This window comes from Arachis hypogaea, chromosome 16 (genome assembly GCF_003086295.3).
Source record: "Arachis hypogaea cultivar Tifrunner chromosome 16, arahy.Tifrunner.gnm2.J5K5, whole genome shotgun sequence".
NCBI classification, from domain to species: domain Eukaryota; kingdom Viridiplantae; phylum Streptophyta; class Magnoliopsida; order Fabales; family Fabaceae; genus Arachis; species Arachis hypogaea.
The window spans coordinates 94565296-94637384 of NC_092051.1; the positions used below are offsets into that span (position 1 = coordinate 94565296).

At 34.9% G+C, this 72089-nt stretch overlaps 1 protein-coding gene and 2 long non-coding RNA genes across 3 annotated transcripts; 2 read left to right on the forward strand and 1 right to left on the reverse strand.

The window, feature by feature from the left end:
* Positions 1–9477: 9477 nt before the first annotated feature.
* Positions 9478–17188, reverse strand: LOC112754477 (pleiotropic drug resistance protein 2). The gene is made up of 20 exons (XM_025802130.3): positions 16701–17188; positions 16489–16609; positions 16238–16326; positions 16030–16114; positions 15546–15836; positions 15259–15349; positions 14244–15144; positions 13963–14123; positions 13720–13823; positions 13429–13594; positions 13260–13340; positions 12891–13027; positions 12426–12758; positions 12055–12345; positions 11876–11959; positions 11647–11780; positions 11337–11564; positions 11053–11224; positions 10562–10816; positions 9478–9968 (listed from the first exon to the last, which is right to left on the reverse strand). The coding sequence occupies exons 1-20, from the start codon at positions 17072–17074 to the stop codon at positions 9699–9701; spliced, it is 4368 nt and encodes a 1455-aa protein (XP_025657915.1). The 5' UTR covers positions 17075–17188; the 3' UTR covers positions 9478–9698.
* Positions 17189–27650: 10462 nt separating this feature from the next.
* On the forward strand, positions 27651–28562 carry LOC140179820 (uncharacterized). Its single transcript, XR_011873641.1, has 3 exons — positions 27651–27806; positions 27892–27948; positions 28033–28562. It is a non-coding gene; the product is annotated as an uncharacterized lncRNA (long non-coding RNA).
* A 3427-nt stretch (positions 28563–31989) lies between these two features.
* LOC140179821 (uncharacterized) lies at positions 31990–44879 on the forward strand. Its single transcript, XR_011873642.1, has 3 exons — positions 31990–32283; positions 32368–32427; positions 42710–44879. It is a non-coding gene; the product is annotated as an uncharacterized lncRNA (long non-coding RNA).
* The last annotated feature ends 27210 nt before the right edge of the window (positions 44880–72089 follow it).

Here is a 72089-nt window from a genome sequence, read left to right on the forward strand (position 1 = left end):
TATCCTCCTCAATTGTGACCAAAATTATCCATTGCTACCACTTAGTTAACCTCTAACCATGGAGAAAAGTCAAGTGGATGAATCAATTTGATTCCACAAGTCCTAGCCAACTTCCAAGGGAAAGACTAGCTTTAGTGGGATGTTAGCTTTAGTGTGCGCGCCCCTTTGTGTAGTGCAACTATGGCAAATCTTATATTATTTCGAAGCCCCGGATGTTAGCTTTCCAACGCAACTGAAACCGCATCATTTGGACCTCTGTAGCTCATGTTATGGTCGATTAAGTGCGAAGAGGTCGACTTGACAGCTTTTGTGATTCCTTCATTTCTTCATGAGTTCTCCATCTTTACATGCTTTTCCTTCATTCTCTTGGTCCAATCTTTGCCTCCTAAACCTGAAATCACTTAACAAACATATCAAGGCATCTAATGGAATCAAGGTGAATTAAATTTAGCTATTCTAAGACCTAAAAAGTATGTTTTCACTCTTAAGCACAATTAAAGGAGAATAACAAAAACCATGCTATTTCATTGAATAAATGTGAGGAAAAGATGATAAAATCCTCTAAATTCAAGACAAGATAAACCCTACAAATGGGGTTTATCACTTGTTTGCTTTGATTACTTGAGTTATGCCTATTTGAATAATATGTCTATATGCTAGTTGATTTACCTGTTATACATGAATATTAATTGTGTTTTACTTGTTTGCATTAAATGTGTTTTACTGGCGTTGATGAGGATTGGGAGGCGGTGGTGATGCACACGGAGGTTAGGTTGGCGAAGGCTGTGGGATACAGTGGTGTGATTAGTATTAGTTAGAAATTCCCTAAGTTTAGATAACCCTATTTATGATTTATGGTTTAAGTTTTTTATTTTGTTAAGCTTGAATATCTGTGATGTGAAGTTCTAGGATTGCCTCTGGCGTCCTGGAACCTTATATCTTATATATTGGACACTGTTACCATACTGAGAACCTTATATCTTATATCTTATATGTTGGGCACTGTTATCTTTGTGTTTTGGTTAATATGTTGTAGTTCTCTCACTTTTGTTATTAAACTCTGTTGCCTTAGAGGCTTACTTTGAGAGATAAGTTGTATAAGGTGTTTTAACTCAAAAACTCTGTATTTTTTTGTATGTAACTAGTCGGCCTAAACTCTGTGGGCTACGACTAGAATTCTTTTGTTTATCATTGAAAGTGAAGATTTATACCGGTTTGGAATTTTCATAAAATAATTTCGTTGTGAGCATAGCCCAAACCGATAATCGATCTTCAAATCAAAGTTTATTTATGGTTGTCACAAGTCCAACCCAATAAAAATAACCGAGAGTATTAGTCCCGGGTCGTCTTCTCAAGAAATTGCAGTGAGGTATGTATATTATTGGTTATGGTATCCAAGGGGTTGGTTGGTAAAAAGTCAAGAAAATAGATGACAACAAAAGTAAAGTAAGTAACTAAAGAAAGCAAGTAATAAAGGAAGACATTCATGGCAAGGATTGAGAATCTAGGCTTTCTATCATAGTCATTAGTTATCATGCAATGATTAACAAGAATTTATCCTATTTAGTCAACTCCAACAATGGAAGAAAGTACAATGTTATCTTCACACGGGAGAAAGTCAAATAAGACTAGTTAATCTCAATCCAAAAATCCTAATCAACTTACTAATTGAATTAGCAAGAGATTAGAGTCAATGAAAATAATATTAACTAACAACTCTAGATCACCAATCTAAATTGGGTATTAATGACTCAAGATTGTCCAATTTCTCTTTCCAAGCCAAGAATGCTCAAAAAGCTACTCTAACATTCAACCAAATATTTTGTCAAACACTTGAAAGGCTGATGCGTGAGCATCTTGTCTATCTTTTCCTAGTGAATTTGCATCTAAATTGTTGAATTTAATTAAGAATTAATTATATTTTAGTCACTATGGATGCTATTTTGAGTTTTGTACAATACTGTTTATTTTAGGAAGCATTTGGCGGAATTTGATGGAGTTTCTGCAGAGAAAGAGAAGAAGCCAAGGAGATGACCAGCGAATACCGACGCGGACGCATGGCTCACGCGACCGCGCGGAATGGAGGAAATCGCAATGACGCGATCGCGTGCCTGACGCGAACGCGTGGACTGGAATCTGCACAAATGACGCGAACGCGTGGATGACGCGGACGCGTCACATGCGCCACGTGCAGGAAATGCAGAAAAATGCTGGGGCGATTTCTGGGCTGTTTTAACTCAATTTTCAGCCCAGAAAACACAGATTAGAAGCTGCAGAATGGATAGAACAAGTGGTCTCCACCCATCAACTGAAGATCTGTTAATTAATTCAAATTTAAATTCAAATCTTAAATTAGGAAAAGACATTATTATAAGTTTAATTTTAAATATTAGATTTTAAATTTATTAGGATTAGTTATAAAAAGGAATCTGATGCCATCAGATTGGAACGCTGTACATTTTTACCTGATTCCTTATTTTCTCTTTTCCATGAGCAACTAAACCTCCACTGTTAAGGTTAGGAGCTCTGTCTATTTCTATGGATTAATTTTATTGCTTTTACTATTTTAATTTATGTGTGGATTTATAATTTAAGAATTATTTTCGCTCTTTATTTTATGAATTTGGGTGGAACGGAAGTATGACCCTTTTTCTATTTGAGTTCTTGTAAAACTTGGAAAAGCTCTTTACCTGAACAACAGCTTGAAAACTATTTCTCCTAAATTTTAATTATCTGAATTTAATAGGATACGTGACATATAATCCTTTTATCTCTTGGATAATTAGAGTTTTTGTGGCATATAAACTAGAAATTGATTATCACCCTCTAATTGGAATTAATTGACCAAGGAATTGGCAGTTAATGAATTTTAGAGGAGACTAGGAAGGTCTAAAGAATTAGGTCTAGTCACATACAGTTTGCCATAAATTAAATCCTGCATAATTAAATTAGTTAGTAAGAAAAGTAAATCTGGAAAAATAGATAACTCTGAAACCTTAACTAACTTCTCCATATATTATTCCCATCTTAATTACTTGCCTTTCTTCAATATTTTTGATATTGTTTAATGTCCTTTATATTGCATCTCAACACTATTTTCTGTCTGCCTAACTAATCCTATCAAACGCTATTGTTGCTTAATCCATCAATCCTCATGGGATCGACCCTTACTCACGTAAGGTATTACTTGGTACGACCCGGTGCACTTGCCGGTAAGTAAGTGTGGTTGTAAATTACCGCACCAAAGGCATAAAAGAAAAGCATCATAAATTGCAAGAATAATAAATCTACAACTACCCAATTGCAAGGAATTAACAATAACTACTCAATTAAGCAACAATAAACAAAGAAACATCAAATTGCATTAAAAAAAACCCAAATCCAACAAAGAGTTCATAAACATAAAAGAGGCATAAAAGAGAAATTAACAAGAAGAAACTAGGGAATTAAACTACTAGAGCATGAAAAGGTAAAAGAAACAAGATGAAAATAAGAAATTGAATCTAGATCTAAGAGGAAAATAAACCTAAGAACCCTAATTCTAGAGAGAAGAGGGAGCTTCTCTCTCTAGAAAACTAACCTACATGATCCTCAGCTAATCTAATTGCTCTCCCGTTGACCCATCTTGAATTCTACATGAAGTAGTCCTAGAAATGAGTTGGATTTGGGCCTGAGCAGCTCAGAAATCGCCCCCAGCGAATTTACCTTAATGAGGTCACGTGATCAGCGTCATGCGTGCGCGTGGGTGACGCGTGCGCGTCATTGGCCAAAATTCTTCCTCACGTGTATGCGTGGATGACGCGTGCGCGTGGCCATGAGTGTTCTTTTCACGTGTACGTGTGGGAGACGCGTGCGTGTGGCCTTCAATTCTCCAAATACTCATTTCTTCATAAATTCTCTACTTTGCATGCTTTTCTCTTCACTTCTTCCATCCAATACTTGCCTTATGAATCTGAAATCACTCAACAAACATATCAAGGCATCGAATGGAATTAAGTTGAATTAAATTTAGCTATTTTAAGGCCTAAAAAGCATGTTTTCACACTTAAGTACAAATTTAAGGAGAATTACAAAACCATACTATTTTATTGAATAAATGTGAGACAAGTTGATAAAACCCCCTAAATTAAGCACAAGATAAACCACAAAATTGGATAACATATATTGAATAATATATATTGTAAAAGTAAAAGAGCTCAAAGTAGAAAAATATACCTTAAAAGTTGATAATTGTAGAGAAGAAGACGACATATATGAATGTCATACATGTCAAATGTGAATATCTGAATTTTGTTTTGTAGTACATGCTTTAATTTGATAATAAAGCAATAAGATAACAGTCATTGAATGATACATTTAGTATAATGTTTTTAGTAGTTATAGTATGACGAGGGATATTCCTCGTGCAATAATAGTAAATTTTGAATGTTTGCACGTATTTTTACTTAACTTTTTGTATTAAATCAATAGTAACATAAAATTAAAAAAATGAATAGTGCAATAGTTATATATTACTAGAAAATAAAGAATATATATTCAATCAAATGACATAGAGCTATTAGGATTATTTTTTAACAATTCAATTTTGAATTTAAGTTCATGCAAAAATACATTTAAAAATTTATAAATATTGTAGCAAAAAAGAATGAATTATTGATAATAAAATAAATAATAGAGATTGAAATAATATAGTGTTATTGAAAAATTTCATTATGAATTTTGAAAGGATTCAATTACATTCGAGACTTGGACTCATTTAATTGTATAAATAATAACAAAAATAAATAAATAAATAAATAAATATAATTCATGAAAAAAAATTAGCATGATGATATGGAAATTATAATGCCATAATGATATGTTTGGAATTTGTTCATGTGTGATGAATGAATTGATATATAAATTGAAATTAAAAAAGTGCTAAAGAAATAACTAGCAAATATTATTCATACTTTTGATTTGATGTTATAATTTATCAAACATTAAGAATGAATTTTGAAAAGATTCAATAGATTTGCAGATATTAATTTTGGAGTATAGAGAGCAAAACATGTTCGATAACTGTGACACATGGATAAGAATAGCTAATGCAAAGAATGAATCATGGTACGTTTGGATTTAAAATGACAATGATACATAGGGAGAGGTTTTATCAACACTCTCATGACAATAGATAAGGCAAATATAAGAGATGAGGCTACTGTGTTGTAGATGATCCCAAGAACTGAAAAAAAAAATTATAAGCGACTATATAGCATGTTTTGTACTCTTTTCGCTTTTGGTCAAGAATAAAAAAGATAGAACATGGCAAGTAATTAAAGAGTATGAAATTAAAGAAATTTCGTAGGTGACATACATTGATTTATTTAAATTTTTAGGAGTTTGAAGTACATATTTTTAGGCTTCGATATATTGATAGAAAGTATAACAAATTAAAGATTAGTGTCAATAGTCATTTCATTATTCTAAATAAATTGTTTGTAAAATCCTCAATAAATATTATTTGGCCATATGAAACTAAGTTTTGAATAGAGGTTGAGAAATAAAAATAAAAAAATTAGAATATATTAATTACTGAAATATATAAATGTTATTTGAAAATTGATTCAAGTATTTGAATATAATTCAAATTCTTTGAATCTATTCGGTGGAGCAAGAAATTAGTTTACCGGCCCCACAGTGGGCACCAATTGTTCTTGCTGAGGTTGGCCGGTGTATAGCTCGTCCATTGGTGAATACTTGTAAGCTCTCCGTCAAGATGAGTTATACATCGGCAAGGAGAGAACAAGAGGGTGGGTACCTGCAAAAGACACTCCGACGCTCAAGTCAGTAAGTATTTAAGAGGCATATAATAATTCTATGATTATAGAATGTTAGACGTGAAATAGAACTTATCACGTGTGTATCCTTATAATAATTCTATGAATATAGAATGTAAGACATGAAATAGAATTTATCATGTGGTTTATTTATAATAATTCTATGAATATAGAATGTAAGACATGAAAATAGAATTTATCATGTGTTGTGTCTTGAGATATAGAAATTAATGTCTTTTATATGCATAGAGTTGATGAATGATATTCATGTTATGACCGTTTGGTCATTAAGATAGAAATGATGGTCATTAAGTCGGTAATGAAGGTGTCGATTACAAGCAAAGAATGAATGATAGTTAACGTTGAGTTATAACTCATAAAAGCACAATAAAGACTGAGTTATAAGGTGACGGATCAGGAATGAATATCGATTTTTGAAAAACTCATAATTTTTTAAAAATACACACGAGACGATATTTATATATTTTATAAAACATACATGTTTTTCTTATTTGACTTTGTTAAACTTTAATTAAATTTTTAGTATGCATTCTTATATATACTCTATTTTTAAGAAATTTAGTAATATGTTACAAGCATTAGAAATTTGTTATATGTGATTTGGTTTAGATTGGTTTGGGAGACTCTGACTAGAAAACCGTAGTTAACGGCGTTTATGACGTTAACCTAGATGTATTTGACTCAAACCTCAACTAGCAGGGGTGTTGCTAGCCTAACGTGTAGGCCACAGGTTAGATCTGTTATACCATACAAGCACACTAGAGGGATCTAGAATGAGAACTCCCATTTCAGTTTATCCATTTAATCACTTAATATGAATTTCTTATCCCTAAAAAGAAATATGTCTTTTAAGATAAAGTTTGTATCATCTTGTGTGGATTATAGATATAATGTTTGCTCACTGAGTTGTAAAATTCACCCTATTATATTATCATATTTTTCAAATAAAGGTGTCATTCCACCAGTCCCTCAGTAGATCTTAGTCATTTCGGTGAGTCCTTCTTCTTTCCAAGGGCTATGTGTTTACGTAATAGAATCTTTGCACAAAACTCTAGATTATGTCAATGCTCCATATGTCACAGGCAGGGTCCTCGTATGGGTTATGTTATTTTGAATTTCGAACTGTTTAGATAGTAATTATGACTTGGTTATGTAAGACGTATGGATTTAACTATATACGTTAGTTATCAACTTAATATATATGATACGATGTTTGACATGTTTGGTTGTGGATATGATTGGAATATGCTGCTGTTGTTGTTGTCGTCTTTAGAAATGTATGTTTATTCTGATACAGGAAGATAATATTCATGTTAGTAAGGTTCTAGGAATAGAGGAGATTCTATCCGTTTTTTTGACAATTCGGCCAATTGGCTTGTCGAGGGACTTGTCCCTCCCATGACAGAATTATTATAGCTTCTACACAAATAGATTGGTGATTTATATGATGTTATTTGCAATGTTTGTTTTGCAATTTTGTTATGTTTGATCTCAATAAAATTTTAAAGTTGGATTAGCTAGAAATAGACATGCATGAGATCATTTCATATGTATTTTTCATACTACTCGTTCAAATTTGATAAATGTCTTGAGTATTTTAGTGTCGTGATCATTGTGGTTCAATCGCGTCTCTAATGTGATAAAAGTTGTGATAATTTCATAATGATATACGAGACAAACGAGATTGTTAAAATAATAAGAAAAAATAGTATTTAGAAGCACAAATAAAGTTTATGAGATATAATTATCTCAAAAAAATATATATTTAATTATATCCCAAGTGAGAGATTGTTAGGAAATTATAATTCCTAATTTATTATTTTAAATATTAAATGAAATAAGTTATTATTACTTTTAATTTGGCCTATTGAGAATAAAACTAAACATTCTATTTTATTTATGTTTTAGAATTTTGTCGGAACCACATCCAAATATAAAAAGTAGTTATAGGGTTCATTTTCCAATATACCAAAAGTTGCCTTTATTAACTCCATATATCTCATAATTAAATTTTGATGATTAACAAATTCAAGTATAATTTAATCATTTTATTAAAATTCTACCTAAAGTTTGCTCAAGTGTGAATTATACTAACAAATTTTTTTTAAGTAATATAAGTAAACTAGGTACCTTCTAAATATGAGAAAAGTCTAAATACCAAAAAGTATAACTTCAGAAGTAAAGTTGAGTAAACAAGACTATTTTTTAAATACCGAAGCTACCTCAAAAGTAACATAACACATCTTAGAATTATAAATGTCTCATTCTCCGTTACAAAAAGCACATTTTAGCTCCAATATTGAAATTTGAGCATTTTTAACAAGCAAAACCATTTAGAGAAGTTTGCTCTCTCATCTACAAAATATTGCAAAGTTTTTAAATATGACAAGTTTGCTCTCTCATCTGCAAAGTATTGCAAAGTTTTTAAATATGACAAAAGATGTTATTACAAGTAAAAGATATTTTGACATATTCACCTTCCTTTGTAAGACAAAGACAGAAGAAGACACACACACTCTCTCTCTCTCTCTCTCTCTCTCTCTCTCTCTCTCTCTCTCTCTCTCTCTCTCTCTCTTCACATTTTAGATTAAATTATATTTTTTGAGATTATATGTGTTCATCTTATAACATCTTAGAACACCAGAAAACACTAAGAGAGATTCTCAAACTAAGTTGTTAAGTTTGTAAACTTTTTCAATATCCTAGTTATCAACTGTGAGTCTTTGAACTCAAAAATTCTCCATTGAAACCTGATTCAGTATTAATCTCTATTCTTAGGAAGGATTGATGAAAGAATACTTAAAGTTCTTATGTTAAATTACAGTCTAATTTAAATTTTGTCTGAGAAAGTTAAGAAAATATATAAAGTTCTTAGGTTAGTGGAATATCCAATTTAAATCATTTTTTAGTTAAGTAAGCCTTGATGCAAGAATATCTAAAATTCTTATATTGGTGAAGAGTCAGTCTGAGTAATTTTGTAGTCTTTATAAGACTTGAAAAAAATAATATTTAACGTTTTTAAATAATATCTTTTGTACTATCATTCTATAAGTAGAACTCCCATCGAGATGTACTTTTATAATCTTATTAGTAAAACTCTTATCTCTCTTTTATATTCTATTTATCTATCTTAAGTTCAGAAGTCTTTGTTACATAAGAGATAACTAAAAAACCAATTTAAAAAGCATCTGAAAAAGTTAAGAAAGACCTTAGAATTTCTTTCCTTAAAATATAATATCTCATAATTTATTTTAAAAAGAACTTAAAGCAAGCTTGTCTTTCTCACGCTAACCTATATTCGTCGCATACAAGTCCTAAAACTTGAAAAGTATTTAAATTTTTATTTCAAAATAAAATAAATCAAAGCATGATTCAATCCCATTCTCGTGTGCTACTTACAATTTAGCCTTTGCAATCCTTGCTCATTAGAGAAATTGCTATTGAGTTTTATCATAAATACAAAAGACTTTGGTTAAAAAAGATTGAAGAACTACTACTAGTCAAAATCAAGTAATCACAAGTCAATACTAAAATTACGAGTCCTTTCACTATATTCATAGATCTAGATTTGCTTTTGTGTTAAGATTTTTTTTTTTTTTGATAATTTAACATTAATAATCTAAACTGAAAAGATCAATACAAAGAATTTCTAACCTATTGGATTGGATTTCTTTTATTTTCATCTTCTACATAAATATATTGTATATATGGAAGACAAAACTTTTACCAATTTTCAAAATAAGAAACTCGTTTATTTATGTTACCTTTTTTTTAAAGAATAATGTAATTTAATAGCAATAGGGGGTCGAGCTGCTGGTTAGTAAAATATAAATAAACGTGATATGGTTTTTGCTTGGACTATCTCTTCTGAAAGTTGAGGAATTTGATGCCATAGGCAAAGACGAACAAGAAAAGAAGCACCCAGCCTACATGAACAACAGCAACCACCGGAAGGAAGTCATAGTCAAAACCCAAAACATCTTTAAGGAGTTGCTTCAGTGGCATGGTTCCACTTCCTGGTATCTCTAGTTCTGCATCCTTGTCACCCAGTTGAGAGGTGATAAGGCCATACAATGTCCATGCAACAGGAGAAGCCCAATAGTACCATCTCCACCACACAGGGATTTGCTGCAACATTTAGACTTTAGTACAAATATAAGGTTATCTATGATTAATTTTTTTTTTTTTTCTATGTTCGGACTTTTAGTTTCGGCAAACCAAAAAAATCAAATTGAAATCTTTGGTCTGTATTTATGCCATAAACGTATTACATTAAAATAAATCTCATTTATGAAAAAAGTACGAGTAAATTACCAAAATCATCTCCAACTTTTAAATATGCTGACAAAAATCTTCTTAATTTTTGTATTTAGCAAAACACTTATGCATTTGATCCAAAATTTTGTAAAAATATTTAAATAACTATTTAAAAAATATATAACAAAAAAAAAACAAAAATTTAATCTCTAGAATTTATTTTTTTAAAGTATTTTTGTCGATTGATAAAAAAATTGTAGAAAAAAATATACTTGCCATAAAATTACTAAATTTTGAGGATAAAAAAATATTATTTTTTAATTATACTTGAAAAAATAAAATCAAAATTTAATATTTAAAATACTTTTTAAAAATATATATTTATCTTCATAAAAAATAAAAAATTAGGGGCAATTTTGGTGGTTTACTCAAAAACTATCAAAGTGCATGGCACATTATTTTACCGTTCTAGGAATGAGGAAGCCAGAGAACAAGTTCCAAAAGCTCAAGAAGAAGGACATGCAAATGGCAGCAACTTGGTGACCAGGTGTCAAAGCAACAGTCATCATTCCATACAATGTGAAGTATATGAAACACATTAGAATGTAGTAGTAGAACCAAAAGAAGTTCCCCACCTTCCATTCGAAACCAATCATGGAATAAAGGATAATAGTGTAAATGGCAGTTTGAATTGCATTGTAAATGGCCTCTATTGCCACCTGCAGAATTAGCAAGTTGCTTTTAGTTTACATAATTAAAAAACATTTGCAACACAACTTGCCTAACAAAGATTGTCTTCTTAAAAAACAACACAAGCTTAGCTCCTTTAAACACAAAATTGAATGTTAGTTTTATGTTAATCGTATTAAAATTTAGGGTATGTTTACTTTATTCAATATTTTATAAATATTTCTTCTGGGAAAAATGAATAGGATTGCCAATCTTCGTATTTTACCTGGCCAAATGCATAGGGCAATGCAGAATACATCCCTGCAGCCCTTTCACGATAGAAGACGGTTCTTTCAATGGCAACAACTGGTTGTACTGCTGAAGCGTTCGTCGCTCCAAGGAAGAGCACAGCAGAGTACATAGCTCCCAAAAGGTTCATTAAATCTTGTTGTTTGTGACTTACAAATTTTTTTCAGTAAACATCAAAACACAATTGAGGCCACAGGAGCAATAAGAAAAGCATTTAAAATCATAAATTGAAAAAATTATGTAAAATCTGACATGACTCACGTGTTCTTTGCTTTATTCCAGAATATTAGACCAAAAATGAGTCCAATGAGTATTGTCATGAAGAATCTAACAGCATTATACTGAGGATGTCTCCAGTACGACCAATGTTGTTTCCAGAAGCAAGCTTTGCATTGAACCAAGAATGATTGGGAATATTTGGCTGGGAAAGACAAGTCTTTGGAACCTGGGGTTGGAGTACTGAGCTCCTTGATGAGTTCTTGATTCATCCTGAAGAAAGTACAATTAAAATAAGAGTTACAAAACTGAAATTCTTGTTGCACATAGGAGCAGATAAAGAAAAATAACTTACTGGTAAAGGTCAGAGTTGGCATAGATGGCTGCAAAATCTACATCCAATTGAGCCTCCATTGAAATGGAGCTTATATCAAGCATCCATGTTGCAGGATTATAACCATCCTTGATTTTAGGAACTCCAGGGATAGCCTAAAGCAGAACCTCAATATAAGACATACATAGAGAAGTATGGAGAAAAAGCCTAAATTCTCAGATACTTGAAATAGAAAAGCTTCAATACTCACTTCGAAATATTCTCTGAGTTTATGTGAGTGGCGACCAAGTGGGCCAGCATAGATAACTTGTCCTCCTCTTTTCATCAACAATAGCTATGATACCAAAGAAATATCAAAGTTGAAGTTATGTAACAATCTATGAAATAAATGAGAAACGCTCTGCGCTCCATATAAGAGTCTAAACTTACCTCGTCAAAGGCCTCAAAAATGTCTATGCTAGGTTGGTGAATTGTACACACGACAGTTCTTCCGGTGTCCACTGTATTTCTCACGGTTCGCATAACAATCGCTGCAGCTCTAGCATCAAGTCCAGATGTTGGTTCATCCATGAAGATGATTGAAGGGTTGGCTACAAGCTCTACGGCTATAGTAAGCCTCTTCCTTTGTTCTGTTGATAGGCCATCTACACCTGGAAGGCCTACCAATGCATCTTTGATTGGTATAAGCTCGACCAACTGCATAACTTCTTCAACAAACATCTACATCACCAATAGAAATTCTGCTCAATACAACACATATTTAATTATTAAGGCCATGATGATAGATTTTTTCGACAAACCTTTCGTGTTTCTGTTTTAACATCTGAAGGAAGACGAAGCCATGCTGAGAATAATAGTGATTCATAGACAGTAACATGTGGAGAATGAATGTCATTCTGCTCACAATAACCGCTAATCCGAGCAAATGTTGCTTGGTTCTTTGGATAACCTGAGATGCTAATATTTCCTTTGATGTAACCACCTGTTTTTCTTCCGGCTAATACATCCATGAGCGTTGTCTTCCCCGCGCCACTAACACCTACAAGTGCTGTCAATATTCCTGGTTTGAAAGCACCACTGACATCTTGTAGTAGTTGTAGTCTATCTGAACTGAAACCTTGATTCTTCATTTCCTAGTGTGGTAATGGTCACAAAACAAACCAAAAGCTTTATTTTGAATACCTTTCGCTATCATTAACACGTCAATATAATTTAAGACAGCATAAAAGGTAGCAAATTTAGAATGCTTAGAAGTAGTCTCTTACAGCAGGCATATCTACATAGTAGCTAACATGATTGAATGCAAGTGATAGAGGCTCAAATGGTAAAACCATTCCTCTTCTTTCTTCTTGGTTCGAAGGACCGAAAATTTCTGAAGAATTTTTCATTTCCATCTCTGCACCTGCTATATATGATAAAAGATTAGCAGCATTAAATGAAATGGTGATACTTTTTTGCATAGAGTTGTGCTGAGTAACCTTCTCAAAAAACAATTACAAGTTACACAAAAATGTGCTTTTGAATCAAAATTAAAGCTTCTAGGTAGTTCTATACCCTAACTTATGTTTAACATAACAATGAGTTGAACTTGGAATCACAAGGAAAGAATGTAGAGATAAAGTAGGCACAGAAACCTTCAAAGATAAGCTGTTTGGAGGATGATATTTTGTTCCCTTCACCTTCATCTGCGATGACTGCTTTCGAATCACTCAAAGCTGCAATTATAGTTTGACATTAACATGTTTACAGATGCTTAAAATATCACTGAATTACTGACTGAAAATCAAAGGACATATAACTCACGATTCAAGTAAGTCAATGCAACAACGAATAGAAGATTGAAAAGAAGAGAAAACCCAAACAAGGCTCCAATGCAGATCCAAAACCAATAATCTTCTGTATAGAAACCTCTAGATCTGAGAAGTAATTTTCCAACTGTTGGTGCATCAATTCTAGGATCTGTATTTGGCTGCAATATATTGGGAAAGAAAAAAAAATCAGCAGTTCTTAAAGTTCAAGTATAGTGAGGTAACTAATAAGGCCATAAACACTTTATTTGGCCCTATGCTATCTACAGTCAAATTAAATTCATACTTGACTCCATCTTTTATCTAAGAATTCATTCATCACTATGGCATTCTGGCCATACATCATAGGAGATATATAATAACCCCATATCATCCATGGTGCAATGTCGTCTGCAAACACACAAGAAATTACAATGCATTTAACTATACTACTACTATTCAAAAAAAAAAAAAAGGGGCAAGAAAAAGTAACTTATTTAGTCATAATATCGAAGAAAATGAAGATAACATATAGTTATCAATGGCTTACCTTTGGCAACAATAAAACCTCCAAGCACAAATATGACTTGCAAGGTCAAGGTACCCAGTGTATTAGCAACAACTGGTGTTCTACCAACTGCAGCAATGAATCGAAATAGAGACAGAGCCATCTGATGGATTCCAAACAATGCCAAGAATTGTCGAAAAAATCTAATGAAATAATGAAGGGAAATTTGTGAATTAGAAATTGTATCATTCTTATCTCCCCAAAGTACAAACTATTATTACCACCAAAGCCAAAGAAAACAATAAATTAAATCCTTGAGTTACCTATCAGCACCAGGAGCAAACCCAACCGTATAGTATGTAAGAACAATCCATATCCCTGATTCCATAAGGGAGAGAGGGATCCTTAGAACCCATATAGGTAACCCAAAGGACCATGCAGGGAAGAACAAAAAATCCCTTTGTTTGTAGAACACTGGAAGCCTGAATACAGTCATGGCTAGTTCTGCCATTCCATTAAACATCACATTTATTAGAGTGAAAAATAGTGCTCCAAAGAATTTTTGTCCATCTTGGACAGTCCCCACTGGCATTTGGGTTCTAAGGAACACAGTAAAGGTGATGATAGACATAATTGTTATCTGTGTTGTCTTGAATACATAAACAAAAGCACTACGCTTCATGAGCAACCATTCTCTTGAGAAGCATGCCTTAAATAGTTCCCAGTTTGATATGCCATACTTGTTTTTTACCAAAGCAGCTTGGTGGACTCCACGCTTATCATAGGGAATCCCAAGCTCAGTCACAAGTTGTTCACCTATTTTAAATGAACTGAAGGCCTCTGCGAATTCAGAAGTGGAAACGTATCTATAAGGTTCATCTTTTTGAGACCAATATTGTTGCTGGTCTTTCTTGGATGTTACTTCTTGTAGAAAATCAGCAACTCCTTTTCTCTCTGGACACTTGAATCCCATTTGTTCAAAGAACTCTAGCACGTTCTGGCGCGGACCTTGGTATACAATTTGGCCTTCTGAAAGTAGGATAATGTCATCAAAGAGATCAAATGTCTCTGGTGCTGGCTGCAGAAGAGAAATCACCATGGTCACATCCATGATATGAACCATCTGTCTCAAGAACTTGCATATCTGAAATGTGGTGGAACTGTCCAACCCTGTTGATATTTCATCCATGAAGAGCACCTTCGCCGGTCCAACCAACATCTCCCCTACACCCAATTACAACTGAAAGCATTTAGTGTCGATCAATAAATAAACTATAAAATGCTTAAACAAGCCAGTATTTTGAAAAATTATGCTACTATGAGAAGAGAAAAACTCACCTGTAGTTAAGCGCTTTTTCTGTCCACCAGAGATACCCCTTCTCATTTCATCACCAACCATAATGTCAGCACAAATATCCATTCCAAGTATCTGTTAGATTAAGGGATGAAGTTATACAAGTGGATGATAAAATCAGTAGTGTTCACGTGACTCTTTTTTTTTATGTACTCATTGTATACTCATCACTCCACTATCATAGAATGGAGGATCATCTAGGACCTTAAAATTGAGGGAAAAAATCAAATAAATAAAAGAAAATTGAAGTTTCTACAATGTGGACGCTAACCTTGAGAACATAATCAGTTACCAAACTGGTTTTTTGGCCTGACATAGCTGTGGCCTTCATGAATGCATCAATTTCAGGGTTTGGCTTTATTCCTGCATCTTTCTCCCTTCTTGACAGTTCCACCAGCATCTCGTACCTCGTTCCAACACCTAAACAGCGTCCTGAGAAATCTAGTGTCTCTCTCACTGTCATTTCTCCATAGTGAATATCATGTTGACTAATATAGGCACAAGTTTTTCCAGCAATGAATTCATTTAGCTCATGACCACAATAAGTGATTTTCCCCGAGGACTGCTCACAAAACATCATAGATCAAAATAACTACCAATTTGGACAAATTAATATTTAGATACATTTATTGTTTTAATGTACCAATTTATTCAGACACAGTTTTCGGGAAATGGAAGTAGTAAGTAGTAACTAATTATATACAAAAAAAAAAAACAACAACAACAAAAGAAAGCATAATGAAATAGGAACAAACCCTTAAGTCACGGTCAAGTTTCCCTGCAAGTGCTAGAAGCAATGTAGTTTTCCCAGCACCCGGAGGACCCAGCAGGAGAGTCATTCTGAGATTTCACACAAGAAAAAGTTGTGTATAGAGATTCAAATACCTTTTTTTCGATTGTTGCATGATAGAACTAACTGTGTACACATTAAATATAACTCAATATAAATGAGAATCGTTTTACCTTGATGGCTTTATTATTCCACTAACATCTTTAAGAATCTGAATTTCTTTCTTCTTGGAGGGTGCAAGGTGAAACAATCCTAAGATGCTCTATCGTTCAAATGAATGAATCAGTCAAAGCATTAGTTCTACTAATGGTGCTATTCTCAAATTTAACTAAACATCATATATCATAATACAGTGAAATTATTCATACCAGAAAATAATAATAATCAGTATTAAACAATTGCTAATGTGGGAACATTCAAGTACCTCAAAAGTGTGGAGAGTGGCATTAAGCAAAGTAGGAAGCGCTCTACTCCCAACATACAAATCTCCCTCCGCAGATAAATTCTCATACCGGACTTCAATTTTAGGAATTTCAATCCCCACCCTGAAAGTAAAAATAGCAAAATTCATCAACTAATTAATAATAAAAAACTTTCGTTTCGGTGATAGATATAGATAGAGAGATAAACAAACACCTATCGACTCTGTCTCTAAGCGTGCGCAAGAACTTCTCATTGTCTTCTTCAACAACCTTTAATATGCTTTCCATGAGAATCTTCCGATCATGGAAGGCAAGCTTGGTAACATCAACTTCGCCATGGACTACTTCGCCATTATCAAGAACTTGCTTGAGCACACCTTTTCTCATGCGATCTAATGTTGGCAGTCTCTCGATGGCAGCCCAAGTGAGGTGCTGCTCGTCGTCCTCCTGCATGTGGCGGTTGCTACGGCCAAACACGTCCGGCTCAGCCGCCGCAGTCCAAACGTCCCTGAAGCTGGCAGAGGTCCAGCTCCGGCGACTGCTGGTTGACATGGCTAAATCATCCCCCGTCATCAATGCTGATGCCATTTTTGGTTTAGCTTCTTTTCTCTTAAAACGGATACAGCACTGAGCCTTCACATATGTAACATGACGCAGTTAGCTTTTAGAATCACCACTCATGTATATGCATGCCCATGCTTTAGTTTTTCAAACAAAATTGACTCAAATAAAAGAGAAAAGACACCGAATACAACACAGGTAAAATAATAATAAAAAAAATTATCTAAAGTTGTTTTTTTTTTTTTTTTTTTTTCTTTTGAGGTTTGTGTTTTTGAATTTTTTTTACTTTGTTTTTTTTTTTTTGGTCTTCTAAATTGAATTAGATGGTAATAGACTAATAGAAAAAGTTTTTTCAATGGTGTAACTTTTTTTTTTTGTTAAAAAAAGAAACCTAATGCTATAGGAATTGGAAAACAAACGAAAACCACGAACAATAAGAAAACAACCTAATGCTATGGAGAAATAAAAAGAAAACCACGAATAGTAATAAGGAAATAATAAATAATAAAAGAGACAATAGCAAAAAAGAATAAAAAGAGACAAAGGAAGACACAAAGATGAATAATGGACAACATAGAAAATTATGCTGTTTTTTTTTTAATTAGAATAAAGAAAAACAAATATAAATTAACAAGAATTAATCTAATATCTGAAAATCTAGTACCAAATGATACGGAACGTAACCCAAGATAAGAAAAAAAAAAGAAACTTCTCTACTTTAATTTGATTTTCTGATATAACAGTTAAAAAAATTATTCTATCTCTCCTGTTCACACCTAAGTTTCTCAAAACAACTCAAATAAATTTTCATTCATCTAAATTGATTCAAAAAAAAAAAAACAAGAAGTCTTTAAATAAACGTTTAACAAATCAACTTAAAAATGAGCCAAATCTTTTTAGATATTTAATTTAAATTTAAATTTCTAAAAATAATTTAATTTAAATTAGATTTAATTTTTATTAAATTAAATCAAATCTATTTTAAATTTAAATTTAAATTTTTTAAAAATATTACTAAATAAATTAAAATTAAATTAAATCTTCTAATAAATTTTAACAACAAAACAAATTAAATATAGACTAAAAAATCTTCTTCATCACGTATCAACCTCCCCTTGAAAAGCATCTCAACTTTGTTACAAAATGGTACGTGATATATTAGCAATGCCGACATTAGAATTTAAATGAAAATATTGAGATTGCTTTTTCATGTCAACTTGCATGTTCCCACAGCCTGTATTAATTAACTTACCATATGATTCATATCATAATTTGACATTATTTATTAAGACTTAGCTTGGCGAGTTTGCTGCATCAATATCAATTAATACTTAATAATATTGCCACAAGAAGCAGCATATCTATAAGAGGATCTTCCCCTCCCTTGTCATCTGTAGTCTGTAGATGTCAGTTTTGATGATTAATTAATTTTTGATTTCGAGCAAAAGGTCAACTATATGCTGTTTTGGCATATCTTGTATCTTCTATGACCAATATTTTATACTTTTAGTAGCGTGCAATAATAGGTTATTTATATTTGATGCAAGATAATGTGCACTTAAATTATTATATGAACACATGCCAACCAACTTTTCTTTACACATTCAGAAGAAACCAGTAGTGATATATAATATTTAAACCTGTTGGATCGCAACAAATCAATCATTATCAAGGTAATCTCCAATGAAGTAATTCATTTGCCAAATTTATTATTAATTCTTTTCCTTGTTACATTATAACACGTGCTAATTAATTAAGTTATAAAATTCTTCTAATATATTAATTTATAACTGTTGAAGAGCAATGTAGATAAATATAGAAACAAATTCCTTACTATAAATAATGTTGAGAACTAATATAAAGTGGTGGTGAAAGTATATTTGGATCTTGGTGCTTCAAGTAAAAATTTTTATCTTAACCATTAAAAAATAATGATGAATGGATTAGATTAAATAATTATTATATATTAAAAATTATAATAATATAAATTAATTATTCAATATTTGTAAACTTTTATTTTATTTTTTTATTTTTTTATTTTTTTTTCGACTTATTTTTTCTTTGTCTTATTATTCACTTTATTATCTTTCTTTTCTAATAGAAAATAAGATTTGATTATGAATATTTTTCTCTAATTAATGTGAGCTTTTGAAGCAAAAATAGAAACTCCTATAAAAACAATAGACATCACTTACTTATCATGGGTATGAAGCATTCATAGCATTTTTGATCAAGTGAACTCGTTATTTATTGAGGTTTAGTCTAAAACACAACATATTGGATCTGTGAAGTGGCAACTGACAAGGCATTAAAGTTGTATATTAGTTACTATTTAACAAGGCACAACTCAATTATCAAGAATTAATTTCAGTTTAGTGTTAAAAATTGTATAGAAACTAATTATTATTTTTTACTACTGTTTTTAATCCCAAACCAGTTTATGAAATCTATGATTGTGGTTGGAGCGTTAAATTGGAGTGAAGGAACCATGTCCTAATAATATCAAAAGGAAAAAATAATAATTAATAATAATATTGTTAATAATGTTGGTTATAACTTGTAAATATTGTGGATTTGTGGTGATTGCTATTGTTAGAAAGAAAGACAAAGCTACAGCAAATAACGTGATGGTAGTTATTATTATAAAGAAAAATAAAAGAAAGAAGATGATGGTATTTAAGTAATTTTTCATGTTATTTTTTAATTTTTTTGTTTGGACTATCAAAATCTTTAATATACCTTTTCTCAGACAAAACCTATAAAGAAAAGGATAGATAATCCAGATATTTTGAGTATCATCAGACTTTCAGACTACTCATATGAAAAGTGAAAACCATTTATTAGAAAACAACATTTATGTATCTAAATATTTGCAACCTAAAAAAAAAAAAAAACTTATTATTTAGGATGTGTTTAGCATTACATGGAAAAAAATAAGAGTGTATTTAAATCCTTTGAACGCTGATTTTTAATGTTTGGTTACTGTGTTTTTTTTTACACTAAACGCAAACGTAATTTCGTATCTTAAAAGCGTGTTTATTTGAAACAAAAAATTGTAGCTTTTGCATTCACTATTCACTTAGTATGCGTTTATATTTGCTGATTATTATTGATTTCAATAATTTTTTTTATAAGAATTTTTATATTTGTTTAAAGTCATTTTAAATATTTTAATTTTTTTATTTTTTATTATAATTTAATTATAATATAAATTATTGATCTTATTAAAAAAGACAAAATAAATAAAAAATTGATCATATATAACAATAGAATTATAAGTAATAAAATTTTATAATCTAAAATAGTATTAAATAAGTAATTTTAACTAATATTATCCAAATAATATTTATTTTATTAAAATTAATTTTAGATAGAATTACCAAACATAAATTATGTTGACACAGACTCACTTCTATCCGAAAATCAATTTTGTAAAATCATTTTGACGCCAATTCAAATACACACTTAATCCTTTGGAGGAGATCTTGAAAGCACCACAGTAGTTAATTACAAGATAAAATGCCAATGACTATTTGTTTTTTTTTTTTAATGAAAAAGTATAGATAAATAATTCTTAACTAACTAATTTTAAATAACTATAATAAATAATCATTAATTTTATAAATTTTAATTATCATTAATTAATAACAATTAATTAGTATGAAGTGCAGTTTAAAGATGTTTGTGACTTATTATTTGGCTAAACTTTGATTAATTTTATACACGCCCACCGCACACAGTATAAAACTCTTCAATCGCAACCCAGCTATTGCTAGGAATGGATCCTGATGTAGCAACTTTAGCTTAATACATTTCTATGCTTTGGGTGCAATTTCTGAGCCTTTTTGTTGACAGGTCCTTTGTAAATATCTTTATGTGGATCCCTATCCGTTAACTGTTAATCCAACAATCTTAAGAGCTTCTTAACTTTGGTCTGGTACAAGCTTTCATTTTAACATCAGTTGTTTTTATTTATTTATTTGTAATCTTTAATTTATCCTATGAATTAGGGGTAGTAAATAACACGATCACATCATATAAGAAAGGATTATTACAATGGTTAACTGGTAAATTGTATTCAAAAGACACTAGTGAAACATTTTCATTTTTGCTACCGCCGTCTAAAATTTATAGCATCTAGTCTCACGCTAAAGAACCAAATTTCAAATACGTTCATGCCTTAATTCATCAACATACATGTTCCATTGTTGTTTCAATGACAGTTCCCAATGATGATGCTGCAGTTCAGAGATGGCTCCAATGCAGGAACAGCTCTTCATCACGTTCAATGTGGTGTAGGAAAAAAGTAAGCACAAGTTGGCATTTACAATGTAGAAGCCTTCTTTCACAGTTTTTCATGTGATGCAGAGAAATTGGTTGGAATGCCAAAGGCAGCAACAACAGCAGATCAGACATGGTGCCAATGCTGGAACAGCTCTTCAGCATGTTCAAGGTGGTGCGATTTGCAAGCAAAGCTGCATAAAAACTATGCAGAATTAATAAAAGCATCAAAATGTGTTCGAAACTCTAGGCCTTTAGCTTCGGTGGCTAAGATAAAAAAAAAAAAATTTAATGTGATTTGCATGTCTGAATGCTTACCATTGATTACCACTTTCGTCTTGGTTAACTATATAAAATTAAAAAGAAAAATTCTAGAGTGAAGAGATTTATAAATTAATAAAATAAAAAATTAATTATTATTGAATTTGTAATTTGAGACAACCCCAGCTGAAACTTCAAACTTTGGGGCCACTGTGTTTGGGAGGTTCTCTCTAAAGAAAAGAAATACTAGAGCATCACTGTGTTTGGGAGGTTCTTTCTAAAAATAAATGACCATTTGTATTCATGAGAGATGAAAATGATGACATTTGTACCTATAATAGCCTGAAACTAAAGTTATACTCATGATAGATACCCTCCGTGTGACAAAAGTACCCTGACTTGGATCTGAACTTGGTTCGTAGGAATCCGATCCTATGTGGCACTCCAAACCCCCAAACCCTTTAAATATAATCTAATTTTAATTTATAATTTTATTCCCCATCTTCTCTTCCCCAATTCCAAACTCTGCGTCCCTACCACCGCTCTCATTTCTTGCTACCACCATAGCCATCAACATCATCGACCCACCATTCTCACTTCTCGACGTTTCTGCCTCTTCCTCAACAGCCTCTTTCTCCTCTCATCGTCAACATCAACAACTTCATCCTTATTAAGGTTTTTTTAATCTTCCGAATTCCCAAAATTTTTCATCATTTCTCACTTCTCACTGGCGCCACTCACGAAGGGCGTAACTTTCCTCTGATCTCATTTCTGTAGGCGCTGGAAGCACTGATTCGTCTGAGACAAAAATGCTGTCGTGGTAGCGGTTGTCGTTACCATTTTCTGCTACATGCACCAGTTCGAAGGGAGACTGGGAGTAGCTTGGATCCAGATCACTGAACCCGAAGATGTCTGGTGAAGCAGATGGAGAAGTGTGGTCAACGACGGGGACATTGCCGCCGGAGAAGTTGGAGTAGCCGCCGTATCCGGAGAAGTTGTCTTCGTCGGCGTGGTTTTGGTGGTGATCGGAGTCGACGCTGTAGGTATCAAAAGCAGACATGTCTTCTGTTTCTATGTTGTTTTTGTTCTCTCTCTCTTCTGTACAAAGATGGGTGCTTCGTTTGCTTAGCTTAATTGAATAACTGTATTCAGAGAAAGAGAGAGATGTTGTTAAAAATTAGAACGTTTATTTGAGAAATAAATATTACCAACACGTTCATATATGCGTTCCTCAATCGCGGGTCCTTTTCTCCTTCACTTTGATTTTTTGTGTTACTGATTTGTGGAGTGCCTGATTTTTTTCAAAGTTTGAATTTTTTTCCATAATTGATGAAGAGGAGAATGAGTCTGGGGAAGAGATAGATGAAGACGAGGGGGATGATGATGATGTTGTTTTCCTTGAGAATTCTTACTACCTGCACGGTTACTGGGCTGGCTTGGTTGACCGGTATAAAGAGATGGTTGAGAAGTACCATCCTGGATTTGGAGTGCGGAAGAGGAAGGGGAGGTGGAGAAGGTGAGGATGAAGGAAGAGTGGTTGGAAAGCATGAGAGTGAGGAGGGTGTCCTTGATGGGGGTCAGAGTGGATGGTGAGGGAGCGAGTGTTGAGGAAGAAGGAGCCAGAGTGGGGTTTGGAGAGAGAGAGAGAGTGTGAGTAAGAGAGAGAGAGGGGTTGAAGATAAGGGAGGGAGTGCCACGTAGGATCGGATTCCCACGAACCAAGCTCAAATCCAAATCAGGGCACTTTTGTCACACGGAGAGCATCTATCATGGATATAACTTTAGTTTCAGGCTATCATGAGTACAAATGTCAGCGTTTTCATCTATCATGGGTACAAATGGTCATTTATTCTTCTCTCTAAAGAAAAAAAATACTAAAGCGTCATTAAAATTTTGTTTTTGACTATTAATTTTGGCCATTAATATAATTTCATTAGTTTAGTAATTTAACAACATATTTTAAGTTTTAGCTCATATTTTTAAATATTAATGATTAATTAATTGTCAAAAAATAATAAATTCTAATGACTCTGTATCATTCTTCTAAAAGTTATTTTATACCGACAAAAAATTTGTAGCAATATCTACTCTTTTAATTGCATGTGAATATGTGATCCTAGTTCCCTTGTTACCTTTTCTAAAAATAATTGAGTACAATCACTCTATATATAATAGGAGAGCAGTACATGATTCATTACTCGACAAGTATCTAGCCTCCATAATCAACACATGGCGTAGTGAAAGGATAAGGGCATCAAAGTAAGTAAAAGTTGTTTAGATGTCAAATTTAAAATTATGTTGTGTAAATATAAATAGAATGAAAAATCTCTAAACTGAACATTTGTTAACGGCCATTGTATTTCAAACTTCGAAAACCCATTCTCCTCCCTCATCGTATCTCCCTCCATCTGTCTTTCCTCCTGTCGATACCGAAGTTCTGCACCGTCACCGGAGCAAACACAGAAACTTTGCTCGCAATGCAAACAGAGAAACTGTCGATAAAGACTTTTCATCTGTTCACGAAAACCGAAGCTCGATCCATTTGTAGTTACCCAACATGGATGGCTGTTGTTGGCGGTATTGCAAAGGTAATTTATTTTTTAAGAGTTAGAATAGTTACTCAAATCGTTGTGTTTATGCAAAATCAATGAAACTGAGAAAGTATTTCTTTGGCATGGTTAACGAATTCAGAATGGATCTCAGATTCAGTTTCAGAGCTTGAATGATTCTTGATCTGTTGCTTTAATGTATGTAATGTTCAGATACCATCGGAGTGCATCTTAAAGGAACTCAAAGATTTGCAGAAGGACTCTTCTACGTCGTGCAGAATGGGTTAGCTTCCTCTACCACATCCATCTTTCTTATATCCTTTGAGTTATTTTGAAATTTATTATTTAGCTTTAACACTGGAAAGAAATTAAAAAATTTTTATTTTTCTAATTTGAAAAAATCAATCTTTGGGCTTTTCATGGTTTCATTGATTCTCAGAGAAGTTGGTGTTTACTTTTTTGAAAAATTCTCCTGTTCTTAAATATTGAGCATCTGAGGTTGTGATTGACCTGCAATTAAAATTTGTTTCTAACATTTTGTTGTTGGATAACTTACTGTGTTTGTCTCTATTAATCATATTGCTAATTTTTTACTGTTTTCATCTCTTTAATCATATTATACATACTTTTAGGAAGAACTATCAGTAAAGTGGTTGAAATTTTTGGAATTCCCACATGCTACCTGGAGGTTAAGCTTGAGAAAATTATCTTGGGACACAGCTTATTTGATGAAAAGACAAAAGAGCCAAAGAAGATCAATGAAGCAACTGAAGGGAATAATAAGAACGAAGTTAAAAAGGAAGGTGCTGATAAGAAGGGTGTGGAACCGTGGCAGAACAAGAGGGAAAAAAACTAAAGTAAAAAAGAAAAGTATTAGAGTGGAAAAGGATATGTCTCTTTGTGAGATACCACTTCTGCCAAGCCAATGAAATAAAAGTAATGATATAGTTCTTTTCAAGTTCCTAAGGGCTAAGGAGTTCAAGGTTAGTGATGCATTTGAGATGCTAAAGTGGTTAATTTTTATTTTTTTTTACAAATAATAGCTCATAAATAATCTACTTTAAATTAGAAGTCACTATAAAAATTAGAATAAATATTATACTATGATATTTATGCTCTTTCATACGAATTTGTTATATCATTGCAAGATAAATAATATGTGAAATTGTAGATTTGGCAGGTAAGCGAGACATACAAAATGATAAGATGTAGGATATAAAATGTGTTTTCATAGGCTAGTATATTGTTTTCTCTTAATAATTTTTAAAATCTTTATCTGAATAAATTGTAATAAATTTTTGAAAGGAAACTATTTCACAATAGTTTTACTTCCATTTTTCAATACATATTTCATAAATTGATGCTGATGACAAAGTCACTAAACATTATTATTAAGCTTATTAAGTGATTTCTTCTTCAATACACTAGACTTTAATAATATAACTAAATATCACTTAGTTAGTATTTGTTGTTTGTGTAATTACAATATAAACTATTTTTATTAAAGTTTTAATTTTTTGGGTTGTATAACAAAAACAGACAACATTTATTTAAATATATAAACATAATAACTTTTACATTTAAGTGAAACTTGCTAAGATTATTTTAGACTCTATAAGTTGAGGATGGAACAGTCTTATACACTATACAATGGGTTCTTATACATAGTGGTGTCAATATGTTTGGCCCTATAGGGCTTTGGCCCTACTTTATAGGGCCAGAAGAACAAAAGGCCGTATAACTAATAGAGTCAAATTTTTAAAAAATCCTCAGGGCCAAAAGTCTTAGGGCCAACCAACAGGCAACCTATCATCTTTTTTTTTACATTACTCTCTATCTCAACAACACATATAAAACTTATTAAAAGTCATTAGTTTGTTCTATCCCTTTATCATTTTTATGTGTAGAAATATAAAACCCGATCAAACTGTAATTAATTAAAGGAAAAACTACCATTTGTACCCATGAATTTTGCGAACACTGATAAAAGTACTCATCAAACAAGAAAACTAACATTGTACCCATGAAAGATGGGTTCCGTGTGACAATAGTACCCAAACCGTGATTTTTCATTGACTTTTTAATAAAATTTCTAAATTACCCCTTCTATCTTCTTCCCCAAATTCCAAATTTCACAACCCTCATCCTTCGTCTTCCTCCTCTGCTGCTACCAGCCACCAGGCATGATCTCTATGGCGCTTGGGAACATCAGCAGCAAGAAGCTGTTGTTGTTGGATAGAGGCGAGTTGCTGTTGCCTCTCGCGGCACTTGGAAGCGGGAACCCAAGTGCTCTTCACATGGATTTAGCAATCGAAGCCACGGCTCTTGCATCATGTCCTACACCGCATGTGAGGGCAATCCTTCTTCGCCTGGTTCCCGCAGTCCTGGCAGCTAATCGCACCTGCTCCACTTCCTGCTCCACTTGCTACTCCACTCCCCACGGCCGATGCCATCACCAGGAAGGCGGGTGACTGATCGTTAGACACGGTGGTTAGACCCACTCCTAGAGCATCCGCGGAGCTATAAAGATCTTGGTGGAAGAGAGGCCTTGCTTGAGGTATGAGGTCGTGTTCCGGTTGGAAATGATAATGATGATGGTTCCACAGCTCCAAGCCACCTCGGTACGAGGAAACGTCTTCAATCTTGTACCAGTAAAAGGTGTCGGAGGGAGGAAACGTCTTCATGCCTGGTGGCTGGCAGCAGCAGAGGAGGAAGACGACGGATGAGGGTTATGAAATTTGAAATTTGGGGAAGAAGATAGAAGGGATAATTTGGAAATTTTATTAAAAAGTCAACAAAAAATCACGTTTTGGGTACTATTGTCACACGTAACCTGTAACAACCCCCATTTTCGAGTACGCGAGATCGTTTCTGAATACACGGATTTCTCCGAAAGATCAGTAAAGGGAATACCTCTTCTGTATCATCAAGCATCTCAATCCTCATTGTCATTATATTATCTTTAACTCAGGACCTTAGTTGAGACAAGCTCGATAACGCGGTCACGAAGAACCTAGTTTTTGAACCGTATCGGTTAGGGGTTTTGATTCAGTTTTTCGTAAATAGTCTCAGTTTGACAAACCAGACTCGATTTATAAGAAGAGAGAGATAATAGTATAATATTATCATTATATTAGTATTAGAAAATGCTTGAATGATATTATAAGGTTACCTAGTCTGTTTTATTTAAAAACAGAAAATCGGTTTAACCGGGTTTACGGTTTACTGGTGCAGCTTAGCACCAGCACTCTCTGGTGACTTTAGCAATGCTAAGGCCTCATTATTCATGTTTTATTCTCATAATAAATATGTTACTAGTGTCATTTATGCTAGTAGCTCAGAAAATAATTTTTAGAGATGTTTTTGTAAGTGTTCCGATACATCTAGTTTTAGTAGTTATACACCTGAGATATTTTAATATTATTTTAATCCACCTCCAAGCCAACCAATCACAACTCACCTTACACCCCCAAGACCTGCAAGGCTGTCTCATTTCATCATTTTGGCCGAAATTGAAAGGAGAGAAAAGAGAGAAAACTTCATGAACACTTAATCTTCAAATGTTGATTTCTTCTGAACCAAAACTCAAATCAAAACTCCGATTTCACCAAAAAGATCATCTCTTCTTCCTTTACATAACCATGTGACTTATCAAGTCTGGAAATAAGGTTAGATGGCTGTACCTTTCCCATTTAAATTCGGTTTTCAAGGAAAACCATGCCAAACATGTGTTTTCTTGATGTTCTTCCTTAGGAATCATGCTTAACTTGACTTGAGGGCCAAGAAACATTAATTTTCAGCAAGTCTAAGGTGAGATATCTCTTCCTAACGTGCTGAGGGAGATTTGGTCAGTTGAGAGTTTGTGGATTTAAAGTTGTTCTTGATGTGTTTTAGGAGGAAAAAGTGCTTAAGGACCACCTGAAAGTCTAACCGAATTTGGAGCAGCAAATCAAGGTAGGGATTGACGAATTTAATCTTGATTGATTGTGTTTGAGTTGTGTGATTATGATATGGTTTGGTTATGCTTGAAATTGATTGTTTATATGAGTAATTCTTGTTGAAATTTTGGTGAAAATTTGATGAAATTTGATGATATTCAACTTTGAATTTGTGTTCTTCAAGGCTGCTGCAAAAACGAACCCTAGACCTTAAATTGGGGTTTAATTTGTGTTGAAATCATGTATAAAAGATGGGGTTTTAGTGGCTGCTAATTTATTATGAATTTTGGTAAAAATCGGTTGCTGAAAAGATTAAAAAACGGGTAAAAACAGAGAAAGAATCTGAAGAATTTGTGAAGAACATGAAGAACACTTTGAGTGTGGTGAAGAACAATGAAGAACACCTTTTTGATTCATAAAAGTGCAAGGAAGTAATTATTTTGGTGTTTGAGGGGTTATTTGGTAATTTCTGAAAGTTAGGGTGGTAAAAGTAGAAATATTAAAAGTTACGGGTGGTAAAAAGTGAATTTTGAAGGTTAAAGGTTAAAGTAAAGTTAATTTTCGAAAATATATTAATAAAATAATAAATAATAATAAAATATTAAATAATAATATTTAATTAAAAATAATATTTTAATAAAAATAATAAAATAATGCGGAAAAGGCAGTTTTCCGTAAAAGCTTTAGAAAGACAACTTTAAGCGCAGAATCTCATAATTAACTTCATAAAACACTTAGGGAGTGGTAAGAACATATTAGTGAGGCAAAGATAAAAGAAAGATAAAAAGTTGAAGAAAAGATAAAAACTAAAGAAAAGTCTGTAAGGTTTTAATAACAGAAAAACAGACAGAAATTAGTGAACGAACTAGGGCAACATAGTTAGTCCTTGAGTTGCGACTAGGGTTAGGTATTATATGAAAAGTTAAACTGTTTCAGTATAGACTTAATGAACCTATACTTGGGACAGGCTAACTATTCATACCGAAATTTACATAAGCTTTAAATACATAAGTTAAGCAGAGAAATCAGAGCAGAGTAGAGAAACACAGAGAACAGAGTAACCAGAGAAAAGTAAAGAGATACAAAGAAAAGAGTAATCAAAGAAGAGTAAAAAGACAAAGTGAAAAGAGTAATATAACAAAGAGAATAGAGGAGAAAAGTATAAAGATAAAGAGTTAAGCCTTGTGGCATGATGTTCTATTGTATGTTCATCTGCTGCTTTTCCATTGGCCCTAGAGGTCCTGTAGGCCCAAGTTCACCTACAGTAAGTTGTTATTCCTGTAGGCCGAAGTTCACCTGCAGTGAATATCAATTGTGTATCTCGGGGTGTTGCTCCTGTAGGCCGAAGTTCACCTACAGAGAGTTGTGATACCTGTAAGCCGAAGTTCACTTACAGGGGCACTATTTCTGTAAGCCGAAGTTCACTTACAGAGGTGCTATTTCTGTAGGCCGAAGTTCACCTACAGAAAGTTGTTGTGATTAAACCATTTATGTAAGCCGAAGTTCACTTACAGAGGTGTTATTTCTATAGGCCGAAGTTCACCTATAGAAAGTTGTTGTGTTGTGTTTAGACTATTTCTGTAAGCCGAAGTTCACTTATGTGAGTGCTATTTCTGTAGGCCGAAGTTCACCTACAGAAAATAAGCCATATCTAGGACTAGTTCCTAGGTAATGTCGGGCTGCAGGGTGTAAACCGACACGTGAGCTCATGGCCTGCATAGGACAGACATGCATCATACTTGGTTGCGCATTTCCTCTGTTATGATTGTTGTTTGAATGTATGCTTCCTTTGTTTTCATTCTACTCTTTGTGTCTGTGTTTTGTTTCCTTGTATTCTTTTGTTTGTGTTTTGCTTTCTTAGTTTCTTTATTTATCTGTATCTTCTGTTTACTATTTCTCTGTATTCTGCTATATGTCTGCTAAGCGACACGAAATTAAGGAACTTAACTAATAACCCCGACCCTACTAAGAACTCCCCAGTTCTTACCCCTTCTCTCTCTCTTCCCCCTTCAGATGGAAGTTTGGGTACACTTCCGTAGTTCACTGACGACCGTTCGCAAAAAAGATTCCGCTCTAGGTAGTCTGCTGAGTCTAGAGTGAACTCCGTTTCTGTTTATATGTAAATACTGTGAGACCAGCCAACATCTGCACCCTACTTATCTACAAACTTTAACCTAAGTCCTCCGTACGATGTTGCTATTATGTGGCCACTCGATGAAGTACTTGAGAGATGCTCTTTGATGACAAATGATCGTGCAGAGGAGTAGCAGATGATGTTCTACCTTTTGGTGACGTTCCACCTGACTTGAGTTTTGAAGACTTAGAGCGTACTTACCCTCGCTTTAGTAGTGTAGAGGGAATAGGTGAGTATAGATTCTAGACTAGCCTGGGTGCCAGCTTAGGGACTTCTTGAACAGGTCAGGGCCTGGGATGTTGTATGTATATATATGTATTTAGTTATTATCTAGCTATATCTAGGGGTGTTCTAACTAAAAGTCTATACTCTAATAAAGGCTGGATCACTAAATGTTGTTAGCTGCTTGTGATGTATTTATGTGTGATTGTTTATAACTGTTTTATCTGTTTTTATTTGTGAATTGCTTATGAATGATTTCGTCTATTAATCCAAATATTTAAAAAAAAAAAGTACCTCGTAAAATAACTACGCTTTTAACAACGAATCAGGCTCATATAATAAATAATAGATAATAGATAGGTAGACAAGTTGGTAGCGCTCAGTTTCTAGTATGATCATGACGTACCAGAAATTGGGTCGTTACAATTTGGTATCAGAGCAGTTCGTTCCCAATAGAGCCTGGGGAGTGGACTGACTATGCTTCATTGCATACTCTGCTTGTGTGTCCCATGCTGTTAGGGTATCTTCAAGATACATTTGGCATGAATGTCTATGAGTGCTCATTTTGGGAATGTTCGTGCCTAACTTGAGATATTAAGACTGATCACCTTAATATTGATTGTTTGGTGCGGATAAGACCTCAATGACTATGAATAGGCATGGTTTAATCGAGTTCCGAACGATAAATTCGTGAGAGGCACACCTATTCTTATAGCTGTTATGATCTCCAAGGCCATGGCTATGTGATATTTAGATGCTGTAAGGAACGGACCGATCTCTTCATCAGGATGGCTTGAAGGAAATAGACCGCTTGAAGAAGGATTCTTGCACGTGGCTGAAATTTTGAGGGCAAAATTTCTTTTAGGAGGGTAGAATGTAACAACCCCGATTTTCGAGTACGCGAGATCGTTTCTGAATACACGGATTTCTCCGAAAGATCAGTAAAGGGAATACCTCTTCTGTATCATCAAGCATCTCAATCCTCATTGTCATTATATTATCTTTAACTCAGGACCTTAGTTGAGACAAGCTCGATAACGCGGTCACGAAGAACCTAGTTTTTGAACCGTATCGGTTAGGGATTTTGATTCGGTTTTTCGTAAATAGTCTCAGTTTGACAAACCAGACTCGATTTATAAGAGGAGAGAGATAATAGTATAATATTATCATTATGTTAGTATTAGAAAATGCTTGAATGATATTATAAGGTTACCTAGTCTGTTTTATTTAAAAACAGAAAATCGGTTTAACCGGGTTTACGGTTTACTAGTGCAGCTTAGCACCAGCACTCTCTGGTGACTTTAGCAATGCTAAGGCCTCATTATTCATGTTTTATTCTCATAATAAATATGTTACTAGTGTCATTTATGCTAGTAGCTCAGAAAATAATTTTTAGAGATGTTTTTGTAAGTGTTCCGATACATCTAGTTTTAGTAGTTATACACCTGAGATATTTTAATATTATTTTAATCCACCTCCAAGCCAACCAATCACAACTCACCTTACACCCCCAAGACCTCCAAGGCTGTCTCATTTCATCATTTTGGCCGAAATTGAAAGGAGAGAAAAGAGAGAAAACTTCATGAACACTTAATCTTCAAATCTTGATTTCTTCTGAACCAAAACTCAAATCAAAACTCCGATTTCACCAAAATGATCATCTCTTATTCCTTTACATAACCATGTGACTTATCAAGTTTGGAAATAAGGTTAGATGGCTGTACCTTTCCCATTTAAAATCGGTTTTCAAGGAAAACCATGCCAAACATGTGTTTTCTTGATGTTCTTCCTTAGGAATCATGCTTAACTTGACTTGAGGGCCAAGAAACATTAATTTTCAGCAAGTCTAAGGTGAGATATCTCTTCCTAATGTGCTGAGGGAGATTTGGTCAGTTGAGAGTTTGTGGATTTAAAGTTGTTCTTGATGTGTTTTAGGAGGAAAAAGTGCTTAAGGACCACCTGAAAGTCTAACCGAATTTGGAGCAGCAAATCAAGGTAGGGATTGACGAATTTAATCTTGATTGATTGTGTTTGAGTTGTGTGATTATGATATGGTTTGGTTATGCTTGAAATTGATTGTTTATATGAGTAATTCTTGTTGAAATTTTGGTGAAAATTTGATGAAATTTGATGATATTCAACTTTGAATTTGTGTTCTTCAAGGATGCTGCAAAAACGAACCCTAGACCTTAAATTGGGGTTTAATTTGTGTTGAAATCATGTATAAAAGATGGGGTTTTAGTGGCTGCTAATTTATTATGAATTTTGGTAAAAATCGGTTGCTGAAAAGATTGAAAAACGGGTAAAAACAGAGAAAGAATATGAAGAATTTGTGAAGAACATGAAGAACACTTTGAGTGTGGTGAAGAACAATGAAGAACACCTTTTTGATTCATAAAAGTGCAAGGAAGTAATTATTTTGGTGTTTGAGGGGTTATTTGGTAATTTCTGAAAGTTAGGGTGGTAAAAGTAGAAATATTAAAAGTTACGGGTGGTAAAAAGTGAATTTTGAAGGTTAAAGGTTAAAGTAAAGTTAATTTTCGAAAATATATTAATAAAATAATAAATAATAATAAAATATTAAATAATAATATTTAATTAAAAATAATATTTTAATAAAAATAATAAAATAATGCGAAAAAGGCAGTTTTCCGTAAAAGCTTTAGAAAGACAACTTTAAGCGCAGAATCTCATAATTAACTTCATAAAACACTTAGGGAGTGGTAAGAACATATTAGTGAGGCAAAGATAAAAGAAAGATAAAAAGTTGAAGAAAAGATAAAAACTAAAGAAAAGTCTGTAAGGTTTTAATAACAGAAAAACAGACAGAAATTAGTGAACGAACTAGGGCAACATAGTTAGTCCTTGAGTTGCGACTAGGGTTAGGTATTATATGAAAAGTTAAACTGTTTCAGTATAGACTTAATGAACCTATACTTGGGACAGGCTAACTATTCATACCGAAATTTACATAAGCTTTAAATACATAAGTTAAGCAGAGAAATCAGAGCAGAGTAGAGAAACACAGAGAACAGAATAACCAGAGAAAAGTAAAGAGATACAAAGAAAAGAGTAATCAAAGCAGAGTAAAAAGACAAAGTGAAAAGAGTAATATAACAAAGAGAATAGAGGAGAAGAGTATAAAGATAAAGAGTTAAGCCTTGTGGCATGATGTTCTGTTGTATGTTCATCTGCTGCTTTTCCATTGGCCCTAGAGGTCCTGTAGGCCCAAGTTCACCTACAGTAAGTTGTTATTCCTGTAGGCCGAAGTTCACCTGCAGTGAATATCAATTGTGTATCTCAGGGTGTTGCTCCTGTAGGCCGAAGTTCACCTACAGAGAGTTGTGATACCTGTAAGCCGAAGTTCACTTACATGGGCACTATTTCTGTAAGCCGAAGTTCACTTACAGAGGTGCTATTTCTGTAGGCCGAAGTTCACCTACAGAAAGTTGTTGTGATTAAACCATTTCTGTAAGCCGAAGTTCACTTACAGAGGTGTTATTTCTATAGGCCGAAGTTCACCTATAGAAAGTTGTTGTGTTGTGTTTAGACTATTCCTGTAAGCCGAAGTTCACTTACGGGAGTGCTATTTCTGTAGGCCGAAGTTCACCTACAGAAAATAAGCCATATCTAGGACTAGTTCCTAGGTAATGTCGGGCTGCAGGGTGTAAACCGACACGTGAGCTCATGGCCTGCATAGGACAGACATGCATCATACTTGGTTGCGCATTTCCTCTGTTATGATTGTTGTTTGAATGTATGCTTCCTTTGTTTTCATTCTACTCTTTGTGTCTGTGTTTTGTTTCCTTGTATTCTTTTGTTTGTGTTTTGCTTTCTTAGTTTCTTTATTTATCTGTATCTTCTGTTTACTATTTCTCTGTATTCTGCTATATGTCTGCTAAGCAACACGAAATTAATGAACTTAACTAATAACCCCGACCCTACTAAGAACTCCCCAGTTCTTACCCATTCTCTCTCTCTTCCCCCTTCAGATGGAAGTTTGGGTACACTTCCGTAGTTCACTGACGACCGTTCGCAAAAAAGATTCCGCTCTAGGTAGTCTGCTGAGTCTAGAGTGAACTCCGTTTCTGTTTATATGTAAATACTGTGAGACCAGCCAACATCTGCACCCTGCTTATCTACAAACTTTAACCTAAGTCCTCCGTACGATGTTGCTGTTATGTGGCCACTCGATGAAGTACTTGAGAGATGCTCTTTGATGACAAATGATCGTGCAGAGGAGTAGCAGATGATGTTCTACCTTTTGGTGATGTTCCACCTGACTTGAGTTTTGAAGACTTAGAGCGTACTTACCCTCGCTTTAGTAGTGTAGAGGGAATAGGTGAGTATAGAGTCTAGACTAGCCTGGGTGCCAGCTTAGGGACTTCTTGAACAAGTCAGGGCCTGGGATGTTGTATGTATATATATGTATTTAGTTATTATCTAGCTATATCTAGGGGTGTTCTAACTAAAAGTCTATACTCTAATAAAGGCTGGATCACTAAATGTTGTTAGCTGCTTGTGATGTATTTATGTGTGATTGTTTATAACTGTTTTATCTGTTTTTATTTGTGAATTGCTTATGAATGATTTCGTCTATTAATCCAAATATTTAAAAAAAAAAAGTACCTCGTAAAATAACTACGCTTTTAACAACGAATCAGGCTCATATAATAAATAATAGATAATAGATAGGTAGACAAGTTGGTAGCGCTCAGTTTCTAGTATGATCATGACGTACCAGAAATTGGGTCGTTACATAACCCATCTTTCATGGGTACAACGTTAGTTTTCTTGTTTGATGGGTACTTTTGTCAGCGTTCGCAAAATTCATGGGTACAAATGGTAGTTTTTTCTTAATTAAATAATAAATTAAATATGAGTGAATATCGTTAGAAAATTTAGCAATCGGAATTTGATGATTTAAATATGATATTTGGACTCAGTGGATTTTTCTAAGTCAGAAAAACATAATTTTATGCATAAAAACACACACTGAAAATTTGACCAATAGTACTGGCTGAGATCTGTCCGGTACTGCAGCTGAAAAAATTAATTATGAGCAAGAAATGTTAAAAGGTTAAATATTTGTTGTTGAAGTGGTAAAAATAATTAAAACGCTAATCTTAAAGATTTTGGCCCAAAATTGGGCCAACAGGCTAAACCGATTGAACTGGGTCCAAGTGGGACCAAGCCCATATATATACCCACATTTAATGAGTTTTCAGCCACAATTTTCCCCATTTTATGAAAGAGACACGGAATTGAGAGAAGAGAAAAGAGAGGAGAGAAAACCCTAACCACCCTCACCTTCAAACCACCAGAACTTTTGCTACGGAACTCCGATTAACAAGCAGTTTGTGGTCACGCGTAGCTCTCCTCGCCCTCTTCAATTCTATCTAAGAATTGTGGTGAGTATTTTGTTCTCCTCTGCCCAGTTTTCATTTTTCCTTTAAATTCAAATTTGGTTTTGGGTTTTGAGAAAACTTTGTGGTTTAGGTTATTTAGGGGTGCTCTAGTATAAACCATTGGTGAGTTTCATCAACCAATTTCGTGAGTCAAGGTAAGAAACCCTCTAACTCTTGTAAATTATGAGATTTTGTGAGCCCTAAGTTGATGTATGTATGTAATGTGTGTATTAGAGTATTGGGTACACTTTTAGAACTTGAATCTTGCTTGTGGAAGTGTTTGGTGGGGCTTGGAGCTGAGCTTTGGTGGAAACTCCCAAGTGAGAGCTTAAATTTGACTTCCAAGAGATACAGTTTAAGTTTTATTTAAGTACCATGTGGTGTGATGAGAATTCCTAGGCTAGATGCCCCTAGGATTAGGTTTGGATTGTGTAAATAGTTGGTATGAATATGTATTATTGATATGTTGTGTAAATTAATGATTGGGTTGAAAATTGTGTGAATTTGCATGTTTGGTGTGTTGAAAAATTTGATAAATTAGATAATGATTATTGGTTTGTGGAATATGTATTGAATTGTGAATTTGGCTCGAAGGCCGTGGATTTTGGGCCGGAGGCCAAAAAAAGATAAGGACGGTAAGTGATGATTGAATTGTGTGATAATGTATGAGATTGAATGAAGAATTGGTATGCAATGTATGAGAATGTGGTTAATTGATGAAATAGTAGAAAATGAGGTTTTCGAAATGTTGAATAGATGTATTGGAGTTGGAATGTGTAAAAGGAGTAGGTTTGGAATTGGTTGTGTGTGAATATGTAACTTGAGTTCGTTTGGGTTCATTTTGTTGGTTGAAAATGATTGAGGCTAGTGAATCATTGAAAAATTGGTAAATGTGAATTTTTCGTAAAAATAGATTTTTGGCCAACTTTGGCAGGCCGTAACTCGGTCCTCGGTATGAAAATTCATTTATTGATCTTTCCAACGGTTCAAGAATGGTTGAAAACAGAATTTTGTGCAAAAAATTATGAGGTTTTGAAAATTAGACTGAAAAACTTATTTCTGCAGCATATCAGATTTTCTGTTTTCTGATATGCATGCGTACGCGGCTTTTGACATGCGTACGTGGTGCACGAAATTATGATCATCAATGGCGCCAATAACTTGGTACGCACAATTGCAATCTCAACTATTTTTCACAATTCCGCACAACTAACCAGCAAGTGCACTGGGTCGTCCAAGTAATAAACCTTACGTGAGTAAGGGTCGATCCCACGGAGATTGTTGGCTTGAAGCAAGCTATGGTTATCTTGTAAATCTCAGTCAGGTAGATTCAAATGGTTATAGAGAATTGATAATTAAAAGATGAATAAAATATATAATAGGATAGAGATACTTATGTAATTCATTGGTGAGAATTTCAGATAAGCGTATGGAGATGCTTTGCTCCTTCTGAATCTCTGCTTTCCTATTGCCTTCATTCAATCATTCATACTCCTTTCCATGGCAAGCTGTATGTTGGGTATCACCGTTGTCAATGGCTACCTTCCGTCCTCTCAGTGAAAATGGTCCAAATGCGCTGTCACCGCACGGCTAATCAGCTGTTGGTTCTCGATCATGTTGGAATAGGATCCATTGATCCTTTTGCGTCTGTCACTACGCCCAACACTCGCGAGTTTAAAGCTCGTCACAGTCATCCCTTCCCAGATCCTACTCGGAATACCACAGACAAGGTTTAGACTTTCCGGATCTCAAGAATGGCCGCCAATAATTCTAGCTTATACCACGAAGACTCCGATCTTTCGGAATGGAGGCTAAGAGATACACACTCAAGCTATTGCAGATAGAACGGAAGTGGTTGTCAGGCACGCGTTCATAGGTGAGAATGATGATGAGTGTCACGGATCATCACATTCATCAAGTTGAAGTGGGAGTGAATATCTTGGAACAAGAATAAGCTTGAATTGAATAGAAAAACAATAGTACTTTGCATTAATTCATGAAGAACAGCAGAGCTCCACAGCTTAATCTATGGTGTGTAGAAACTCCACAGTTGAAAATAAATAAGAACAAAAGGTCTAGGCATGGCCGTGAGGCCAGCCTCCCAAAGAGGGTTCAATCATCAAAGCATGATTAAAAGATGATTAAAAGATGAAAATACAATAGCAAAAGGTCCTATTTATAGAGAACTAGTAGCCTAGGGTTTACAGAAATAAGTAAATGATGCAGAAATCCAATTCCGGGCCCACTTGGTGTGTGCTTGGGCTGAGCATTGAAGCTTTCACATGTAGAGACTTTTCTTGGAGTTAAACGCCAGCTTGGGTGCCAGTTTGGGCGTTTAACTCCAGCTTTTATGCCAGTTCTGGCGTTTTGACGCCATAATTTTTATGTTGACTTGGAACGCCAGTTTGAGTCATCAAATCTCGGGAAAAGTATGCACTATTATATATTGCTGGAAAGCCCAGGATGTCTACTTTCCAACGCAATTAAGAGCGCGCCAATTGGGCTTCTGTAGCTCCAGAAAATCCACTTCGAGTGCAGGGAGGTCAGAATCTAACAGCATCTGCAGTCCTTTTTCAGCCTCTGAATCAGATTTTTGCTCAGGTCCCTCAATTTCAGCCAGAAAATACCTGAAATCACAAAAAAATATACAAACTCATAGTAAAGTCCAGAAATGTGATTTTTATTTAAAAACTAATAAAAATATAATAAAAACTAACTAAAACATACTAAAAACTACCTAAAAACAATGCCAAAAAGCTTATAAATTATCCGCTCATCAGTCGTTGGCATTCGTCTCTGCCAAGTGCCTCTGCGTATGCGAATATTGCATGCGTATGCATCATGGTCCAAAAGTGGGATCATGTGTACGCGACACCATGTATGCGTACGCAACTTACTAAATTTTCACATCATGCGTATGCGGACCTTTGCATGTATACGCGGATCCCAAGTTTTCAGCCTGTGCGTATGCACAGTACATGTATGTGTACGCACACCTCCCAGAATTTGAAAAAATGTGTTTTTATGGCTTTTAACCATTCTTTTGGCCTTCTAAACCTTTATAAACTTCGATATGAGTCTAGAGCCGGTGGAATTGAGGTTCGACGAGTTAGGAATAAAGCCAAATGAATTGAGTTAGTAAAATTGAGAGAAATGAACAAAATGTTAAGTGATATATGATGATTATAAATGAGTTAATTGATGATGAGATGAGATGGATAATGAGAATAATGATGATCACAAGATTGATAAGATTGATAAGGATGATGGTGAAGTGTGACGGGCACTATATCCCAGAATGAATAGGCGAGTTAAGGTAGAGGATTCCCTCTCTCGTGTTGTGATTGTGATTAAGGAGGTAATAAGATTTGTGTTTGAGGACGGTGGTGTTATCCCACTCATGTATAGGTGATGAGTCCATATTTTATGATATATTTTGGTTTGATTTGAGTGGATTTCATCACACAAACCCACAATTATTCATTTAAATAGCATGCTTTTGAGATTTCTTCCTAAATTGTGCTTGAAAGTGAAAACATGCTCTTTTGTGCTTAATTTAGTCAATTTTAATTCACTTTAATCCCATTTGGTGCCTTGATGTATTCGTTAAGTGATTTCAGGTTTCCAAGGCAAGTATGGGTTGAAGAAGTGAGAAAAAGATCATGCAAAAGGGAAGAAACCATGAAGAAATAGAGTTTCGAAGTTTCAGTACCCGTGCGTACACACAAGTATGCGTGCGTACGCACAAGGAAGATTTGTGAGCGACGCATACGTGTGACCCACGCGTATGCGTGGAAGTGAATTTTGCGCAGTGATGCGTACGCGTGACCCATGCGTACGCGTGACCCGAGTTACGTCAGCTCATTAATTGCAAATCGCTGGGGGCAAATTTTGCACCTTCAGAACCCAATCCAACCCATTTCTGAAGCTATTTGAAGCCAAAGTGAAGAGGAATGAAGGGGGGCAATTAGGTTTAACTTTTACATGCTTTTCTCTTAGTTTTCTAGAGAGAGAAGCTCCCCACTCTCTCTAGAATTAGGTTAGGTTTAGTTTAATTTCCTTTAATTTCAGCATTTAATTCTTGTTTTAGTGTAGTTTCATTTATGTTTCTATGCTTTCTTGTCTTTATCTTCTTAATCTCTTTTTTTATTTTCTCTTTTATGTCAATTTTCATGTTATGAACACTTTTGTTATTTTAATTCTAATTAATGCAAATTTATGTTTTCATGTCATTTATTGCTTTCTTTAGTGGTCATTGTCATTTTCTTGCTTTTGGTATTTTAGATTTTATTTTTAATGCAATTTAATATTATTTTATTTTCATGCACACCAAGTGTTTGATAAAATGCTTGGCTTAGTTTTTACATAGTTTTTCCTCACTCTTGGCTTGAAATTGTTGACTTTGGTGTCCCTAGAGTCATTGATGTCCATTCTTGTTTGATACATTAGAGTAGTTAGTTGATTTGGTCTCCATTGACTCTATGTGACCCTTAGTATTGACATAGGACTTATGGACTGAAATCAACTATGCCTATTTGACTTATCTTCGATGTAAGGTTGACTAAGTAGGATTAACTCTTCATAATCATCATGTGTTTATGGTCAATGGCTAGGATAGGTAATCATAGCTCTCAATTACTTGCCAAGAGGTTTTCTTGCATTTTTGGTTTCCCTTCCTTGCATTTAATTGCTTTGACCTTTAATTGCTTTCCTTTTAATTCCTTGTATGCTTGTTTCAATTCTTACTATTTACATTTCTTGCTTTTATTCCCATTTCCCCGTGCTCTCTCATAGCCAATGACATGATACTTCATTTGCAACTCCTAGGGAAGAACGACCCGAAAGCTAAATATTCTCGGTTATAATTTGTTTTGTATCGTGGTAACATTTGATTGATGGTCAATTTGTTGGGTTAGGACTATACTTACAATGCCAATTCCATTTTGATGATCAAATTCCTAAGCTATGCGAATTGGCTATTTATCAAATTTGGCACCGTTGTCGGGGAGTTGCAATAGTGTTGTTGTTGGTTATTGTAAATATGTTAATATGTAAATAGCTCGATTTTTGCTTGTCTTTTTATTAAGATTGGGATCTCGGAGGACATTGGAGATTCAAGTATTTGGTGGGAAAGTCAAGCACAAGCCACTGTAGTAAAAGGCTCTTCCAATTGTCTAACTTAAAGACATTAAATAAAAGTGCTTAGTAACATTGTTCTAACTCTTCTCTTTTTGTATATATTTTGGCTTAATTACATGTTTGTTTGTTTTGGTTAGCTTATGATTAATTTAATTTTGAGATTAGATAGGTTAATTTTGGTTTGGATCATGAATTTATGGGTTTTTTGCATGTTTTGATGTTGAGCTTCCGTTGAGTTAAGGCTTAGAGCCTTACATTTTGAAAGAAAAAAATTTTGAAAAACAGGGCATCTGTGCGTGCGCACACACTTGTGCGTATGCACTTAACTTCTATTTTCTGCATTCTGTGCGTATGCACCAACCTGTGCACACACACAATAATGGTTATGTTCCCTGTTCGCAGCGCTGGCACAGCCTGTGTGCATGAACCCCTACCCCTTTTTTGCTTTCGTGCGTGCGCACGGACCTGTGTGCACACGCACACATGATCCTTTCCTAAAAAAATTTTTTTTTTAGCCTTTCTGTGCGTGGGCACAAGGCTGTGCCCACGCACACCTCAAAACAAAGGCTCTGTTCGCAGTGTTTGCACGCATAGTGCGAACGCACAACCTATTTCAGTTTTTCCATCCACACGTATTCGTCATGTTGCATTTTCGCCCTCTCACGCGTACGCATCATCCTGAATTTTCTCCACTTTAAGCGTGCGCGTTTTGCACGCGTACGCGTGCGCATTTTGCACGCGTACACGTCGATTTCCATTTTTCGTAATAACCACGCGCACGCGTGACCCCTTGTGCGTGCGCACAGCCCTTTGTGCGTACGCACGCCCCTATTTTCTCACCACTATACTTCTTTTCTTCTCTTCTCCCTACTTCTTCTCTTCTTCTTTCTTCCACCCCTCTCTTCCCTTGCTTTTACATTACCTCTCTACTTGTTTTACTTAGTTTTCATTGCATCTCCTTTTCACTTTAGTAATTTTATATTAGTTTTGGTTTAGTTAGTTGTTAGTTAAATAAATTGCAAGTGTTTGATTGATGATTATTGGGTTGCTTGTTGCTTGAATTTTGATCTAATGAATATGTGCACTAAGCATCATGTATTTATTTAATTGCCTAGATGAATTGTGAGTTTGATTCATTCGTTGTAGCTACCGTATGCATTAGACTTTATCCTTGTTTGGCATCTTGAATTGTGTACTTTTACTTTAGTGAATTGAGTTGAGCTACTTAGTCATCATGGTTCTTAAGTGAATATAATCACATAACAAGGTATTTGTTCTTTGTTAATGCTTTGAGAAATTTTTGAGTTGACTTGACTTGATTCTTATCGAGACTTGTTACTTTTTGTAACAAGCACCTTATACATGTGATTATTTCCTTATTCCCAAGGATGAATAAGTAGTCTATTTTCATCATGGAATTAGTTATTGTTGATTGTGCCATTTTTTATTCACTTTGCGCTTTTACTTGCACAATCTCATTATCCAATATATTTTATACTCAATTCACTTTTGTGGTTACCTAGGGTTACTTGTGCCTCAAGTTTTGCTTATTCTTCATTTGCAACCTAGGACTACTTGATTGAAGAACGTGCTATTTCTTTTGATTATGTGGTTTCTACCCCCCAATGTTTATGTTCTAAATTATGCGCGTATTTGGAATACAAACATTCCCTTTCATCACCCCACATACAATTTACTTCTCCTCAATTGTTGTTTATTTGTTTATATAGCAACCCGGAGCCCCCGGAGCTCACCAGCTAAAGGTGGAGCCTCACAGTCCTTGACTCTTGGATCATGTGCATGCACGGAGGACCGTGCATTATTTAAGTGTGGGGGAGGATCGCTAACTTCAAGGGGGTAAAATTTTTTTTCTTAGACACTTTGCAACATTCCTCTTTTTTGTTCCTTTTTCTTCATTTTTTGTAATTTTTGTTCTTATTTGCACTTGGTTTTGTTTGTTTGTATATATTTCCGTAGTGCTTATAGTGTTATGGTAGTAAATATTGGCATTTGCATAGTATAGTAAATAAGTTTTGGTAAAACAACAAAGAATTTTCAAGAAATCTCTTTTTGGGCATTCCATTGATTAGATTTGAAAACGTATTTTTGAACTTGCTTGAAGTATTTTTATGGAACATAGAAAAGAGCTTGAACAAATACCAAGTGAGATTTGAGCTTAAATTGTGTGGTTGCACATTATCAACCACAATTTTTGTTATTGTGTGTTATGTTATACTCCTCTTATGATTGTGATCTTGGATTTGCTTTAATCTATATGTCCTATATTTGTCGTTTTAAATGCATTTAGTATGATTGAGGCCATTTTTGATTGTGAGCTTACAAACCCATATAGCCAACCCTTACATCTACCATTGTAAACCACTTTTGAGCCTTTTAATTCTCCTTTGCTCTAATTTTAAGCACACCATTTAACCTAAGTGAAAAACCATTGTGACCATGAATTGTATCTTTGATTAGCTTGGGTTTGAGTGTGTGTGTTAATCAAGTGTGGGGGGAACTTGTGGGAAACATTGGTAGAAGGTTATTTAGGATGTTCATTGAAAATATTTGAAAAAGTGGGAAAATACTCATGCATTCATTACTTAGAAGCATATGCATCTCCTCTCTATCAATTAAATAAATAAATAAATAAATAAACAAATAATAATAACGAAAATAAGATATGCATATGTGGTTGAATTGAAAAGAAAATGCATGAGTGAATGTGAGAAAGGGATAAATGGGTAGTTAGGATTGTTTTGTTATGAATATAGGATGATATATAGGATTAGGTGGGATACTTGAGCTAATCAAAGATCCAATCTAATAGCCCACTTAACCATATTAGTCCTACCCCTACCTAAGCCCCATTACAACCCACAAAAGTCCTCATGATATTTGCATCCATTCATCAAATATTAGTTGATTGTTAGATGACTTGCAAATCTTTGAGAAACATGATTAAAGGAGGATTGAGTGATTAAGCCCTAAACACTGAGCGATTAGAGTGTAAACACATCCAGTGAGGGGTTCAATCGCTCAATTCTATGTTTCCATCGCTTATTTTGTGTCTTCTTGCAAGTTGTTGAACTTAATTTTGAAAATTTCAAATCAAATCCTTGGACATTGATTATATTGCTATATTTTCTTGTCTTGGCCCTAAGTTCTTATTTTGGATTGATTGAGACTCTCTTGTTTGTTTTTGCCAAACTCCATAGGAACCATAGTATAGATATAGGTAGTTAGCATTTAGTATAGTTGCATGCATGTAGGTAGTTGCATTGAATAAATCAGTTACCCTTTCATTCGTCTCCTTTGGTTGTGTTTAGCATGAGGACATGCTATTGTTTAAGTGTGGGGGAATTGATGAGTCCATATTTTACGATATATTTTGGTTTGATTTGAGTGGATTTCATCACATAAACCTACAATTATTCATCTAAATAGCATGCTTTTGAGATTTCTTCCTAAATTGTGCTTGAAAGTGAAAACATGCTCTTTTGTGCTTAATTTAGTCAATTTTAATTCGCTTTAATCCCATTTGGTGCCTTGATGTATTCGTTAAGTGATTTTAGGTTTTCAAAGAAAGTATGGGTTGAAGAAGTGAGAAAAAGAGCATGCAAAAGGGAAGAAACCATGAAGAAATGGAGTTTGGATGTTCCAGTACCCGTGCGTACGCAAGAGTATGCGTGCGTACGCACAAGGAAGATTTGCGGGCGATGCGTACACGTGACCCACGCGTACGCGTGGGAGTGAATTTTGCACAGTGACGCGTACGTGTGACCCACACGTACGCGTGACCCGAGTTACGTCAGCTTATTAATTGCAAATCGCTAGGGGCAAATTCTGGGCCTTCAGAACCTAATCCAACCCATTTCTGAAGCTATTTGAGGCCAAAGTGAAGAGGAATAAAGGGGGGGGGGGGCAATTAGGTTTAGCTTTTACATACTTTTCTCTTTGTTTTCTAGAGAGAGAAGCTCCCCCCTCTCTTTAGAATTAGGTTAGGTTTAGTTTAATTTCCTTTAATTTCAGCATTTAATTCTTGTTTTAGTGTAGTTTCATTTATGTTTCTATGCTTTCTTGTCTTTATCTTCTTCATCTCTTTTTTTATTTTCTCTTTTATGTCAATTTTCATGTTATGAACACTTTTGTTATTTTAATTCTAATTAATGCAAATTTATGTTTTCATGTCATTTATTGCTTTCTTTAGTGGTCATTGTCATTTTCTTGCTTTTGGTATTTTAGATTTTATTTTTAATGCAATTTAATATTATTTTATTTTCATGCACACCAAGTGTTTGATAAAATGCTTGGCTTAGTTTTTACATAGTTTTTCCTCACTCTTGGCTTGAAATTGTTGACTTTGGTATCCCTAGAGTCATTGATGTCTATTCTTGTTTGATACATTAGAGTAGTTAGTTGATTTGGTCTCCATTGACTCTATGTGACCCTTAGTATTGACATAGGACTTATGGATTGAAATCAACTATGCCTATTTGACTTATCTTCGATGTAAGGTTGACTAAGTAGGATTAACTCTTCATAATCATCATGTGTTTGTGGTCAATGGCTAGGATAAGTAATCATAGCTCTTAATTACTTGCCAAGAGGTTTTCTTGCATTTTAAGTTTCCCTTCCTTGCATTTAATTGCTTTGACCTTTAATTGCTTTCCTTTTAATTCCTTGCATGCTTGTTTCAATTCTTGCTATTTACATTTCCTTCTTTCATTCCAATTTCCCCGTGCTCTCTCATAGCCAATGACATGACACTTCATTTGCAACTCCTAGGGAAGAACGACCCGGGAGCTAAATACTCTCGGCTATAATTTGTTTTGCATCGTGATAACATTTGATTGATGGTCAATTTGTTGGGTTAGAAATATACTTACAACGCCAATTCCATTTTGATGATCAAATTCCTAACCTATGTGAATTGGCTATTTATCAATAGGCAAGCTGAGATTGAGGATTTTCTCGCTTGCTGTGATAAACAAGTTGAGGTCGAGGATTCCCTCTCTTGTTGGGGTGGACGAGTTTGAGGTTAGGGATTCCCTCACTTGTCACGCCAGTGGGTTGGATTGAAGGTTGAGGATTCCCTTTGGTTTAACTCTGTGATTATCAATTTGAATGTCGGAAAAGGCAAGCTAAGATAGAGGATTCTCTCTCTTTTTATGATGAACAAGATGAGGTTGAGGATTCCCTCTCTTGTTACGGTGGGCAAATGGGGTTGAGGATTCTCTCTCTTGCTACATCGGAGAATTGAATGGAGAAGGTTGAGAATTTCCTTTGATTCGATTCCTGGCTATAGTGTGAATGAGTTAGGTTGAGGATTCCCTATCATTATATCACAGTTTCTCTCTGAAATGGAAGGTTGAGGATTCCCTCCTTGAAGGTTGAGGATTCCCTTTGTATTGAGAGACGATATCCGGGTTAGCTGTCGGGTGTATTGGATTGGCTGTAATACCGACAGATGAGCTCATTGGCCATAGGACAGGCAAACATCATTCGCATATATTTATTTGTTTGGATTTGCTTAATTATATGAGTTTGCCTAATTGAATATGTTACATGCTTAACTGCTACTTGCTTACTTGCATTAATTGTCTTACTTATGTATTACTTGTTTGCATTGTTTGTGTTTGTACAACTGAGAGGTCCCTCATGCCGGTGTTAGTTGACGTTGAGGGTTGTCTGTTTAAATGAAATGATGAGATAACTGATTAATAATGATGAAGACTGAAAGAGATTATTTGAGTTCCCTCGGTAGATGCAGTGAACTGATTTCACTTGCTCCAGGTGAAAATGTGAAGTATTGATATATAATTACTGAGTCGAATTAGCTAGTGCTAGTTCTGGTCATGGTTCTGCAAGGAATTAGAAGTTGAAAAATTTGGAAGTTGGGAAAGATGAATTGAATTAGACTTAGTATCCCCTAGGACAGTTGCCTAAGTTATGGATTAGTGAGAACCTAGGGTGGACAATTGATGAAAGGAAGATTAGGATGCTTAGTGAGTTTTTATTATAGTGCATTGTATTTATTTGGCACTTTTACAGTACTGGAAACCCATGGGTCGGGAGTTCTCATTCCGTATATATCTCTTATTTTTCAGATGCAGGTCCAGGTGCTCAGCAATGAGCTGTGGTTTATCTGAAAGATGGCAAAGATCATTGGACTTTGTTTTACTTTTGTTAGAATCTCTCCGAACTTATTTTGAAAACATTTTATTATGTATTTATTTCCTTTTGAAAACTTGCCTATAGAGGATTTGATGTATATTCTAGGAGAGATAGAAAAATTACTGTTGTCAGTTGATTTTATTACTGTACCCTAGTCGGCCTAAACTTCGCAGGTTGTGACTAATGGCTATTATATTCATGTCTATATACATATATGTACCTTGTCTTTATTCTATTCTTCTTTATTGTTATACCTTATCTTGATTTGCTATCCGAATACGTTTCATCTTCTTTTCTTCGATACGAGAGTGCTTCCGCTCGCGATTTTATTTTACCTCCTTTTCAGGCTTCTCGTTAAATAACTCCTTTCAATTATATAGAAATATATATGTATTTTAATCCACCTTAAGATTCATACCACCTTACTATCATTTACTTATGACTCGAGCATAAGGATTTGAATACTTTCCAAAGTAATAGAGAATACTTTCTATCAATACCCCATTGCTTCAAAGAGTTGAATAAGACTACTTCCAGATCAGTCCCAGTATGGGGAGGAATCATTTGACAAAAATTCAAAATCTTACTCACTAGTTGCCAATTATCATTAACAAAATGAGCTATCAGACAAATATATCTTTCAGTGGTAGATGTTGTCCACACATCAGATGTCAAACAAATTCTATTAGGTATTCTAGACATCTTCTGCTTCAATTTCTCTTTCTTTGTTGAGTAAATCATTTTAAGATCTGATACTAAAGTGTTTCTAGAAGCCACTACAATCGTTAGACTAATGTAATTAATCCATTCTTTAATACCCTCATACCCAGCAAAGCTAAATGCAAGATCATATTTTGATATAGCCTGAGTGAGTTTTTTCTGATGAACATTCTGAACAATTCTGGTTGGAAGACCCTCTATCATCATCAAATCTAATGCTGAGGGGAATGGATTTACAAGAAATTATATGATGACTCAGATGAGAAGTTGATAGTAAGAATTATTATCGGTCCAGAATTTCTCTTAATAGAAAAGAAAATTCGTTGCAAGTATAGTTCCAAACCAACTAATAATTCTCAATCAAATTTTAATAGATTAGTTGTCACAAGTACAAACCCCAATAAAAATTAACCGAAGTATTTAAATCTCGGGTTGTCTCACAAGGAATTGCAATGAAGTGCTCAATTATTGGCTATGAAGATGCAAGGGGAGGGGTTTGATTTGGTAATTGACAAGAAAAGTAAATAACAAGAAAGTAAAATGACAAGAACTAATAAAAGAAAGGAAAAGAACTCTGGGCTAAGCATGGGAATTGAGATCACCATCCTTGTCAACAAACCATATATTGACAATTATGAGGGACCAACCCATTAAGTCTACTCCTATGCTTGAAGTAAGTACAATATCTACTTCAATGCATTAAGTACGTCAAATAGGCTTGATCAACATCAATTCATAAGTCCTAACCTAGCTACTAATTGACTTAGTAGTAGGCTAGAGTCAATGGTTATCAAATTAACCACATAGGATTCTCAAATTACCAATTCATTGAGACCCAATGACTCAAGGTCACTCAATCCCCTTAGCCTAGGCCAAGAGTAAAGAAAACTACTCTAAAATTAGTGAAAACATTTTAACAAACACCTAGAGTGCACTAAAAGTAAACATCACAACATGCAAGAATTAATAAAAGCTACAACTAACATAAGCAAGAAATCAATAATAGCACTTAAGATAAACATAAAAAGGGCATGGAAACATCAAATTGCATTAAAGGAAAATTAAATCCACAAGAGTGCATGAACATAAAAGTAACAAAATAGATAAAATAACAAGTAAAACTAGAAGAGTAAAGATGTAACAACAAGAAATTAAAAGGGAAAACTAAATCAAAACAACAATTAAAGGTTGGATCTAAGAAAAATTAACCTAAACTACCCTAAATTCTAGAGAGAAGGGAGAGCTTCTCTCTCTAGAATTTTAACCTACAACATAATGAAAACTCCAACTATGACTACTTGGTTCATCCCCCTTCAATCCTTGGGTTCAATAGCATTAGAAATGAGTTGGATTGGGCCCAAAATGAGCTAAAAATCGCTGGCCACGAGTTGCTTAAAATGGCCCACGTTGATCCTGCGACGTGTAACACCCTAATTAGCCTAAGCTTTACCTCGCGTCGTAAAGAAAAGGTTAATCAGAGATTACGACAGTTCTAAGCTCATATATATATATATATATATATATATATATAGAGAGAGAGAGAGAGAGAGAGAGAGAGAGAGAGAAAGTATAGTATAATCTAGACGCCCGATGAAGGATATATCTCAAAAATAGGATTACAAAAGCACGAAACGTTCACACAAAACTAACACATAAGATACAAGATATAGATGTGAAAGAATGGAATATATATAGATATAATAGTATAACAATCACAGGGGACTAATCGCAGCTTGCGGAGTTTAAGTCGACTAGTATATACAGACATATACAAAGTTTTTGAGTTAAAAACAGCTTATACAACTATTCTCTCAAATAAGCCTCTAAGGCCATAAGGATAAATATACAAAAGATGTGATAACAACAAAGTATGGAATGAGAACCGGAGGTTCTCAGTATGGTAACAGTACCCAATGATGTAAGATGTAAGGCTCCGGGTTATCTAAACTTATGGGAGTTCTAACTAATACTAATCACACCGCTGTATCCCACACCCTTCGCCAACCAAACCTCCGTGCGATCCCATCGCCACCGCCTACCTAACCTCCTCAGCACCAAACAATCACATTTAATGCAAACAAGTAAAACACAAATAATATTCATATACAACAAGTAGTTTAAGAAGCACGTAGGAATGTTATACAATTAGGCAAACTCAAGTAAACAAAGCAAGCAAGCATATAAAAGATGCACATCATGAATGTCTGCCCTATTGGCTATGATATCACATGTCAGTTATCGCCAAACCCGATAGAAAATCCGATCGACAACTCCCGGATGAGTCTCTCTATTGCGCATAAGGAGGAAAATTCTGAGGGATGAGTGCCCTACCACCTTCTCCTTTCAGAGGAAAATGTTCTGAGGGAGCGTGCCCTACCACCTTGAAATCAGAGAGAAGTCGCATTTTCAGGAGGAATGATTCTGAGGGATAAGTGCCCTACCACTTTCTCCTTTTAGAGGGAAATATTCCGAGGGAGCGTGCCTTACCACCTTCCTCTGGTTGCGAGAAATATGAGTGAGAAGCCCAGCTTCCACTCTCACATCCGAACGTAGGCGGGAGACTGCCACAGCCCCTACGACGGATAACAATACATATCACAATCACGTATTCAATCTCAAAGGCCATTGCTCATAGCACACTTCTACTCATACACATCACAACCATCATCAATTCATAAGTTCCATTCCGAACTCCTTAGTTCATCAGTTTCTCAAATTCGCTGTCAGCAATCACCATATTCACCACTCTTCCTTCTCTCTCAACCAATTCATCCTCAGTACACCAGAAAACCTAAACCTCCATTTGCTAACTTTTTAAAGTAAAACCCAATCAAACCTCCTAGGACCCTTCCCATGTTCCAATACCCGAAGATAAGCCCAAGAGTCTTAAAATGGTGTCACAGAAGCTTACAAGCATGTTGGGAAGGTGAAATAGTTGAAAACAAAGTTTAAGTTTAAGAAACAAGGTGTGTGCGTACGCACATGGGTGTGCGTGCGCACGCCCAGGAAGTTTCAAAACGTGTGCGTATGCACAGGGGGTGTGCGTACGCATAGGTACCAAAATTCACAATGTCTGTTCACTCGCACCACCTGTGCCAACGCCCCCAACAGACTGACCTTCCCAACGTGTGCGTGCGCACAGGGCTGTGCGTACGCTTAGGTTGTAAAACTTCCTTGGTGTGTGCGTGCGCACAAGGCTGTGCGTACGCACATACCAGAAATCATAAAATTCTGCAACTCTGCAGAATTCCAGATTTCGACACCAATCTTTGAATGATCATAATTTCTTCTACAAAAATCCAAATTTTACAAACCTTATATCAAATCGAAGGGTTTTTAATAATCTTTATTTCTAAATCAAATTAAACAAATTTTGAAAACCGAGGCAAAAGTTATGATCAGACAAAGTTCACAAAAATCTATTTTTTACCAAAAGTTCACAATTACCAAATTTCCCATTTTCACAACTCAAACCAACCAAAACCAAATAAAACCATTCCAAACTCCAATTTTTATCAACATCTAACCTTTATATCATATTACACGTTTCGTACCATCTATTCCATCACACTTCCACATTCTCAATCTCAATATCAATTATATAACACTAAAAATCAACCCTCCACCCACACTTTCATCAATCATAAATCTATCAATATCAATCATCATAACCAATATTATTTCATCTTAATCTATATATTCCACACCTAAAATTACTCAACCATTACACCACATATTATTACCAATCCATAATTTAGCAACACATAACATCATCAATTCTATATACCAAATTCTACTTGTAGACTCAAATCTCAATAATTTACATCACAAACTATCATCCCACCATACTCTATCAACATCAATAAACCCCATCAATCATTAACAATCCTCAACAATCATCATTTCCCAATTCCCACATCATACATCAACATCATCAATAATCATCAACAATACCAACAACTCTCAATTACCATAACAAATATCAACATTAAATATCTCAATTTATCAACTTCTTAAACACTCATCTCCAATTTCCAACAACATAATATTCATCATTACTCATCAACCACATCAACAACCATCAACAATTAACATTGAATCACATATAATTATTCATACATCACCCATATCCAATCCTATCTTAGGGTCAACTAGCCTAAGTTTCCAGAAACATTACATATTACATAAAGAAAACCAAAACTATACCTTGGCCGATTCCCAAACGCTCGAAACACCAAAAGGAAGCCACCAAACTTGATCCAAAGCCTCAACCAACTCCAACAAACACCAAAGCTCAAACTAACAACACATATATCACCCAAATCAAAACCTAAGGTACACAAAACAACTAAACACAAGGATTTAGTGAAACCTTACCTTAACCAACGAGATTAGGTATAAAATCTAACAATTACTCACTACTAGAGACCACCTAAACAAGCAAAACCACAAAACTTCCTCAAAAACCAAACTCAAAATGTGCATAAATCTAGGGCACGAAACTGGGGAGTGAGATGCAAGCCCTTACTAGATTTATTTAGATAAAAAAGAAGAGCTTGTCGAGAGCTTCGTGTGGCTACAAACGGCTCGTCAATCGGAGGTCCGTAGCTCAAGTTATCGCGAGTTGAAGTGAGGAATGAATAGTATTTTCTTCTCTCTTCTCCCCTCTCCTTCTTGTAGCTGGTGTGTGTGTGTTTATGGGTGTGTTGTGTTGAATGGATTCATTAATGAACCCTTATATATGTTGGGTTTGGACCCAACTTGGGCCCAGTCAAACCCGTTAATGTTTTTAGCCCGTTTGGCCCAACTTTGGGCCAAACCTTTAACACTAACGCCCGATTTTCCATTTCGAATATTTTTCTAAGGTTTTCAACTGTTTTCACTTTTTCTCGCACAGTACCAGCCAGACTTAAACCGGTTCGACTGGTTCAACTGCCGATTTGCGGTTTTTCATAGTTTTTCGTAAAAAACACATTTTCTGACTCGGAAAGACCTACTGAGTCCAAAAATCATATTTAAATTCCCAAATTCTCATTCTAACTTTCCGGAACTTAATTTGGGCATTTAAATTATTTTATTTGTAAAAACTCCGGTTCTTACATCCTTCCCTCCTTAAAAATATTTTCGCCTTCGAAAATCGTATCACGCGATGTAACATATATCAATGCATGTATGTATTCTCCATGAAGCACTCTATTATCAACCTTATCAACCCAGCAAGTTGCCAAAGCATCTCGTTCACCATCATCCTCCCGTGTCGATGTTCTCTCTCGCCTTCCGTTGCGTCACTCTGATTATCGTCATTAAGAATCTGAAAATTTTCCTTAAACCGAATACCATTTTTTGGTAATATTTTTCAAAAGCTTTAAAACAAGTTCGATCTAAATGAGTTTATTTTGTTAAAACCTTACCAAAAGAGTCAAAAATCTTATATGTGTAAACCAATCACTTTGAAACACGATTTCTCCTAAATTAATTAGAATCCTTAAATAAAAAACCTTTCAATTTGAATCCCTTTTGATAAGTTAAATTTACAAACTAAAATCACACGTTAACAAAATCCTAGAACTCACTTTCCTTTTTAAACCGTGTCATTTGATCAAAAGTTTCCGGTGCTAGTTCAAAACCAATTCATTCAAACTAAGCTTTAAAACTTTTTCAACACGAACGACGATAGTCTATACTATGAAGATAAGTTAAGGTTTGGCCATCGGCTTTATAATTACCTCAACCCTATTGTTGTGATCTATCTGCCCCACGTGTTCCTCGATGTGGACAATCTCTAACCAAATATCCCGGTGCGCCACACTTGTAACATAGTTTCTTACCTAACTGGAATGGCCTATTTGGATGGTAGTTCCCACACTCCTGACATTTCATATCAGGGGAGTAAGCTCTTGACCTCTTCCCCTCACCATATCTCTTGAAGTTCTGTCCCTTTGGCCCAAGGTAATCGTCGCGTTTTCTACTAGTGTTTCCTCCATGAGTGTCCCTTGACGAGGCTACCGTCTTTGCATATTCTTCAACCACTCTTGCCTTGTTCACCAGATCGGAAAAAATCCGAATCTCCATAAGAGCCACAACAGTCATGATGTCATCCTTCAAGCCCCTTTGGTACTTGATGCACTTCCAGCTTTCATAGGTCTCCGGAGCACCCTGACACGCCTTAGAGAACCTACACAGTTCCTCAAATCGGCTGGTGTAGTCCGCCACAGATAAGGAACCTTGCTTCAGCTGCATAAGTTCCATCTCCTTCGCTTCCCTTGCAGACTCAGGAAAGTACTTCTTGTAGAAGGCCATTCGGAATACTTTCCAAGGAATATCGGCATTCTGAAGCTGTAGTAAGTGGCATTCTACTTGCCACCAATGATGTGCCTCTTTCCGAAGTTGATAAGAAGCAAACTCCATGTATTGGTTATTCGGGTCATGCTGTGCTTGTAGCGCACACTCCATAGCCTGGAACCAGTTATCTCTTCCGTGGGATTAGTTGACCCTCGAAAACTCTAGGGATGAACCTTGAGAAAAGTCGCCAAGGTCATCGGAGCACCTCCCATATTATCGCTGTTCCCTTCAGCATTGTCATTTGTATCTCCTTCACTAATTTTGTTTCCATTTCCCGCCAGTTGACCTAACCTGTGCACAGCTTGCAGAGTCGCAGCAGCGGTAGCCCCTATGGTGTTTGCAAGATTCGCCATTGCCGCCATGAACTCGGCATGGTTATCGGCCGGTTGCTCATTTCTACTCTCTCTTTGTGAACGTGTACGACCTTGGTACACGGAATCGTGATCTCAATACTTCTTCACAACTCCGCGTAACTAACCAGCAAGTGCACTGGGTCGTCCAAGTAATACCTTATGTGAGTAAGGGTCGATCCCACAGAGATTGTCGACTTGAAGCAAGCTATGGTCATCTTGTAAGTCTCAGTCAGGCGGATTCAAATGGTTATGAGGTTTTGATAATTAAAATATAAATAAAACATAAAATAAAATAAAGTTACTTATGTAATTCATTGGTGGGAGTTTCAGATAAGCGTCTGGAGATACTTTGTTGCTTCTGAACCTCTGCTTTCCTACTGCCTCTTTCCAACCATGTGTTACTTCCTTCCATGGCAAGCTGTAAGATCCTCTCAGTGAAAATGGTCTTCTACGATTTCTGCACGGCTAATCAACTGATTTTTCGTCTCGGATGAAAAATACCAGGTACAGCTACCAAATGGCTAATCATCTGTCGGTTCCCGCTAGTGTTGAAATAGAATCCATTGATCCTTTTGCACACTGTCACTTGCGCCCAACATTTGCAGGTTTGAAGCTCGTCACAGTCATTCCTTCCCGGATCCTAATTGAAATACCACAGACAAGGTTTAGACTTTTCGAATCCCAGAAATGGCTGCCAATAATTCTAGCCTATACCATGAAGATACTAATCTCACGGACTCAGTCCGTGTATTAGATATCCAAGAGAATATACTCCAGCTGTCGTCCAATGACTACGTTGAACATCATGTAGACCGCTTTGTGGTTGTCAGGCACGCAATCTTGGCTTAAGCGAGTAACGAAGATTGGGTGATTGTCACAGGTCACCCCTTCATTCTGACTTAACTAAATTAAGTACGAGAGTATATCTTGGAGAAGAAGTAGGCATGAATTGAATAGAAAATAATAGTAATTGCATTAATTCATGAAGAACAGCAGAGCTCCACACCTTAATCTATGGGTGTAGAAACTCCACCGTTGAAAATACATAAGTGAAAAAGGTCTAGGCATGGTCGTGAGGCCAGCCTCCAAATGTGTACAATAGCATAAGATGGTAAAAGTCTCTCCCTGAATACAATAGTAAAAAGTTCTATTTATACTAAACTAGTTACTAGGGATTACAGAAAATGAGTAATTAAGTACAGATAGTGCAGAAATCCACTTCCGGGGCCCACTTCGTGTGTGCTTGGGTTGAGCATTGAAGATTTTTCATGCATAGGCTGTTTCTGGAGTTAAACACCAGCTTTGGTGCCAGTTTGGGCGTTTAACTCCAATTCTGGTGCCAGTTTGGGCGTTTTACGTCAAGATGTTTTAGGCTGTCTTTGAACGCCAGTTTGGGCTATCAAATCTCGAAAAAAGTATAGACTATTATATATTGCTGGAAAGCGCAGGATGTCTACTTTCCAACGCAATTGAGAGAGCGCCAATTGGGCTTCTGTAGCTCCAGAAAATCCATTTCGAGTGCAGGAGGGTCAGAATCCAACAGCATCTGCATTCCTTTTTCAGCCTCTGAATAAGATTTTTGCTCAGGTCCCTCAATTTCTGCCAGAAATGTGATTTTTGAATAAAAACTAATAAAAATATAATAAAAGTAATTAAAACATACTAAAAACTATGCAAAAACAATGCCAAAAAGGGTATAAATTATCCACTCATCAGACCTCGTCTGCGAGTAGCCATTAGGGTTCCTGTCTACACCAACAATCGATATCAAGGTGATCAGTCTCAATATCAAAAGCCTAGTGCTTCCATTATCCCAAACAGGCATTCACAAACAAGCATGCTATACTATATCAAGTTGATAACCTAATAGCATCAAAGAAAAGACACACAGAGTATGCAACGAAGCACAATCGGTCTATCCCTCAGGCTCACGAGGACGAACCGCTCTGATACCACTAAATGTAACACCCTAATTAGCCTAAGCTTTACCTCGCGTCGTAAAGCAAATGTTAATCAGAGATTACGACAGTTCTAAGTTCATACATAATATATATATATATATATATATATATATATATATATATAGCTCAAAAATAGGATTACAAAAGCGTGAAATGTTTACACGAAGCTATTCTCTCAAATAAGCCTCTAAGGCCATAAGGATAAATATACAAAAGATGTGAGAGTAACTATAACAAGGAAAAACAGAAATAAACTAAGGAGGAACCATGCTCCGCTCTGTCACCATATCTGCAATCTCACCGAGGTGGACTACGACCTGCATCTGAAAAATAACAACAAAGTATGGAATGAGAACCAGAGGTTTTCAGTATGGTAACAGTGCCCAATGATGTAAGGCATAAGGATCTAGGACGCCGAAGGCAATCCTAGAACTTCACATCACATACAGATATTCAAGCTTGGAGTAAAATAAATAAATATATAAAGAACCTACACCATAAACCAGGTTATCTAAACTTATGGGAATTCTAATTAATACTAATCACGCCGCTGTATCCCACAGCCTTCGCCAACCAAACCTCTGTGCGATCCCATCGCCAATGCCTACCTAACCTCCTCAGCACCAGACAATCACAATTAATGCAAACAAGTAAAACACAGATAATATTTATATAAAACAAGTAGTTCAAGAAGCAGGTAGGCATGTTATACAATTAGGCAAACTCAAGTAAACAAAGCAAGCAAGCATATAAAAGATGCACATGATGAATGTCTGCCCTATTGGCTGTGATATCACATGTCGGTTATCGTCAAACCCGACAGAAAATTCAGTCGACAACTCCCGGATTAGTCTCTCTATTGCGCATAAGGAGGAAAATTCCGAGGGATGAGTGCCCTACCAACTTCTCCTTTCAGAGGGAAATGTTCCGAGGGAGCGTGCCCTACCACCTTCTTCTGGTTGCCGCATGATTCCGTGGGTTAGTGCCCTACCACCTTGCAATCAGAGAGAAGTCAAATTTTCAGGAGGAATGATTCTGAGGGATGAGTGCCCCACCACCTTCTCCTTTCAGAGGGAAATATTCCGAGGGAGCGTGCCCTACCACATTCCTCTGGTTGCGAGAAATATGAGTGAGAAGCCCAGCTTCCACTCTCACATTCGAATGTAGGAGGGAGACTGCCACAGCCTCTACGACGGATAACAATACATATCACAATCACGTATTCAATCTTAAAGGCCACTGCTCATAGCACACTTCCACTCAGACTCATCACAACCATCATCAATTCATAAGTTCCATTCCGAACTCCTTAGTTCATCAGTTTCTCAAATTCGCTGTCCGCAATCACCATATTCACCACTCTTCCTTCTCTCTCAACCAACTCATCCTCAGTACACTAGAAAACCTAAACCTCCGTTTGCTAACTTTTCAAAGTAAAACCCAATCAAACCTCCTAGGACCCTTCCCACGTTCCAATACCCGAAGATAAGCCCAAGAGTCTTAAAATGGTGTCACAGAAGCTTACAAGCTTGTTGGGAAGGTGAAATAGTTGAAAACAAAGTTTAAGTTTGAGAAATAGGGCGTGTGCGTATGCACAGGGGTGTGCGTGCGCACGCCCAGGAAGTTTCAAAACGTGTACATATGCACAGGGGTGTGTGTACGCACAGGTACCAAAATTCACAATGTCTGTTCACTCGCACCACCTGTGCCAGCGCCCCCAACAGACTGACCTTCCTAACGTGTGCGTGCGCACAAGCCTGTTCGTACGCTCAGGTTGTAAAACTTCCTTGGTGTGTGCGTGCACACAAGGCTGTGCATACGAACATACCAGAAATCATAAAATTCTGCAACTCTGCAGAATTCCAGATTTCGACACCAATTTTTGAATGATTATAACTTTCTCTACAAAAATCCAAATTTTACAAACCTTATATCAAATCGAAGGGTTTTCAATAATTTTTATTTCTAAACCAAATGCAACAAATTTTGAAAACCGAGGCAAAAGTTATAATCAGACAAAGTTCACCAAAATCCATTTTTTACCAAAAGTTCACAATTACCAACTTTTCCCATTTTCACAACTCAAACCAACCAAAACCAAATAAAACCATTCCAAACTCCATTTTTTATCAACATCTAATGTTTATATCATATTACACCTTTCGTACCATCTATTCCATCATACTTCCTCATTCTCAATCTCAATATCAATTATATAACACTAAAAGTAACCCTCCACCCACACTTTCATCAATCATAAATCTATCAATATCAATCATCATAACCAATATTATTTCATCTTAATCTATATATTCCACACCTAAAATTACTCAACCATTACACCACATATTATTACCAATCCATAATTTAGCAACACATAACATCATCAATTCCATATACCAAATTCTACTTGTAGACTCAAATCTCAAAAATTTACATCACAAACTATCCTCCCACCATACTCTATCAACATCAATAAACCCCATCAATCATTAACAATCCTCAACAATCATCATTTCTCAATTCCCACATCATTCATCAATATCATCAATAATCATCAACAATACCAACAACTCTCAATTACCATAACAAATATCAACATTAAATATCTCAATTTATCAATTCCTTAAACACTCATCTCCAATTACCAACAACATAATATTCATCATTACTCATCAACCACATCAACAACCATCAACAATTAATATTGAATCACATATAATTATTCATACATCACCCATATCCAATCCTGTCTTAGGGTCAACTAGCCTATGTTTCCAGAAACATTACATATTACATAAAGGAAACCAAAACCATACCTTGGCCGATTCTCAAACGCTCCAAACACCAAAACGAAGCCACCAAACTTCATCCAAAGCCTCAACCAACTCCAACAAACACCAAAGCTCAAACTAACAACATATATATCACCAAAATCAAAAACTAAGGTACACAACAACTAAACACAAGAGTTTAGTGAAACTTTACCTTACCCAACGAGATTAGGGATAAAAATCTAACAATTATTCGCTACTAGAGACCACCTAAACAAGCAAAACTACAAAACTTGCTCAAAAACCAAACTCAAAATGCGCAGAAATATAGGGCACAAAACTTGGGAGTGAGATGCAAGCTCTTACGAGATTTCTTTAGATAGAAAGGAAGAGCTCGTCAAGAGCTTCGTGTGGCCTCAAACGGCTCGTCAATTAGAGGTCCGTAGCTCAAGTTATCGCGAGTTGAAGTGAGGAGTGAATAGTATTTTCTTCTCTCTTCTCCCCTCTCCTTCTTGCAGCTGGTGTGTGTGTGTTAATGGGTGTGTTGTGTTGAATGGGTTCATTAATGAACCCTTATATATGTTGGGTTTGGGCCCAACTTGGATCCGGTCCAACTCGTTACTGTTTTTAGCCCATTCGGCCCAACTTTGGGCCAAACCTTAAACACTAACACCTGGTTTTCCATTTCTAATATTTTTCTAAGGTTTTCAACTGTTTTCACTTTTACTCGCACAATACCGGCCAGACTTAAACTGGTTCGATCGGTTCAACTGAAGGTTTGTGGTTTTTCAGGGTTTTTTGCAGAAAATACATTTTCTGACTCGGAAAGACCTACTGAGTCCAAAAATCATATTTAAATCTCCAAATTCTCATTCTAACTTTCCGAAACTTAATTTGGGCATTAAATTATTTTATTCGTGAAAACTCCGATTCTTACACAAGACGTGCACGTGGAACAACGCGTATGCATCACGAAACGTCCTAGCAACTATGGCAAATTGCATATCATTTTGAAGCCTGGATGTTAGCTTTCCAATGCAACTGGAGCCGCCTCATTTGGACCTCTGTAGCTCAAGTTATGATCAATTTAGTACGAAGAGGTCAGGATTGACAGCTTAGCAATTCCTTCATTTCTTCATGAGTTCTCCATTTTTACATGCTTTTTCTTCATTCCTTCAATACAATCTTTGCCTTCTAAACCTGAAATCACTTAACAAATATATCAAAGCATCGAATAGAATTAAAGTGAATTAAATTTATCAATTTTTGGGTCCAAAAAGCATGTTTTCACTCTTAAGCACAATTTAAGAAGAATTTACAAAACCATGCTATTTCAGTGAATAAATGTGAGAAAAGTTGATAAAATCCCTTAAATTCAACACAAGATAAACCACAAAATTGGGATTTATCAAATCTTTCCACACTTAAACCAAGCATGTCCTCATGCTAAACCAAGAAAGACAAAAAAAGGGGTATGAACATTTTTTCAATGCAAAGAAACTATATGCACCTATCTATATGAATGCAACTAAATGCAAAGTGATTCTACCTACTTGGTTAAAAGTGAATCGATCTCCAAGAACATATATGAACATGTAGGGCTAAGGTCATATGACGACTCATAAACTCTACCAATTCAAATATCAAAATGAAGTTCAAATAGACTTGCAAGAAGAAAGCTCATGAAAGCCGGGGACAAGGAATTGAGCATCGAACCCTCACCGGAAGTGTATCCACTCTAGTCGGTCTAGTGTATAGGGTGATCACTCAATTCTCTTCTAATCATACTTTCCAAGATTTGTTTTTCATCTAACAATCAACAATTATTCAATGCATGCATTCATTTATCATAAGGACTTATTCATAGGTTGTAATGGGGCTAGGGTAAAGGTAAGGATTCATATGGTCAAGTGAGCTTGAAATTTGAATCTTTGATTAACCTAAACTCTCACCAAACACATATAACAACCTATACAATTCTAATACAATCCCTAGCTACCCATGATTTCCACTTTTTTCACATACTCATGCATTCTCTTTAATTCACATTCCATATGCATTGTTATTGTTGCTTTACGTTGGGGCATTTTTGTCCCCTTTTTATTGCATTTTTTTATATATTTTTGTTTCTTTTATTTTTCTATTTCTTTTTCCACATTTTTTTTTTCACAACAAAGTACATACAAATGTATCAATGCATATGGTTTTACATATTTAATGCATAAGCATGTACCTAATCCCATAATTTTCAACAAAAATACAAAACACACTTTTATCTCAACCAATGTCCCAAGTTTTTCATACCCAAATGATATACAGCCTCACTAGCCTAAGCTAATCATAGATCTAAATTAAGGGACATTTATTGCTTTTCGTTTCAAGGCTTGTAATGTGCTAAAATTAAGAACAAAAGGGATTAAATAGGCTCAAAATTAGCTAACAATGGTTGATGAAAGGTAGGCTATTTGGGTAAGTGAGCTAAATGAAATGATGGCCTCAATCATATAAATGCATTCATACATGGAACAATGGAAATAAATAATCAAACAAATCAAGGATTACAATCATAGAAAGAGAATAGTACACACAAGAATGAAAATAAGTGGTTATATGATGTAACCACACAATTAGGCTCAAAACTCACATGCTTGTGTTCTTAGCTCAAAAACCATGTTCCAAAATAAATTCTTCAAGCAAGTTCAAATTTTTTTTTTCAAATCGGTAGGGCGCCCTAAAAACAGTTTTCTTGGAAAAGAAATCATCAATCACCCTAACCAAGTAGTCCTAACATAAAAAGAAAGTGGTAAAAATATGTACAAATTCTAACTAACATCCAATATATCATGCAATGCAACAACTAACTACAAAGAAAATTTAGAATTGGTGTTGAAAAAGGAAATTGTTACCCATGGAGATCGGTCGGACGACCTCCCCACACTTGAAGATTGCACCGTCCTCGGTGCATGCAAAGAAGAGTAAGGTGGACGGGTTGCTACAATTGATGAGCTCCTTCGAAAGATTGTGTGGGTGAACTTGTTTGTTGCCCCGTTTAGAAGCTTTTCCTTTCCCTTTCGGTGGCCAGCCTAAAAGTAGAGAAAAAGAAGGAAAATTAGGCCTACAACAAAGATATCAAAGCAAATAGAACACAGGCAGGGGCTAATGCCAAATAAGAGTATGGTTCTTATCTACATGATAGCTACAACATGTGAGTGAGAAAATAATATAAGCTAAGGCATATTAACTAATACTTGATGCAAGAGTAAATTCAAAGCATAAGTAAATACCATGAAGAACATGCTAAGCACCAAGTTCAAACAAGAAAGAGTGGGTCATGAAAGACAATATGAGTTCATATCAATGCACAAAGGATGCAAGAGTCATCAAAGGTTGAGCATTGACTTAAAAATTTCATCGCCCAACGATATCAAACAAGTCAAGAAGCACCAAAATAATCCAAGAATTTCTCAACAAATGAGTATGAGAATTTAACACCATTATTAAAATAAACAACTTAGAAAAGAAAATAAAATCAAGTTATAACAACAAAATTAAAATGCAATGAATGAAAATAAGCAAATGCAATAAAAGAAAAGGAAAGATGAGAAAAAGAATTTTTTTTTTTTAAATTTTTTACTTTTATTTTTATTTTATAAAATTTTTTTTGAAGAGAGGGAAAAAAACAAAGTAAGAAAGGAAGAAGAGAGAAGAAGAAAGGTAGAAAGAAAGAAGAAAAGTAAAAGGAAGAAGAAACAAAGGAGAAAGGAGAAGAAATAGGGCGCGAAAGCGACGCATAAGTGTCGCCCACACTTATGCATGGGGTGCAGCAGGGACAAGCGACACGTAAGCATCACCCACGCATACGCGTGGAATGCAGAAAGTGCAGGTGACGCGTAAGCGTTCGCCCACGCGTACGCGTGGGTCCAGATTGTGCTTTTCGCACAAAACCAGCACAAATCTCGCACAACTCTCTGGTTTTTGTACCAGGAGTCCCCATATGGCATACAACGCATAAGCGTCGCCCATGCTTAGGCGTGGGGTGACCCTTTTTTTTAACAATAAAAGCAGAAACAGGGCACTCTCCTAACCTATATACATTCTAAATCAACCAAAATTCAAATTTAACAACAAATCTTTTGGTTTTTGAAAAATTTTCAAATACAAAACAAACAAAACTTACACTTCAAGTAAAACACTACTCAACAACAACTACTCTACAACTTAAGGCACAAATCTAACCAAACAAACTAGCAACCAAAACACTAAAACAAGAGTATGCAAAGAAGAAAACTACCTAACAATGGCAACTCAATTTATTCATTGATTATATATACAAGAGAATGGAGAGAGTTTACCATGGTGGGGTGTCTCCCACCTAGCACTTTTATTTAAAGTCCTTAAGTTGGACATTTTGGTGAGGGGCTTTGCTATGGTGGCTTATGCTTGAACTCTTCCTTGAACCTCCAAGGATGCTTGCTCCTCAAACAGTTGTCAGAATTTCCAACCGACTTCACCAAGCTTGGGTGAAGTTCTTCCCAAGATATGAGCTCCCAAAATTGGTCTTCATGTTGTGATCCAGGATCCCATATCTTATTTTCACACCCATCTTCTAATTGGTCATCATTGTTCCATCCGGGTGGTAAGCACATAGAATTCTCCTTTGAGCATCTAAACCTCCTCCTAGACCCAAACAATCTAGCTCTACACCAACCATTGCTCCTAAATCTTGAGCCTCCAACCTTGATGAGCTTAACATCAAACTTCCAACCACTACACAACTCTCTCTTACTCCTCAATCCACAAAGAGCTCTAAGTTGACCATCATTTTCAATCAAACCATATTCAAGTGAGAAAACAAAGCTTAAGGATAAGAATTTTACCCATTTGAATGTTGTGTAGGATGGTGACTTAGGAAAGGATATCTCCAATGGTTTTGCAAATGTCATTCCCTTATGCTCTTCCTCGACTACCTCCACCTCTTTGCAAGCTTCTTCAATTTCAACCTCTTCCTCTTGGTAGCTCTCTTCCAATTCAATCTCTTCTTCATTGCTTACCAAGGGCATGGAAGGTTGTGCATCTTTTTCTTTGATCCCAATTTCATGTCCAATGGGGGAGGACTCAATTGTAGATAGGAATTCCTCAATAATTGAATCCATCTCTTGATCAACATCTTCAAAGTCTTCTACCATGATATGCTTTGGAGGTTGCGCACCCTCCTCAACATCAATGTCAAGCTTCTTGGAAGAGAGTTCTCTAATTCTACATCCCCATGGACTTCCAACATCGACTAGGTCTTCAACCACTCCTTCCATTTCAATCATCTCTACCTTCTCCTCTTGTTGCACTCCTTGCTTCAACTTCTCTTCTCCACCTTGAAGCACCAAACTCACTCCCTCACTATGCTCTTTGATTGCTTCTCCACATTCAACAATGGGTGTGCCTTGACCGCATAGGCTTAGGCGGGAGGAGACCATGTTGCGAATGGCTTCTGCCACGATGGTAAGCACGGCTTCTATCTTCTTGAACTCCTTTTTTTGTCTCTTCTTGCCTTTGGAGGTAAGAGCTAATATCTCTTTATTGTGCTAGCTTGAAGGCGTGGAGAGACTCATCCATTGGAGGTGGTGTAAGAGAGGGTTCATTATTTGGAAGAAAGGGTTCATAATTGGAAGGTGGTTTCTCATCTTGGTAAGGGTGTGGAGATGGTGTATATGGAGGTGGTTCTTGGGAGTATTGGTGTTGGAATTGTTATGGTTCTATGTATGGTTCATATGGCTCATAAGGTGGTTGGTATGGTGGATAAGGATTAGGGTCATAATGAGGTGTTTGGTGGTAGGGGACTTGTGAGTAAGGTGGTTCAAAATTATGTTGAGGAGGTGGTTCATAGGCATATGGTGGTGGTTGTTGACAACTACAATAAGGATCACCACATCCATTAGATTGATATGCATTAGGAGTGAAATTATACCTATAAGAGATCGGAGGAGGTTGTTGCCAAGAAGGTTGATCAATCCTTTGAGGCTCCTCCCATATTTGATTGTTCCATTCTTGATGCACATCCTCATTAAAGCTTCCATTCCCTACAACAAAATTTGAGCCAAACTCATAGCCAAGGGATGAGAATTCATAATAGCAAAAGAGAATAAAAACAACTACTAATAAAAAAATAAAAACTAACTCCTAAGGCAAGCAAAAACTAACAAAAAAAAAACATATTAACATATATACAATAGCCAATAACATAACACCATTGTAATTCCCCGGCAACGGTGCCAAAAATTTGATAGTAAGAATTATTGTCGGTCCAGAATTTCTCTTAATAGAAAAGGAAATTTGTTGCAAGTATAGTTCCAAACCAACTAATAATTCTCAATCGAATTTTAATAGATTGGTTGTCACAAGTACAAACCCCAATGAAAATTAACCGAAGTATTTAAACCTCGGATCGTCTCACAAGGAATTGCAATGAAGTGCTCAATTATTGGCTATGAAGATGCAAGGGGAGGGGTTTGATTTGGTAATTGACAAGAAAAGTAAATAACAAGAAAGTAAAATGACAAGAACTAATAAAAGAAAGGAAAAGAACTCTGGGTTAAGCATGGGAATTGAGATCACCATCCTTGTCAACAAACCATATATTGACAATTATGAGGGACTAACCCATTAAGTCTACTCTTATGCTTGAAGTAAGTACAATATCTACCTCAATACATTAAGTACGTCAAATAGGCTTGATCAACATCAATCCACAAGTCCTAACCTAGCTACTAATTGACTTAGTAGTAGGCTAGAGTCAATGGTTATCAAATTGACCACATAGGGTTCTCAAATCACCAATTCATTGAGACCTAATGATTCAAGGTCACTCAATCCCCTTAGCCTAAGCCAAGAGTAAAGAAAACTACTCTCAAATTAGTGGAAATATTTTAACAAACACCTAGAGTGCACTAAAAGTAAACATCACAACATGCAAGAATTAATAAAAGCTACAACTAACATAAGCAAGAAATCAATAATAGCACTTAAGATAAACATAAAAGGGCATGTAAACATGAAATTGCATTAAAGGAAAATTAAATCCACAAGAGTGCATGAACATAAAAGTAACAAAATAGAGAAAATAACAAGTAAAACTAGAAGAGTAAAGATGTAACAACAAGAAATTAAAAGGGAAAACTAAATCAAAACAACAATTAAAGGTTGGATCTAAGGAAAATTAACCTAAACTACCCTAAATTCTAGAGAGAAGGGAGAGCTTCTCTCTCTAGAATTCTAACCAACAACATGATAAAAACTCCAACTATGACTACTTGATTCATCCTCCTTCAATCCTTGGGTTCAATAGCATCAGAAATGAGTTGGATTGGGCCCAAAATGAGCTAGAAATTGTTGGCCACGAGTTGCTTAAAATGGCCCACACTGATCCTGCAACGTGTGCGCGTGGAATGACGCGTACGCATCACCAAACGTCCTTGCAACTATGGCAAATTACATATTATTTTGAAGCTCAAGATATTAGCTTTCCAATGTAACTGGAACCGCCTCATTTGGATCTCTGTAGCACAAGTTATGATCGATTTAGTATGAAGAGGTCAGGATTGACAGCTTAGCAATTCCTTCATTTCTTCATGAGTTCTCCATTTTTACTTGCTTTTTCTTCATTCCTTCAATCCAATATTTGCCTTCTAAACCTGAAATCACTTAACAAATATATCAAGGTATCGAATGAAATTAAAGTGAATTAAATTTATTAATTTTTGGGCCCAAATAGCATGTTTTCACTCTTAAGCACAATTTAAGGAGAATTTACAAAACCATCCTATTTTAGTGAATAAATGTGGAAAAAGTTGATAAAATCCCCTAAATTCAACACAAGATAAACCACAAAATTGGGATTTATCAGAAGTCCCATAACTACTCTTACTTTTTGGATTCTTTCCAATTTTGTATTCATAATTATAAAAATTGCATGCAACCTTTTCAACATCATCTTTGTCTTTTCCAATCTTCTTAAAAAACCTCCAAATATTGGATTTTTTGCCAGAATCAAAACTATCAGAAATTTAAACAGGAGTCTCAGAAATAATGTCATTATCCATGTTTATAAATTTTCTAATCATATACAAATAATGTGTTTTAAAATTTTACAACAGCTACAACAACAATATTCATTGATTCGTATTAATTATTCATCTTATCTAAATATGCATATGCAACTGTTACAGTGCTAAAAGGTACATCAAATTTTAATTGAATTGTCAATAAGCATAATGTGTTTTAATTTCTTATAGGATGGATTTTGCTCCAAATAAGAGGGTAGAATTGATTTTAAAGATTAGAAGCATTATAACAGAATATACACGAGAATAGCTGAAACTAGCCCATGCTAGTGTTGGGTCATCAATAATCCCAACCACAATTAACAATCAAAATATCAAATAATGCAAACCATACGACTTATATATATATATTGTCTTTGTAATAATATTATTTAATTGATTATGAAAAAAAAACGAAATGAAAATATGTAATTGCAATGACTAACTAACTATGTTGAATAAGCACAGCATTATGCAATGTTTCCAAAAGAATTATGCAAAATCCTCTATTCAAAAGAATCAGTATATCATAAATCAATGAGCGCTTTTAGCATGCCCCAAATCACTATTTAGAGCACTATTTTAGAACTTCATTGCAGGAACAAGAGAAAAAAAGAATCCACTTTATGATCTTTTTCACCAAACATTACTTTATAATCAACTGATCTAAATAAGAACAAAATATGTTTCTAAATAATAAATATTACACCAACCTTAATTTCTTTTCTTCTCTAGTCTTCGCCCCTTAATCTCTTACTGAATAAGCCTTTTCCATCCTAAGAAGTCAAGAACTCGAAATAACAACAAACATTCATTTTCTTCTTTGATGGTTTCATTATGAATAGCAGAATAGGGCTTTTAGGGCCAGTCCTGTTTTAATTTTTTTGTGGGGCTTAATTAGGGTCAGGACTTACAAAATGTGTTTTTGTAATTTTTGAGACTGTGGGCTGAAATTATTTTGAAGGGTTTAGGGCCAACCCTAAGGTATTGAGCTCAATTGACATCTCTACTTATACAACTATTCGATCAATAAACAAGTACGAATAAATTTTTACAATGGAACAACATTTGTATGCGGGTTACAAGAAAAGAAATCTACTTTAAATATTATACTATGATATTTAAATCTACAATGTTATTAGTCACTAAAATATTATACTGTAATATTTTTTTAATTCATGTATTATCTATTTTAAATTAGAAGTTACTAAAAAAATCTATTTGAAATTAGAAGTGGTGTAGAAAATAATTTTTTATTGGACTAATAACCTCATTTTTGTTACTATATAAACATGAATATAATGTACAATTATAAAATATTAATAAATATTTTTATTCAAACTCAATAAAAAGTATATTCAATTGATATTATCAAAGAAAATATAACTAAATTATTTTATCATTAAAATTAGAGCATTTTTTAATTGGATACATTTTTGAAATTGTAATAGTTACAGCATTTTTTTAATCTTTAAGTGATCGATAATTGATACATTTACATATTAGTCAATTAGAAAAATAATTTCAATAGTTAATTTCAATTTTACATAATAGTAATTTTGTCTACTTATTTTTTATATATTTAGTTAAAATGTATTTTAAAAGTTACCAAGAAAAAAATTATTAAAAAGATACAAATTAATGTTAACTAAAATATTAAAAATATAACTACACCAAATTTTATATATTAATTTTTTTAACTAGATTAAACAGCAATGTAACAAAAAAAATTAGCTAATTAATGTATCTATATACTAAGTAAATTAAATCTTCTCATAAATATATATTAATTTTTTTATAAATAAACTATATATAAATACAATAAAATAGATTATGTACACAACCTGTACGTTACGCGAACTTTACACTCATTGTAGGTAAACATGGGATGACAACATGTCTTGTGACAAAATTATTTACGTTGAATAAAAGGACCAACAAAACATTGCAGACTTAGCACGCTGTATAAAGCTTCAAGAGGGAATTTATAATATTCTATTCAACAATTCACATAAACAGTATTATAATACAATAAGATGTAACTATTCATTTTAATGTTTATATTTTCTTTTCAATTTTACCCATCAATTTCAAAATAGTAACAAGTTAAGCAGATAATACAAGGTACAAATAATCATTCAAATGCATAGCAAAGTATAATCATATCATACATGAAATGCCCGTAGGCTTAGTTTATTACAAAACCCAAGTTCATACATAACTATTTTTTATTATATATACAGACTCCATTATTTATACTAACTGGCCTCGACTCACAAGAGTCACCCTAGTCTGGGACCTGTTCTATTAAAAGTCTATACAGAGCGATGGCAAGAATCACTACTACTATGACTACTACCACTACTACTACTACTGCTGATACTGAATATCCGGAAGCTGCTGACACATTATGTTAAAACAATAAGAGGATCATCCTGATGTGTCCGTGATGTTGCTATTGCTCGCATCTTCTGTGGAGGCCTCCTCCCTGGTCTCGAAAGAACTAGAGTAGAGGTTCGCTATCATCTGATCGATCCATGCCTCTGAACCACCCCGATGAAGGTGCAGACTAAGAACTCTCGATGACCTCTGTCCTATCGAACCCTGACTCGGCTGCAAGGGATGGTGGTGGAAAACATCAGGCATAGTTATATTGGGGACCACTTGATCCTGATCGGAGTTGAACCACGGTGGGTACTCGGGTATATCAATGATCAGGGACTCCGGTATGGGCTTCGCTACATTTAAAGGATAAAGCGGGAAAGGATACTAGCCTCTACCGGGGTGAATCTTTGATAGCAGCGTGTTATAGGGCATGTCAGGGCCAAACTCCTGGCTAAGCAGAGGGTGAGAGAAAGGACGATCGAAAAAATAGTATGTGCGTGTACGCAGACTACCACAAAATACCGCGCTCTCCATTACGGGATCCACATAGCTGTCGTATGATAGGTACTCAAAAAAGATCACGCCGGTCCCCATCTGCAAGCGTGAAAAAATAAGGGGGTGAAAACTTAAAGTTTTCAGTACAAAAAAATCTAAAGGGTTCGCAACTTATGTCTAAGGGTTCACAAGGTCACAGCAGTAATCAATCATACCAACCAATACAACCACAGGTATACAACAGGATAACATCACATATATAAGTAAGCAATCACAATCAGAGAAATGCAGCAACCAAATATGATGGATGCCTAGTCCTATGCAGGTCATGAGTTCATTCATCAGTTGTCTACCTGCAACCTAACGTTACCCGGCCCAAGTTCGGATATGGCTACTCTATTAGGTCGGTCGCGCACTGGTGCCTGAAATACAATTGTGACACTAATAAAAGAATGGCCCAAAATACAAGGTGCTCCCAGCGAGTAACAGTCCATATGGCGGGCATCTCCACGTTCATATAGTCTCTGGCTAGGTGGGATGGAAGTTCGCTCTGTCAGGTATCTCTAGCATCTTAGATTTATAGTTTTTTCTTCGCAGTACGTCTCAATAAAATTTTATCTCTAAGTGACTTTTCTTTCTTTTTTAAATAAAAGTTTGTACCCTCTCTTTTTCTTAAAATAACTCCACCTTGTCACACTTTTACCATTTTGTCACCTTTTTAAATAATTCCAAGTTTGCTCTTTATTAGTTGTTTTTGTTTTTCTAATTTTTTTTAGATTTTTAGTGATGCTTTTACTACTGATGTTATTATTTTAACATTCCACCCTCATATTTTTGCTAAAACACCTTCTTATATTTTGTTAAGTTAATTAATCATTTTTAATTTTTCACTTTACGCCTAAAATTACCAAGTTGACCTTAAGTACTCTAGTTTTACTATTTATCCTTATTTAGTGTCAAAAGTTTCCTGGTTTAATTCTAATCTTTTTATATGACTAAAATTACTCTTAATATTTTTATTAAATAATAATTTTATCCGTAGGAACCTAGATAACCATTTTACTCTTTATTAATTTATTTATTTATTTTAGCTACCGTTTTTTACCGTTTTATTTCTAACTTTTACTACAGTTTTTAATTAAGTCCAAAATTTTATTTTAATTACAATTTTAACCTAAATAATTTATGTAATTATTATTTATCCCTGATAACACTAATTTTAAAATTTTACTGTTTTTTTATTAAATCACATTTTTAACCCTCTTTTTATCCGAAAATAACCATAACATCCATTTTATTCTTACCTGCTTGTTCCATAGGATTAAAACTCTTTTTTATAACTTCTTTTACTCCTGAACACATTGCTTTTCATGTTTTTAGGTGCTGAAATTTTCAAAAAATACAATTTTATATTTTTATCCACTTTCAGTGACGTTTAAGACTTGAAACTTACATCCCAAGTGTTCCAAATAATTTCCGTGGTTTTATATAATTTTTAAAGACAAATAAGCTTCATATAACACTCAAATAATAGGTCAAAAATAGAGAAGCACCATTGAATTTACATATTATAAAATTAAGCACAAAATCACCACAAAGTGGCTTATATAAATATTGAATCAAGCACAAATATATTCTAATTATTTCTAATATATTCTAACTATTTCTAACCCTTACCTCTCGTTTAATTCAGTCACTAGACATCTCAAATACTAGAAAATGCTCTCACAAAGGCTGAAACACCTTTGAGTATGTTGCAATTTTTTTATTTGGCCGAAAGCATCGCAAAAAGTGTGAAAATTTGATCAGT

What these genes read in the sequence shown, in the direction of transcription:
- LOC112754477 (XM_025802130.3), bottom strand. Translation starts at nt 17,074, where the DNA reads ATGGCATCAGCATTGATGACGGGGGATGATTTAGCCATGTCAACCAGC. An exon ending in TAGATAAAAGATGGAGTCAA is followed by an intron (nt 13,595 to 13,719) that starts GTATGAATTTAA and finishes AATATATTGCAG; the next exon opens with CCAAATACAGATCCTAGAAT. An exon ending in TGCCCTATGCATTTGGCCAG is followed by an intron (nt 10,817 to 11,052) that starts GTAAAATACGAA and finishes CTAATTCTGCAG; the next exon opens with GTGGCAATAGAGGCCATTTA.